The 72,089-nt window shown below is 45.9% G+C and overlaps 1 protein-coding gene across 2 annotated transcripts; it reads right to left on the reverse strand.

Annotated features, from left to right (window-relative positions):
* Positions 1–30,065: 30,065 nt before the first annotated feature.
* Positions 30,066–53,290, reverse strand: Mapk6 (mitogen-activated protein kinase 6). 2 transcript variants are annotated; one of them, XM_032909377.1, is made up of 6 exons: positions 53,146–53,290; positions 40,827–41,999; positions 38,896–39,040; positions 36,092–36,256; positions 33,665–33,866; positions 30,066–32,383 (listed from the first exon to the last, which is right to left on the reverse strand). In XM_032909377.1, exons 2-6 carry the CDS (start codon positions 41,379–41,381, stop codon positions 31,288–31,290), a joined length of 2,163 nt encoding a protein of 720 aa, XP_032765268.1. In that variant the 5' UTR covers positions 41,382–41,999; positions 53,146–53,290; the 3' UTR covers positions 30,066–31,287. The 2 variants fall into 2 exon arrangements, with proteins under 2 accessions (XP_032765268.1, XP_032765270.1); XM_032909379.1 differs by lacking the exon at positions 53,146–53,290 and adding an exon at positions 52,489–52,731.
* Between the last annotated feature and the right edge of the window lie 18,799 nt (positions 53,291–72,089).

Below are 72,089 nucleotides of genomic sequence, written 5' to 3' on the forward strand. Positions count from 1 at the left end.
GAATTGAGAATACAGGTGAGGAGCTCATCAGATAGATGTCCCATTGTATAAAAGTGATTATCATCTGGCCTGCTGACCTAAGCTCAGCTCCCCAGAACCCACATAAAAGCCAAATGTGGCGATGTGTGTGTCTGTATTCCCAGCACTCCTACTCAAGATAGGAAGCAGAGACAGGAGAATTCCCACAAGCTAGCAAGGCAGACCAACAAGCCTGGAGTTTAAAGTTGCAAAACAAGAGGCCTTGCCTCAAACAAGGTAAAGAGACAGCACCGATGCCTAAAGTCATCCTCTGACTTCCATGGGCCCTTTGTGGTATGTACAAGTCCACACACATGCACATCACACACACATGCACATCGTACACATGCATGCACATCACACACACATGCATGTCACACACATGCACATCATACACACATGCACATCACACACACATGTGCATATCTCACACATGCATGCACATCACACACACATGCACATCACACACATGCACATCACACACACATGCGCATATCTCACACATGCACATCATACATACAAATGCATACCACCCACATACACATCTTACACGCACATGCACATCACACATACATGTACATTGTACACACACATGTACATCGTACACACATGTGCACACCGCACACACATTCACATCGTACACACACGTGCACATCGTACACATACAAGTATCTTAAATAAATAATAAAATAAAGATGAAGGAAGCCAGGGAACAGAGGGAATACTGGCCAATAGCTGTGTCTCAGTATCACAGAGGGTGGGGCAGCCTGGGCTACACAGCGAGTTAAAAACTGCCCTGAGATTCATAGGTATGTCTCAAAACCAAAAGTGAATAAATGTTAAATGAAGAGGTAAATTTAAAACTTTCCTCAGGCCCCGCTGGCCTCAGCAAGCTGCACATTAGGCGCTCCTGAAGTGCTTTTAACTCTGGGTACCTCGTCTGACGGTCTCGGTGATTCACTGGCTCAAGTGGAACACGCTGTGAACAGGCTCTCAGAGCCCCGCATGTGGCTCTGGTGTGAAGGCAGGGCTGTGCCTCCAGGGCTTGGAACAGCTTTGCTAAACAAATGACCTACAATTGAACGATAAACCCTGCTCCATTTCAGCCCAAACAGTTTCTTAGACCCAGACGAGATTTCAATTACATTTTAAGATACTTAAAATTTTCCACTGTGAATTAGCTGAGGGTCAGCTCCCCCCACCTCAAATTATATGTGATTTAGTTGAAAAGAAATAGTTTAAAGGGCTGGAGAGATGGCTCAGCGAGTAAGAGCATTGGCTGCTCTTCCAGAGGTCCTGAGTTCAATTCACAGCAACCACATGGTGACTCACAACCATCTGTAATGGGTCCGATGCCCTCTTCTATCATGCAGACATAGATACAAATAGAGTGCACGTGCACACACACACGCACACATACACACACACACACTACACAAATAACAATCTGAAAGAAATAGTTCAGCACTGTTTGTTACAGAACCTAGTCTCCTCCTGCCAATCAGTCCCACAGGAACTTCCTGATCTTTTCGTGGATGATTTTTACTTTCTGCCTTATTTTGTTTTGTTTATTTTGAGACAAGGTCTTATGTAACCCAGGGTGGCCTTGAACTTGCTATGTTGCCAAAGATGACTTTGCATTCCTTAGAGCTTCTACCTCCCACGGGCTAGGGAGCTTGCAGATGTCTAGCACCACACCCAGCTAAGTCCTGTACCTTTAAATAGAATGCATTTCTGGATTCTCAGGTTGAGACATTATCTTTATCTTTACACTGCAAACCCATCCCTTGCCATCTCCTAGCCCTGCCCATGTAATTATATCATAACTTTAGTTCCATCCGTATTCATTATCTACATTCCGGCTTCTCATGCCACTCCAAGCTGAACCGTGTGACCCGCTAAGGTTATTTCTTTCTCACACGTCATTTCTCTGAGTTAATGATTGCCTTAGTCTTTCTTACTTGGTTAGTTTGGGACGGGTTTTGTATAGGTTTTTTAACGACCTGCCCTTAAGTTCTCTGGTAGTTGTGCAAATCTCTTCTGGAGATGCTCACTTCCGTCAGACTTCTCCCGTGAGATCTTGCAAGGTCTCCCAGCTCGTTCACACTACTTCAGACTAACACATCCAAATGCACACATTCTAGATTGTTCAGTGCTTCCTCTCAGAATTTGCAGGAACTTCACCACTTCCTTCTAGTTTCCAGAGTTTTCCCAGCATGTTAATAGGAGGGGTTCGTGTTCTTTCTCTCCAGAGCATGAGAACCCTCTATTGGACATAGTTTGAAGCTTCACAGTTGTGGGTGAGTATTTCCGTCCATCCTACTCAAGGTAGAGGAAGTTTTTCAATCTGGGCTCATCTGGCCTTCTGTCCTGAGAGCATCTTGATTCCCTCCCCTGCTTTCTCTCTCCTACAATTTCTAGTATTTAGATGCTGAACTTCCCTTGTGCTATCTAATTTTCTTACCTTCCATCTTTTAAGATTTGTTTGTTTGATTTCCGGTGGAGCTCCCTGGTGGAATGGAGCTGCCGTTATGACAAGGAAAACTCGGCAGGGGGAGGTGCAGCAAAACCCAGATGGCGAAGCTTTCTGAAAGAACTGCATTTCAGCTTGACTGTGATACTATGTTTCCACAGACACACCCACAAAACAACAGTCTTTGTGCAAGAGCAAATCCAATTTAAAAGATGTGTATTTAGCCAATTGCCTATCCAGAAAGGGCCCAGTTTAGCTAGAAAATTCTGTCTCCTGCTGAATAAAAGTAGGTCGGATAAAGAAGGGTGGAGACATTACCCACCCTGAGGATCTTGGTATCCTCTTGACCCTTCTGGGAACTGGAGGGTCCCCCACCAGAGGCCAACCTGCTATTCAATGGCAAAGACTATTTCAAGAAGAAAGACACTGAGTTTGCTGGGTGTCCCAGCTCCGACTACAGTCTTTACTGTGGTTACTTAGATTTTAAAGCTGCTGTCCTATACTCTGAGCAGCCCTTTAGAGTGGCAATTACCTCAGAGGCCTGTGACCACAGAGGCTCATCGGATTGGGCCCAGGGCCTGACCCTTAAGGAGGAGGAAGGGGGTGTGTAAAGGGCCAAAGGATATCAAGTGCTGGTGTAGGCGTGAGAGCGTAGGCTGTCCTATCTACTCCCTGCTTCCCTGCTCTCCCATACAGCCTTCCTGTGGGTCCTGCAGACTTGAGAAAAAGAGCCTGAGTGGGAGTCCTCAGTAGCTATGGCTCCTCAACTTTTGGGTCAGGGTCACACAGCCTAGGCGACTGCTGTGGTGCCTTTCCTTGCAGGAAGTGTTGACCTCCAAGCAACCTGGCTATGTAGTGGGAGCATATAGGTCACCTATGTCTTCTGACCCACAGACATGGTATTTGAGAGTCCCGTGGGCACTTGCTTTGCCTTCTCTCTACCCCTAGAGGATAGAAGAAGGGGATCCTGAGGCAGGGTTCCCGATCATTGCTGGGGATGGGGGTTCTTGTGGCTTTGGAGGAAAGAGGGATTGGGGTTTTTTTTTGTTTTTTTTTTTTTGTTTTGTTTTTTTTTTTTGAGATAGGTTTTTCTCTGTGTGGCCTTGGCTGTCCTGGAACTTGCTTTGTAAACCAGGCTGGTTTCGAAGTCACAGAGATCCACCTGCCTCTGCCTCCTGACTGCTGGGATTAAAGACATGCAACTACCGCCTAGAGGCTTTTCTCTTGACCAGAATTTAAATTCTCTCCCAATCTCAGCTTTTCACCCACTAAAGCTATAATTTTTCATTACTTACTATATTCATAAATCTTCTCATCACTGACAGGATACACAGCACAATTTTTAACATATTTTTAAAGATTTATGTATGAGTTCTGTATCTGCATGTACACTTACATGCCAGAAGAAGGCACCAGATCTCACTAAAGATGGTTGTGAGCCACCATGTGGTTGCTGAGAATTTAATTTAGGACCCCTGGAAGAGCATCCAGTGCTCTTAACCTCTGAGCCATCTCTCCAGCCCGGGTACAACTTGTTTTTTGCTTTTTTTTTTTTTTTTTTTTTTTTTTCCGGAGCTGGGGACCGAACCCAGGGCCTTGCGCTTGCTAGGCAAGCGCTCTACCGCTGAGCTAAATCCCCAACCCTTTTTTTTTTGCTTTTCTTTTCTTTTTCTTTCTTTTTTTTTTTTTTTTTTTTTTTTTTTTTTTTTTTTTTTGGACAACTTGTTTTAAAGATGTTTTGTGTGTACGGGTGCCCTCAGAGGCTAGAAGAGAGTGTCAGATGCCCTAGACTTGAAGAAACAGGCAGTTGTGAGCTCCTGACATGGGAGGTACCATCGCTTCGACCCCAGAAAACAACTTTAAAACCTGTGTTTATTTTACCTTTTCTTCCGTGCTGAGGGTAGAACTCAGAGACTTGTGCTTAGGAGGTGCTCTCCCATGGAGCCAAATCGCCACCTAGAAAGCAACTTTGAAGACCTAGAAAGCAACATGGAAGGAAGGAAGTATTTATTTTGGCACGGGACTTAGAGGAGGCACAGTCAATCATGGGGTGGAAGGTATAGCAGGAGGTGTATATGAGGACAGCTGGTTACATTGTGTACAGTCAGAAAGTAGGCAGAGGTCAGGGCTGCTGCACTGTTAGCTGCCCCTCCTTCTGCCCCCTTCCACCCATCTGTTAAACTGGAGAGATGACTCAGCAGGCAAGAGTACTGGCTGTTCTTCCTAAGGACCAGGGTTCCATTCCCAGCACCTACATGATGACTTACAACCACAATCAACTCCAACTCTAGGGGATCCTAGAACTGCCTCCACAGGCACACATGATGTATACATATAGGTGGGACACTCATACACATAATTTTGGCCCAGTACAGTGGTACATATCTTTAACCCTAACTCTTGAGAGACAGAGGCAGAAGCAGGCAGACTTCAGTAAGTTTGAGGTTAGCCTGGTTCTGGGCTAGCAAAGACTACATAGTAAAATTCCTCCCCATCCCAAAAATATATAACATTTGGGGCCATAGCCATGAGATGATGCCATCTGCATGCATGGTGGGAAGACCCAGAGGTGTGTCTTCTAGGCGATTCCAAATCTGGTCAAGTTGACAAGGAAGATTAAATATTGGGTTTATCCATTTATACTTATATAATGGGTCCTTGTGGTTTGTTTTATGATTCAAAACTCTTGATGCTCCAACTTTTAAACTCGCAGCCTGCATGACAACTGTTTAAAGTATTTAACACAGTGAGAAGTAGATCCTTGGGATACTTCAATCTCTTGTTATCGTTTAAATATGTCTCCCTCCCCTGCACAGAATGAACATGGGGTACAGCTGTGTCTTATGAACATAAAGGCGACTCTTCACGCCCCTTTCACCACCTTCAGACATTGTAAGTTTATAGCCAATCCCGTATTGACTACGCCTGCACTCTCGCTTTCACATAGCAGCCCAGCTCTCCTGTAAGCTCCGTAGTAGATATAACCGCGTGCCCTTCCACCGCTTCCTTATGGCTGGTGTGACAGGTATGCCAGCTTCGCACTCTAAATCCACCACCCAGGCTAGGACCAGCCGGTGTCCTTAAATGGGAAAGAGACCTGGGCCTTAGGGGGCTGGCAACTCACTGATTGTGAAGTAACCGGCCCACTTTGGTGGTTCTCCTGGACTTGTGAAGATTCTTAAGCACAGTAAACCTCATTTGGCATTGTCTTCCTGTAGAATAAAGATTCTAAGCAGGATATATGGTATTCAGTCTGTACGTATTTGGCCCTTTAGCCACTGCCCCCAAGACACAATGAGCTCAGGGAATAAGGAAGGTGTATGGTAGGTAGAAGGCAATTAGTGCTGTAAAAATGAAAAGCCACAGCAGACGTACTGAGGGCTTGTGTTGTCCACTTGACGCAATCTAGAGTCATTTAGGAAGAGGGAATCTCAACTGAGAAGATGCTCCCACTAGATTGGCTTGTGGGCAAGCCAGTTTTCTTAATGGATGACTGAGGTGTCCAGTTCACATGGGTGGAGCCAACCAACCCTATCAAGGTGGTCCTCAGTAGGAGGAGAAAGCGGGCTGAGCAAACTAGGAGGAGCAAGTCCATAGCAGCATCCCTCCAGCCCGGGCCTCCAGGATCCTGCCCTGACTTCTCTCAGCAGTAGAATACGGCCTGAGAGCTGTAATATGAAATAAACCTCTTTCCTTGATTTGTTTATGGCCGTGGTGTTTTCTCACAGTAATAGACGCTCTAAGGCAGGTGAGGGCAGGTTTCAGACCAACCGGGGCAGCAGGATTCCAGGCCATCGGCCCAGTCATCCAAGGAGGAGTCATCAGCTTGTAGGTTAATGTAGATGCTGCATTCAGACACCTATGCGAATTGCTTGTGTGTTTCCTGAATCTCCTTTGGAGATTACTTTACTGAGTACATTGCAATAGAGTAGTATACAGCCAGCTTCCTGTGTTTTCATAGAAAAAGAACTAAGGGGTTGGAGTGATGACTCAGTAAAGGGCTGGCCTTGCAAGCAGAAGAACCTGAGTTTACATGCTTGTCCCCTCAGCTCTGAGGAGATGGAGACAGAGGATCCTTGAGGTTTGCAGTCAGTCAGTCAGTGTAGCCAAATCAGCAAGGTCTAGGTGCAGTGAGAGCCTGCCTTAAAAACAAGGGGGAAAGTGCAAGGAAGACACACACACATGCATATGCATACACTTACATATACACACATGCACATACATTCATATGTCCACATACATAGACAAATACACACATACATATATACAAATACACACAGATATGCATACACATACATGCACATAAATACACATATACACAGAGAAACACAGACACACACATACATATACAGAGATACACACATACATATACAGAAGAGAGAAACACACAGAGAAACACATATATACACATACACAGAGACGCATACATACATATACACACATACATACTCACATGAGACATACACAGACATGAGGAAGAACTGGGAAAAAAATACACCAAGAATTCTATGCTTGGCTCTGTACAGGGTGGGAATCGTGGTGACTCCTTTATTGATCCTTATCATAATTCTCTACAACTGCGAAATTTTATGACATGAGGAAGCACAGTTTTATTATCAGGAACAAGATGATACATATTATTACAGACATTAAACAGTAATCAGCCTTGTGGTCCCAGGAGAGCCTCGCTGCCGGATGTAATTTGCCTGTTGTTTGGCTTTTCAGAAAAGACTGTGTTCTTCCACCAGGGGGCGCCTGGCCTTCAAATGAAGAGACAAGCTGGGGGATAGAGGGAGCTGTACCTTGTGAGGGGTAAATCTTGCATAATTGCCGGTCACACTTTACTAAGAGTAGTTTGAAAGCTTTTGATATTCAATGCCTGTCTCACTGGTTACTAAAAGTATAAAATCACATTTTCCCTGGAGTGGAGAGATGGCTCAGTAGTTAAGAGCACTAACTGTTAGAGGTACTGAGTTCAAATCCCAGCAACCACATGTTGGCTCACAACCATCTGTAATGAGATCGGATGCCCTCTTCTGGTGTGTCTCAAGACAGCTATTTATAATAAATAAATACGTCTTTTTTTAAAAAAGTCATATTTTCCCTAGAATCAGTAAAAATACAGCAAGATTGGACTCAGCTAGCCAGGAAGAAAGCACATGCCTACCCTTTGAAAGTTAACGATCTAACTAGAGAAGCCAGTTTCACGGTTACCCTTCCCCATGTGAACACCCGAGAGATGAAGAGACAGAGGAAACATCTGATACAGGATTACCTCAGGAGAGATGCAGAGGCCAGGGAATTACACTACTGTCAAGCTTGGCCTACAGAAAGCCCAAAGAGATGCCTGGGGCTCATGGCTCAACACTTGGCTTGTTAGTATCTATGTATGTGGGCAGAGGGAGGCCGGGTAAACACCAACTGTGGAGCAACAGCTAGCCTCGTTACAGTTGTGCAAGAAAAATGGAGTCAGACCTGACCAGAGGACTGGGGATCTCCAAACTTATACAACACATGAATGCCATGAGAGGATAGAAGAGCCCACAAGCCCAGCGTGTCAGAGAAGACTTCCTGCGGGAGGTGGCACTCGAGCTCGTGAAGAAGGGCCGGGGGGAGCCTGCAAGGAGAGAAGTCGAGGCAGAGGGACACATGTACATATACATGTCTCATGTACACAGATGGTACAAGAGAAAACATGGCATCACCTATGAAATCCTTCTGTGTGGATCGAGCTGGGGCTAAGTGCATGGGGTGTAGACAATGCTGGGGCAAAGATACTCTATCTGAGAGGCATTGTGAAGCCCCTGAAGGATCTCTATGGTGGTTACCTGCCAATCGTGGACACTCGATGACATCACCAGCTATCTTTTATGTGGTCCAGGTGTCCTAGTTAATTTTTTTCGAACTTGATACAAGCTAAGGCCAGCTGAGAAAATGCCTCCATGCGATTGGCCTGTGGGCAAGGCTGTGGGGCATCTTCTTGATTAACCCGACCTGAAGTCTTACCCCAAGTCTGTGCCTCCTCTGGTCTCTGCATGCAGCTGACCTGTGTGGCTACCCTTGCCCCCCTCAACATGCCTCCCTCCTGCTCTCATGCATTCCCATGGCTTTGGAAGCTTTTGTCCTATTTACCAGTGACAAGAGAAAGGGTGCTTTAGGAACGAGCATAGGATCACATCTCCTGGGTGTTGAGGCCAGGGAAGACATGTTCAGACCATATCGTGAGCAACTGTGGGAGGAGGAGAACACATTGTTCAGGGATAAGCAGAGGCATGAACTGGAGGGCTAAGAGCTGTTGACAGGATAATGTCCTGGATCCCAGTGAGGTTCGGAACTCATTGTTCTCAAGGGCCGAGAGATAGACACTAAAATAAGGTCAAGTCCAAGGTCTGAGAGCACGATGAACTCAGGGAGAGGCAGGAAACACAGATAGGCCCAGTGGGGCAAGGGAGACTCCAAAGTCTGGGGATTGGCCAGAGTAAGACTCTGGACCAGAGAACTGGGTGCGGCTAAGCTATGTTGGGCACAAAGTGTCCAAGGATGTGCTCCCGGCCTTGTGGGCAGAGAATGGAGGATGTGTGCAGGTCGTAAGCAAACCTCAGCTCAGCCTGAGCAATGACGGTTGGAAAGTCACAGTCCCTGTCCTGGCCCCCTGTTTCCAAACTTCACATGCCTAGAGGACGAGGAATTTCTCTAGGCTATGGCATGCAGGCCTCTGATAAAGCAAACAGCCTTTACGCCTTGTCAGGAGTAAAGACAAGAGCGAAACCACCAACGTGTTATGTGCACAAATTTACAATGGAGAGGAACACCTAGATTAATTTAGTAAGTGGTGTTAGAAGATTAGTTACCTCTTCCCCTTAGAAACAAACCAAGTCAGGAGTCTATCTTAGCTTCAGACACAGAAAGTTAACCTGTTAATAATGGCTTTCAAAAGTTCCCACAAAATATCAGGCCCAGGCCAGTGAGATTGCTTAGTGGTTAAAGGCCCCTGCTGCCAAGACTCAAGTTGGATATCCAGGAATCACAGAGCAGAGGGAGAAAACCAACTCCCAAAATCTGTCCTCTGATCTCCACACACATGCCAGAGCACACACACAGCCCTCCACCCCACACAAAATAAATAAATTAATAAGTGTAATTTTTAAAAGCCTAAGCGGTTTTACTAGTGAATTGTACTAAAGAACGAATAGCAGTCCTTCACAAACTCTTCCAAAAGCATAAGTGATATTCCCCAACTCATTCTATGGAAAGATAGCCTACCAAGATGGGATATTTGCAAATCATCTGTCTAATGAGAGATTTGTTTCTAAAGCATCAATCCTCAAACATAATAATAAAAAAAGCAATCTAATTGGAAAGTGAAGGAGCTTGGATGATCATTCCCCAAAGATTATATACAAACAAACTTCATATAGACATTCTCATACTCACGGAAAGTCACCAGGAAAGTAGACATCAAAGCCATTATGAGTTCATGTTTTGCATCCAGTCGGGTGGCTGTAGTTTGGAAGACAGGCAAGTGCTGGAAAGAATGTGAAGAAATTGGAACCCTTGATCCAATGCAGTCTGTGTGCAGAAGAGTGTGTAGCATTTCTTAAAACATTATCATGGGACCTAGCAATGCCACACCTACGCATATGCACAAGAGAATTAATCAAATGCTTCCAACAGAAAGTATACACTAGAGCTGGAGAGATGGCTAAGAGCACTGACTGCTCTTCCAGAGGTCCTGAGTTCAAGTCCCAGCAACCACATGGTGGCTCACAACCATCTGTAAGGGGATCTGATGCCCCCTTCTGGTGTGTCTGAAGACAGTTACAGTGTACTCATGTACTTAAAATAAATCTTTTTTTAAAAAAAGAAATTATACACCAATGTGTGTGTGTGTGTGTGTGTGTGTGTGTGTGTGTGTGTGTGGTTATCAATAAGAGCCCCAAAATACAAGTGCTACCAAGTGCTGATGAACAGGCAAACAGCCCTGATGCCCACACAGGAGACTGTTACTTGAGTGAGGAAAGAAATGAAGTCATGCAGAAGAGGTAGCATGTAAAGAGCTGCAAATGTGTATTGCGTGGGTGTGGACCATGAAACCTGAATGGGGGGGGGAAGGGAGGGAAATGGACTGCATGTGACAAGAAAGCATCTGGAAGGAAGAGAGGGGAGCAGCCAGAGTGGGCAGCTGTGGTGATTTGAATAAGAATGATAATGACCCTTGTAGGTTCATATATCTGAGTGGTTGGTCACTAGGGACTGCCACTATTTGAAAGGATTAGGAGATGTGGCCTTCCTGGAGGAGCTGTGTCCCTGGAGGTGGGCTTTGAGGTCTCAAAGACCCACCAAAGACCCAAGTTGGACCCAGAGGCGCTCTCTCTCTCTCTCTCTCTCTGTCTCTCTCTCTCTCTCTCTCTCTCTCTCTCTCTCTCTCTCTCTCTCTCTCTCTCTCTCTCCTCCTGCTGCTTGTTGATCCTGACGTAGATCTCTCAGCTCCCCCAGCAGCACTTCTGCCTGTGCACTCCCAAGCTCCCTCCCATTCTGATAACGGACTAAACCTCTGAACCTGTAAGCCAGCCCCATTTAAATGCACTCCTTTATAAGAGTTGCCATGGTCATGATGACTCTTTAAAACAATAAAAACCATAACGAAGACAGTAGGGAACAGGGGAAAGACATGAATTACAGGAAAGAATAAAAATTCAAGTATAAAAATACCAGGAAACCGGGGCTAGAGAGATGGCTCAGCAGTTAAGAGCACCGGACTACTCTTCCAGAGGTCCTGAGTTCAATTCCCAGCAACCACATGGTGGCTCACAACCATCTGTAAAGAGATCCGATGCCCTCTTCTGGTGTGTCTGAAGACAGCTACAGTGTACTTATATATAATAAATGAATAAATCTTTAAAAAAAAAAATACCAGGAAACCCATTACTTTATATTCTAACCAAAAAAGTTTTATTTATTTTTTCACATCTTGTGTGTGTGTGTGTGTGTGTGTGTGTGTGTGTGTGAGAGAGAGAGAGAGAGAGAGAGAGAGAGAGAGAGAGAGAGAGAATAAGCACACACAGGCACACATGCTAGGATGACTGTGTGACAATTAGAGGACAACTTACAGGAGTCAGTTCTCTTCTCCCACCATCCTTGGGTATTGGGTATTGAATTCGAATTGTCAGGCTTGGCAGTGTCTGTACTCTTGCTACACCAAACAAAAATAGAATCAACAAATTATGTGTATATATACATATATATAATTCCAACATATTTGATATACTTTTTAAGAAAGGATATCCTCAACGAACCTTGAAAATGTTAAGGTAACTAACAGTCAGTCCCAGTGACCATGTGCTCTGCAACTCCATTATGAGATGTACACTGAGCCCATCTGAAGAGCAACTCCGGGTCCTGAATTAGAAGACAGTGATAACTGCAAACCCTGCTAATCGAGTTCAAACTTGTTTCCCTTTCCAAGGCTGTGTTATGCCAAATTTGGTGGGGCACATCTGTAATCCCAGAACTTGGGAGGTAGAAGCCAGAAGTTGAGTTCAAAGTCATTCTCCTGGGGGGGTGGGGGAGACAATAAAAACTAGATAGCCTGGATTCTCAATTTCAGCACTGCCAGAACCTGGGCAGGCTACTTAATCAGCGAATTTCTCTACTTTCACAGATGGAAATACTTCCCAATGCACCGGACCTCTTAGGGAAAAGTGAACTCATAGCAAGTTTTTACTATCAAAGGTGCCCTAAAGTCAAGGGACTGTGACTGAAACAGCTATTGATTGCCCTGATGAACCGAACAAACATGACTTAATGGCACCCAGGCCTGGAGGACCCCAGTGTGCCCAGCTGAAACATTGCCCTGCAGAACAACGACCTCTTGGACTCGAAATAGAGAAAAGCATTGGAGACTGCGACGCAGGGAGACCTGCTAGTTCAAGGCCATTCCGACTACCTATGAAACAGAAAAGACAAAGCTGCATAGCACATTACTGTACGCTATAGGCACATTTGGTGACGATCAGACAGAAGCAGCCCTCATGCCTACCTTGCTCTCCCCATCAAAAGCTGACTCCCAAGGGCAGGGGTTTTTTTTTTGTTTGTTTTTTTTTTTTTTTTTAAAACATTAACCACCTCCTGGCCGTGGCAAAATGGACCTTCCCTCCCAGCCTCCCCTCCTTCACCCCTTCCCATGGGTCAGACAGAGGGACGGACAGACAGCAGGATTCTAAGGGAACTGGGAGGATTCTATCTGTGGCACTATGGGCAGCCAATACTGCCAGTTGCCTCCATCAGGAAGTCTTTATCTGAAAAGGGACAGAGATGAGAATCGGCAGCTGGTGCCCCTCCCCCAGCCTGGTTCCGCTTCTGCCCGAGACCAGGTTGAAGGGCTCCTAAGAGAGCCATCCTTGAATCATGAGAAATATCCCCTTTCAGAAAGGCTAGTCTAGGTGGTCTGCTGCCAAGGGTCCTTGGCTAACCATTTAGTCTGGGCCCGGCTCATGTGACCGGGAGATGGTGCACAGGGATAGCACAAGGCTCTTGGAGACAAACTGTGCTGCACTGTCTTAACTAGGTCACGGACATATTGTGCAACCCTAACAGGTACAGTCATCCGCTAGGAGCTGGGGAAACCTTGGAGCAGCTGACCCAAAAGCAACGAAAATGCTAACCTGAGCTGCACCCACATTTGAAAATGCAATTAAAGATAATAAACCAGCCAGAGCAGGCTTACATTTTCCCAGAACTTCTAACTGCTTCTGGGACTGCAACTCGGAGCTTGCTCTTCTGCTGAGTCACACCTCAATACCCTCTGGGACACCAGCAAATTATAGACAATTGAGAACTGTGAATCCTGTAAGACGTCCCTCCAACAAGCAAACCCCAGTGATGCCAGTAAAGCATCGCCGATGAGAAGGAACAGAGCACGTCTCCTTCATGCCTTCATCCAGCGCGAAAACACAAGGGTTCCCGTGGAGAGGCTATGTAAACAGGGCCCTGCGTCAAGAAGCTTATTCTCTGATAGAAGGGTAGAGAGTCCTAAGTATGCGATGTCAGTGGGTGTGGGCTAGAAAGGAAAGTCAAGCAGGATGGCACAAGGAGGACGTGACACGGGCTGCTGTACACACACTGTCAGGCACAGCCGCAAGAGGAGCACACTTTTTTTTAAAATTAAAATATAGTTACAACATTTCCCCTCTCCCTTTCCTCCCTCCCACCCTCTCATCCATCGCTTTGAAATTTATGGCCTCTTCTTTTTTTCTTAATATATACATTATTATTATATATAATATTTATATATGTGTTACATAGTTGTATTTATATATTTGTGTGTTTTATTTATATTGTGTATATAACATGTATTTATATGTATTATAATCATATATACTAATGTCATATTATATATTTATAACATATTACATACTATATACATTATATAATAAAACACATAAATATATATAATACATCCTACAGAGACTGTTTAGTATTGATTCTATATGTATGATTACAAGGCTGATTGGGTCTTATTTAGGTAGCCAGATTGGTGTTAGGCCATGAGTCTTCGTCATTTTTAGGAGACGCGATCTCACAACAGACTTCTTATTTCTCTGGCTCTTAGGATCTTCTCACCCTCTCTTTCATAGCCTCTCTTTCTTGATCCTTAGGTTCAGGAGTTGATTTGTATCTACAGCCATTGTGGCTGGGCGGCACACATGCCTTTCCCTGCATGTTGACCCGTAGTGTTCTTCTGTAATGGCCTCTTTCTTCTGCAGAGAGAAGCTTCTTTGATGAGTGATGAGAGCTACATGTGTCTGTTGGTGTAAGGATAAGTAGTTAGAATGTGGTTAGGGAGAATGCCGGACTCAAAAGGTGGGGATTGAAGGTTCTCCTCCAAGATCCATGACCTCACTAGCCCCAGGTAAGCCTTTTAGTACCAGGTACCATTTCCCTCCTGTCAATGGGCCTTATGCCCAAATAGATGGCTGATGGTTATCACCAAGAATGAGTGCCACATTGCACCTCTAGGGATATCTTAACAGGCTGGTCATTGATGAGGTTCATAGGCGTCACAAGTGTGTAGCATTATTGGCAGCTCCCCTCCCTTGGCAGGTTACATAACATCTTGTGGTCCTGTGAAAGCTAGCTCTCAGGCAGGACACTTTCAAGTCAGATCCAACTTGGATCCTCCAAGTCCTGAGTCCGAAGTGCATGATGTCTCCAGTAATAGAACTCACCTTTGACCTCTGGGAGGCCACCAAAGGCAAGAGCCAAACAATATTTGTTTTGGGAGTGTCTTGGACACACCTAACCAACAACTTGAAAGAGGGTTTCTCATGCCTGGTACTAAAGTTTTTATTAGTCTATGAATCTTGTGGGTGTATTGCCAGTCTGAGAGGCTTAACTTTACTTAAAATACATATATTTGTGTGTGCATGTTTGTGTTATACATAAAATTTTAGGTAAATAAGTGGTATGATTCTTTATGGTTTTTTCCAAACATTCCTAGCGTTATTCTTTCCCCTTCCCTCACACCTCTGTATTGGCCTCCCCTCCCCCACCATTTCACCCATCTCCCCTCTTATCACATGCACCCTACTGTTTCCTTTTCTCTAACATCCCTTCCTCGACCCCCATTGCTCCCCTTTAGTTCTCTGGCTTCTGCAGGAACTCCAGGCTGTATACTCACAGCTGAGGATTTAGAAGCAGGAGCCACGAATGAGAGAGACTATGCGGCATTTGTCTTTCTGTGTCTGGGTTTCCTCACTGGAGAAAATCACTTCCAGTTCCCTTCATGTACCTGCAAAGTTTGTTTTTCTTTACAGCCAGATAGTATACATTGTGTATGTATCCCATTTGCATTATCCATCAGTTGAAGGACATTTAGATTATTTCCACGTACACTGTCACTGTCTTCACACACACTAAAAGAGGGCATCAGATCCATTGCAGATGGTTGTGAGCCACCATGTGGTTGCTGGGATTTGAACTCAGGACCTCTGGAAGAGCAGTCAGTGCTCTTAACCACTGAGCCATCTCTCTAGCCCTTGAGTTCTTTATATATTCTGGATATCAATCCTTTGTCAGATCTATAGCTGGCATGGATTCTCCCTTGTTTTTTGGGCTTTCACTTCAATATGTTGTTTCCTTCATTATGCAGAAACTTCTAAGTTCTACAAGGTCCCATTTGCCAACTGTTGGACTTACTTCCTGGGCAAATGGAGTTCTATTCAGAAAGCCCTTTCCCACATCAATATCTTATAGGGTAGTGCCTGTGTTTTCTTCTAACAGTTTTAGGTTTTACATTGAGATCTTTGATTCATCCGGAGTTAATTTCTGTGCAGGGTGATAGATATATGGGTCTAATTTCATTCCACTGCATGTGGACTTTCAGTTTTCCCAGCAGCATTTGTTAAGATTCTGTCTTTTCTCCAGGGTATGGGTTTTTTGGTTGTTTTTTTTTTTTATCTTTGTGAAATATTGGATGGCGATATTTATGTATGTGCACTCACTGGGGTTATCTACTTTGCTCCATTGGTCTACATCTTCATTTTTGTGCCAGTGCCACACTGTTTGTATTACTATGGCTCTATGATATATCTTGAAAACTGTAACAGCAATCCCTCCAGCATTATCCTTCATTTTACTGGGGATTGCTTTGGCTTATCCAGGGTCTTTCATGGTTCCAAATGAATTTTAGGATAGCTTTTTCCCTATTTCTGTGAGGAATGAGATGGGGATTTGGATTGGGTTTGCATTGAGTCTGTAAATAGCTTTTGGTTGTATGGTCATTTTCACAATATTAATTCTTCCAGTCCATAAGCATGGATGTCTTTTTTTTTTTTTTTTTTTTTTTTTCTTTTTTTCGGATCGGGGGACCGAACCCAGGGCCTTCCACTGAGCTAAATCCCCAACCTCATGGATGTCTTTTCATTCCCACTTTCTGGTGTCTTAATCTCTTTCTTCAGAGCTTTAAAGTTTTCATAGTAGAGGTCTTCCTCACTCCTCAGTTTAGTTTGTTTCTAGATGTTTTATTTTCTTTAAGACTATTGTGAATGAGAGTATGTCCACGGTCTTTTTCTCGGTGCATTTGCTGGCATATAGAAAAGCTACTGATGTTTCCAAGTTGATTCTGTATGTATCCTGACGCTTGCTCAAATTGTTTCTAGAAGTTTCCTGGTAGAATCTTCCTGATCTCCTTTCTTTATTATCATCTGTGTGATGATAGGTTAGTTTTATGCCTACTTGACTAAGAAGTCATCTAAGAAAAGGGAACCTCAGCTGAGAAAATACCTCCATGAGATCCGGCTCTGGGAAAACTGGTGGAGCATTTTCTTAATTCGTGATTGATGGGAGAGGGCCCAGCCCACTGTGGGTGGTAGTGGTCCTGGGTTCTATAAGAACCCAGGCACAGTAGTCTGTAAGGAGCAAACCAGTAAGCAACACTCCTCTATGGCCTCTACACCAGGTTCCTGCCAGGTCTAACAATGGTGAGTAGGGTGGCTCTGAGCAATGGTGGCTGCCAGGTCTAACAATGGTGAGTAGGGTGGCTCTGAGCAATGGTGGCTGCCAGGTCTAACAATGGTGAGTAGGGTGGCTCTGAGCATGAGGTTCTTTGGTCACATGGTAAAAAGTGATCAGCTGGATCCTATGATAGATTTATTTTTAGCTTTGGGAGTACTCACCACACTGACTTCCAGAGTGGCTGCACCAGTTCGCAATGGGGGTTGCCTATCCTCTTCGTCCTCTCCATCCTCCCCATTCTCCCCATTCTCCCCATCCTCCCCAAGCCCCCCATCTTCCTCAGTCCTCCCCATCTTTCCCAGTCCTCCCCATCTTCCCCAGTCCTCCTTGTCCTCCCCATCCTCCCCAGACCTCCCCATCCTCCCTGTCCTCCCCAGGATTTATTCATTGTCAGTTTTACTGATCTTAGCCACTCTGACCTGAGTATGATGAAATTTCAAAGCTGCTTTGACATGTATTGTTCTAAATGCTAAGGATAATGAACACTTCTTAGAGATTTTGTAGCCATTTTTGTTTCTTCTTTTGGGAACTTTCTGTTCAGCTCCATAGTCTCTTGGAATGGGCAGCTTGTTTTCTTGACTCTGGGTTATGAGATTTTGGGTTTTTGGGGTTTTTTTTTGTTTGTTTGTTTGTTTTTCCTTCTGTGGACTTTGATTCAGGAGAGGTAAGCTAAATAAACCCTTTCCTCCCCATGTTGCTCTGGGTTATGGTGTCTCATCACAGCAGTAGCCACCCTAACGAAGACAGAACCTGGGACGAGGTTCATGGGCTATTGCTGTGACAGACCTGAAAGTTGCGGGAGGGTGAGGGAGACCTTGGAACTTCCGGCTGGGAAGGCCTTTGAGTGCTCAACTTGGTGAGCTGGTGTGGGAACTTGGAAGGTGAAAGGGTAGAGTTGAAAGCAGGGTAGATGGAGGCGGCCTGGATCGTGAAATTCCTGAGGGAAGCAAAGACTCTTATAAGGGCCACTGTGTATTTTGAATTAAGAATCTACGTTGGTCAGCTGGGCCTGACAACTATGGTTAAATAGAAAGCAGGACCACTGACATAACCTTTGCTTTATTTGAGACAATTGAGGCTGGTCAGCTGGAGCTCAGATGATACTGGTGCCTAGAAGAGGCCAGCCCCACGGAGAGACGTCTCCGTGGTTAGGAGTACTCACAATCCTTCCAGAGGGGCTGGCTGGCTTCATTTCCCAGTCCCCAGATCAGGTGGCTCAAAAAAAAACCTTCTGGAACTCATGTCAGGGGATGCGACTCCCTCCCGACCTTCACCAGTACCAGTGGTGCACATAAGCCCACACGGGTCCACACACCACACACACCCACCCCACCCCTACACACACACACACATACACACAGACTAGCATCAATGATGTGAAATCTGGGAAGATTTCCTCCGGGTCAGCACACACAGAAAGCTATGCTTCAGAGGCAGCCAATGTTGGCAGGCAAGCTGGTAGTGTGAAAGTCTCCCAGGCGATACAGGTTTGGAAGGCATGAAGGGGTCATGGAGAGCAGCTGAAGCCCCTGAAGAGAGCCCAGGAGAGGCTACTGATGAAAGTGTAGCCCACTTGCAGGAGAAGACTCCTCAAATTTCAGAGACGCATAGCATGGGATGACCACCAAGAGCAGCAACATCTTGGCACAAAGCCAGCCTGCGCCTCGGAGACAAGGTTGTGCTGTGGACAGAAGGTGGAGCTGGAGAAGTGACCCAGACCCTCTGGACGAGATCAGAACACCATAGTGAATGCGGGACATTGGGCGATTAAGTTATTTACTCTGTCACTGCCTCCTGAATGCTGGGATTAGAGGCGTGCAGTACCACACCCAGCCGTTTGATTTTTTTAAAGGAGTTAATTAAACTTACTCACCTCCCTCATGTGGCTGCTTTTAGAGTGTTTCAAGGTTTTGTTTTGTTTTTAATGGTTTTTATTATTTTTTATTTATATGAGTAAACTGTAGCTGTCTTCAGACACATCAGAAGGGGCACCAGATCTCATTACAGATGGTTGTGAGCCACCATATCGTTGCTGGGATTTGAACTCAGGACCTCTGAAAGAGCAGCCATCTTGGAGCCAAGATGGCTCTTAACCGCTGAGCCATCTCTCCAGCCCCAAGGTTTTGTTTTCAATTAGCTCTAGGAATTTTTTCTTGATCTCTTTGACCCATACATCATTATGAGTTAATGATTCTGAGTACCTACCAGAGATTTGTTTTCTGTTGGTCTTAAACTTTATTACATTGTGTTCAGGTAGTATACACTGAGGGAATTTAATTTTTTTCTGAATTTATTAAGGTTTGTGCCCCAGGATGTGGCCTATTTAAAGCAGCTCCCATGGGCTGCTGGGTAGAATGTCTATTACTTGGTGTTTGGGTAAAATATTCTGTAGAGATGTACTAAGTCTATTTGCTGTGTGACGTCTTTTGATTCTTATGTTTCTGTTTTTGTTCAGGTGGCCTGTCAGTTGGGACAGTGGAGTGCTGACATTGCCATCTACTACTGAGTAGGTGTGAATCAGTATCTTTAATCCCAGCAGTGCACTTTCTGTGAAGTCAGATGCCTCAGAGTTTGGTACATTTATGTTTAGGACTGTAATTTTTTTTAACTGTTCTGAAGTGTTGTCCTTTATCTCTTCTGATGAGCTTTAGGGTGAAGTCCACGTTGTCAGATACCAGGATAGCAGTGCCTACTCACCTTCTTGTTCATTTGATTGGAGAACTGTTTTCTGTTCTTTCACTTTAAGATGATCCCCGATTTTTAAAGCATCCTAAATGTGAGTTTATTGTAGACAGCAGAAAGAGGAAATTCTTTTTCTTAAGTTTGAGATTTATTAATTAATTTACTTCTTTGGGGGACAAGGTCTATTAGCCCTTCTCTCCTAGAACTCACTCTTAGACCAGGATGGCCTCTAACTCACAGAGATCCACCTACCAGGGCTTCCCAAGTGCCAGGTCTAAAGGCGCATGGCGTCATGCCCAGTTTATCTTTCTTTTATGTGTATGGGTGTTCTGCTGGCATGTATGTCTGCAGCCCACATGTGCGCAGTGCCCATGGATGTCAGAAACAGCTGTCAGATGCCCTGTAACCAGAGTTCTAGTTATCAGCCATGGTGTGGGACCTCTGGAAGAACAGTCAGTGCTCTTAGCCACTTGGCCATCTTTCCAACCCCAGATTTTGTTTCTTGATCTATTCAGCCAGCCTGTGCCTTTGATTACAGTGTTAAGTTACATTTGAAGGTTGTACACTGAGTACATTTTATTGTCTTTTTGCTGTTTGTGATCTTAGTCAGATTCTGTTTCAGTGGTTGCAGCTTTGTTTTTTAACTACAGCCCCTTGGTTATACTTATTCCTCTCTTCAGGCTGGAGAATTGTTTCCAACATTCTGTTAGAGTTGGTACCCTGGATATGAATTCTTTTCAGCTTGTTTGTATCACTGTTTTCCCTCTCCTTCAACTATGGCAGACAGTTTTGGTAGGCAGAGCATTCCACGCTAGCAGCTATAGCCTCTTATAATGTGCAGTGCATTGTTCCAAGATCTTCTGGCTTTCCACGTGTTCATTAAAAAACCAGTTGTGGGGCTGGAGAGATGGCTCAGCGGTTAAGATCACTGACTGCTCTCCCAGAGGTCCTGAGTACAATTCCCAGCAACCACATGGTGGCTCACAACCATCTGTAATGAGATCTGATGCCCTCTTCTGGCACGTCTGAAGACAACTACAGTGTACTCATCTATAATAAATAAATCTTTTAAAAAAAAAAAAGAAAGAAAGAAAGAAACCAGTTGTGGGCTGGTGAGATGGCTCAGGGGTTAAGGGCACTGGTTGCTCTTCCAGAGGCCCTGAGTTCAATTCCCAGCAACCACATGGTGACTCACAACCACCTATAATGAGATCTGGTGCCCTCTTCTGGGCCGGAGGCATACATGCAGGCAGAACACTGTATATATAATAAATAAATCTTTTTAAAAAAATGTTTCCAGGCAGTGTTGGTGCACACCTTTAATCCCAGCACTCAGGAGGCAGAGGTGCATCTCAGTAAGAGTAAGGACAGCCTGGTCTCTAGAGCAAGGCTCAGGACAGCCATCTCTACACAGAGAAACCCTGACTCAAAAACCAAACAAACAAACAAAAGAGATGTCATTCTTTTATATGCGACTTACATTTTCTTCTCTAGCCATTTCTAATACTCTGTCGTCTACATAGTGTTTTAGCTATGACATGCCCTGGGGAGCTCTTCTTCCTGTAGTTGATGTTCTATGCATTCCTTGCATCTATCTGTATGTCCTCCCTTAGTTTGAGGAAGTCTTTTATGATCCTGTTGAAAATCAGGTTTATGCCAATGACCTAGAACTCTCCTACTTCATCCATGCATATAATTTGCAGATTTAGTCTTTTATTGCATTCCGTAGTTCTGCATAACCCCACCCCCTTCCAGACCCTGCCATGTGTGTGTTTCTTATTCTCCTGTGGTCTGATTCTTCTGCTTGATCTTCAAATCCTAACATTCTGTCTTCTATTTGATCCGTTCTACTTGCAAGGGCTTCCCCTGACTTTTCTACTTAGGTTATTTGAATTCCATCTTCACTCCAGCCTGTGTGCTCACCAGTATTTCTCTTTATTGGATTCTGTTTTCGAATTCCAGATCGTCAATTTCATTCAGAATTATGTTTGTGTTTTCTTGAGTATCTTTCCAAGATGTTTACTCTCTCATTATGTTTTCTTTAAGTTCATTGAGCTGTCATATTCTTTGCCCTCCTTGAATTCTCTGAAGCTTATGAGTATTCTTTTTTTTTTTTTTTTTTTTTTTTTTTTTTTTTTTTTTTTTTTCGAGCTGGGGACCCGAACCCAGGGCCTTGCGCTTGCTAGGCAAGCGCTCTACCACTGAGCTAAATCCCCAACCCTCTGAGTATTCTTTTAAATTCTGTGCCCTTGTGTTCAACTAGGTAATTCTACAGGACTGGCGGATGGGGGAGGGGCACATACTGTGTTCATCTTTTATATTGTTTGTTTGGTTTTTTTTTTTTTTCAATGAAGCCTGGGCATGTGGACATCTTTTGTTTGTTCTGTGTCAGATATGGCATCACCAGACTGGGCTGCAGTGTGAGGTGTGTTGGCTCCCGCTGGTCCTGGAAGTTGGTTGTGACACAGGTCGAAGTCATGTGGTAGGAGGTGGGGCCAGGCTGGGCGGGCAGGCAGGATGTGTGTTATGGCCAAATCCTGGCAGTTGGGAGTGACGTGGGTGGAGCTGACTCCCACTCCCTAGATGTGGACCCAGGCTAGATCTGGGGATCGGAGAGCGTATACACAGGGCAGAACCAGACAGATACATCAGGCTTGGCCATAGCTCAAGATGTGAAGCTTGGACTGGGTCCGGAGGTTGGATAAGCCAGGGAGGTATGAAGTCAGGTGGTAGAAGGGGAGCCTGTGCTGGCAGGTACAGTGTGCCTCCTGGTCAAAACCTGAGTGTTGAGGACTGACCAGATGAGCTCAGAGCACTGGATATGTATGGGCCCCAGACTACATCTGGGGTTTGGGGATGGTAATTTACAACTGCCTATCATGCCAGCAACTCCAGAGGACCTAATGCCTCTTCTGCCTCCTCAGAAGCCTCTCTCTCTCTCTTTCTCTCATAAATTTATAGGTAATATTTTATTAATAATCTTTAATTTTTTTAAATAAAAGGGCTCAATCTGCCTAGGCATGGTAGTTCGTACCCATAATCCTCAGCAAAAGCAGGGGAACTGCTGAGTGTTAGACCAGCCTGGAAACAGAGTAAGATCACATCTTAAAAAACAAACAAAGCGGGGTTGGGGATTTAGCTCAGTGGTAGAGCACTTGCCTAGGAAGGGCAAGGCCCTGGGTTTGGTCCCCAGCTCCGAGAAAAAAAAAAAAAAGCAAACGAGTAAGTGGTTAGAACGAAGCTGTCAGAGATCATGGCAGCAGCAGGGAACCTGTCTGGATGTTGTTCAAATCCCTAATGGCAGGCTGCATCTCACAGAGGCCAAAGCTAGGGAGGTGGTGAGAGACTGATTCTTGCTATTACCACAGGACCTACAGATGGATAGGGCATGGATTTCTAGAAAAGGAATATAAAATTTACCCAAGGCTAGAGAAGACTTCGGTTCCAGACCCCAGGGCTTTTGGCTTCCTGCTGAATATTTTGTTTGGGATTTAGGGACAAAGAGACTGCTCTTGGCAAACCTGGAAAGTGGATATGAATCAGGCTGGCCTTTGGGGGCAGAAGGCTGCCCACATGGAACTATTTGTAGTAAGAGTCTGGCTCAGTGAGAAAAGACGGAAAGCGAGCCCAAAGCTACAGCAGAAAGCCCTGGCCGTCAAGATAAGACGTTCTAACATGGAAAGATTACCTACTGAAGACAGTCCAAGTGTTTCTATCTGCTCTGGAAAGAATGAACAAGCAGTCCTGGCAGGACAGATTTCTAAAGATACGTGTGTGAGAGAGAGAGAGAGAGAGAGAGAGAGAGAGAGAGAGAGAGAGAGAGAGAGAGAGGGCAGAGGCAGGCAGGCAGATGACAGAGACCATCAGACTATTGAAACAATGAACTCTCCAAAGCTGGAATATCCAGGGCTGTCTCATGCTGATACCTGCATACGTGAGGGGTAGGGTGGTGGAGAGGGACATTTGTCTCCTAGAAACAGTTACAGCTTATCCACCATCTTAAAAGAGACTGGAGCCCATGCAATGATAATGAACGGGACCAGGCCTCATCTGAGACCTGTTCTACATCCCTTACCCCTTACTTACACCAGAACTTCATGTTAGGACTTAGAAAATAGATTCCGGAGGGAGGCTGGGTGGCCACTGGACCTTTGATTTGTTCGTCTCCCAAATCTGTCCCTTTTCCGGTTTTTAGTATCAATTTGTCCCTTCAGCGGCCTTTTGAAGGCAGATGGCTGAGCCTGGCCTATTCGAGGATTGTCAGGGCCTAAGCTGGCCCTAACTCCAGTAACAAATGGACAATAATTCAAATAGGACAAATATTATTAAAAAAAAAAAAAACTTACTAAAGGGGACTGGAGAGCACGCACTGCTCTTGCAAAAAACCTGAATTCAGTTTCCAGTACCCACACTGAGACGCTAATAGCAGTCAGTGACTCCAGCTTTGGGGGATCCAATATTCCTGGCCTCCGTGAGCACTGCACAACATACACGCACGCACACACACACTCACACATAATCAAAGATAAATCTGGCTCTGGAATAGTGGCTTAGTAAAGATTTAAAGCCCTGACAGCTCTTCCAGAGGACCTAGGCTTGAATCCCAGCATCCGATTGGCGGCTAGCAACTGTCTTTAGTTCTAGTTCCAAGTCATCTGACACTCTCTCCTGATCTCTGGACGCTAGGCATAGGCATGATAGACAAACGTGCATGCAAAACTCACACACGTGAAAATTAGGCATATTCTAAGTACCAAGCACCATGCTAAATGCCTGTATTCAGTGTTCTCAAGTAAGTCTTTTTTTTTTTTTTTTTTTTTTTTTTTTTTTTTTTTTTGGAGCTGGGGACCAACCCAGGGCCTTGTGCTTGCATAGGGCAAGTGCTCTACCACTGAGCTAAATCCCCAACCCCTGTTTAAGTCTTTTTAAAAAAAGATTTATTTATTATATATAAGTACACTGTTGCTATCTTCAGAAGAGGGCATCAGATCTCATTACAGATGGTTGTGAGCCACCATGTGGTTGCTGGGAATTGTACTCAGGACCTCTGGGAGAGCAGTCAGTGATCTTAACCACTGAGCCATCTCTCCAGCCCCTCGTTTAAGTTTTATGGTAACCTGTAAATTGTATATTAATGGCCCTGTCTATGAATAAGAAGCCTATGCAAGGACAAAGCTGATAATCCCCGGGCTGAAGCTTGAGGTTTAGCCGGGACTCAGTTCTGAAGCCTGCATGCTTAAGCACCAGTCAGTACTGCCCAGGGCACCATCTCAGTTGCAGCTGGAGCTAGTGAGAGGGTCAAGTAAGGCAGCTATGGGAGGAGTCTAAGTGTACAGACATCAGTCTGCGGTTTAAGGTAGACATGAAAAAGAGGCTTGGGGTGGCGTTTAAAGAGGGCAGCATGAGCAGAATCCCATCACCTGGTCTGCAGCAGCACGCGAGCGGGGAGGCCCTCCAGGTGCTGACATGGACACACGGACATGTCTGCTTGGTGAGCTTAATGACACCTGTATGCAGGACCACAGCAGACAAGGTGGCTGATGAAATCCCATCTCTTTCCCCAGGAACTCTATGACTACCAGCTACACCCCAAAAGCCACTCCTGGCCTACTTAAGGAGAGCATCTCAGGCCTGTGAGCAAGGAGTTCCGCATGTTCAAACTTGACAGGCAAACCTCCGGATTTTATCAGTCAGCAAGTGCTGGTGCACAGAACAAAGACACTTCCCAGTGTGTTTAAGGGGTTAGAGTCTAGCCCGACCCAGACGCCTTAGAACTTGTGAGCACCTCTGTTGAGGGCTTCGGTGACATCACATAAAGCAATGAAGTCTTCCTCTTGGAGTAGCATAGACCAAGGTTGAACCCAAATATAGATTCTCTACCTCTCTCCCACCGTGTAGTTTGTGGCCGGTCTGAAGTCCGTCTGTCCCTAACAAATGGCTTTGCTCCGTATTTATTGAACAGCACAGAAAACATGGTATGGGAAAAATAACAAAATAAAAAATACTGTTTGCAGAAATCATCAAATGAGGAGTGGGGGCTGGAGAGAGGGCTCGGGGGTTAAGAGTACTCAATGCTCTTCCGAAAAAGCTGAGTTCAGTTCCCAGCACCACTCATGTTGGCTCCCAAAGACCTGTAACTCCACTATAATGGATCTGATCACGTCTTCTGGCCTCTTTAAGGCATCGAGTATATGTGGTATACATACAACACATAAAGGCAAAACAGACATGTAAAATTATTTTAATAAAGAAATATTTAAGTTTTATGAGAAGTTACTCCAAAAAAAACACTAAAAACCACAAAGACATTATCAACCTACACCCATGTTACTGCCAGGATTTATGGTAGATGCCCATTTGAAATTTGCTCTCATGGGCTGGAGAGACTACAGGTAAGAGCTCTGGCTGCTATTCCAGAGGGCCTAGGTTCAACCCCAGGCATTCACACGAAGCACAACTGCCTGAGACCTCAGTCCCAGGGACTCAATGTCCACGTCTGGCCTCAGTGGGCTCCAAGTGCCCACATGGTACATGGGCATACATGCAGCCAAAACACTCACATGCAAATGTACGTATTTTTTAAAAACTAAATATATATATATGTGTGTGTGTGTGTGTGTGTGTGTGTGTGTGTGTGTGTCACATGTGTGCAACGGCCACAAAAGCCAGGAGAGGGTATTGGCTTCCTGGAGCTGGAGTTACAGGTGTCTGTGAGCTGCCGATGTGGGTGCTGGAAGCAGGGTCTCCTGAATGCAGCAAGTGCTCTCAGCCGCTGAGCCCTCTCTCCAGCCCCAAAATTACTCTCGCTGGTGTGGTGGCCACATCTTTAACCCCAGCACTCAGGAGGCAGAGAGACGGGTGGATCCCTTGAGTCTGAGGCCAACCTGTGAGTTCCAGGACATCCAGGAATATAGAGAAAGACCCTGCCTCAAAACAAAACAAAAATGTTGCTTTTGGTTGTTGTTAGCAAATAATACACACACGCGTGTGCACGCACACACACACACACACATACACACACGCACACACACACCTGTACAACCATTCTAGGTCAGGGTCATGGGCCTGAGTCCTTAAATACTGGGTAAAGGATTTAAGGTTAAAGGTATGCACTTGGCTTAGGTTTAAAAGCTGACTGCACGAGAAATGCAAGGCATAATAAGGTTGGTTATATTGTTCTCCTAAAGGCAGGTTAGATTGAAACAGACTGAACACACAGTAGGACAGCACACTGAGTACATAGCTTTAGATGATCTCAAGGCCTATGGTTACTTAGCTGGGATGTCCAGTGTCTTTAAAGAGGAGTGTCACTGGAAAGCTGCTCCCTGAGACGGGTGCTCATGCTCTCCCAGTGCACTGCGCGATCACAACTGAACACTGGACACACTGTCCCTGTCTGTCTCTGTCACCCAGGTTGACTGGATTGGCTTTTGCATCTCCATGTTCAAAAGGAACTTTGAACTAGGTGTGGTGGTGCACATGTCTAATCTTGGGACTTAGAAAGCAGGAGGTCCTTGCAGGCTATATAGTTCCTGTCTCAAACATGAAGAACATGGGTCCAAGATTGACAAGCAAGTGACCAGGAGAGTCCGTAGCGATGAGATCACCCAGAACTCAGACCTCCCTATTCCAAGTTTAATGGGGACCTAGGTGAACACATGAACCACAGACACGAGGTGAAGTGGCTGAAACGAATTACTGTTCTTGACACGTCTGTGTAGGGTGAGCACCTAGGCTGGTTTTTTGGCTTTAATAGTGAGAACTGAAAGGGTGAAAAATCAAGATGGGAACAGTTCTGGAATCCACCCTGTTCTGTATTACAGTGTTTAAAAGTTCTTTAGAATAGAGTAACCAATCTAAGGGGCAGGCTTTTAACTCAGAAACAACAGTTAAGTTGCTACAGTTTTTATTCTTGCTTCTAAAACACCATTTGACTCCTGATTCTGATTCCTTAGACAATGGGGCACAGTGCAAATTACATGTCACACATTGCCTAATGATAGCAAGTGTTCTGAGAATCCACGTCTCTGGCCGATTTCATCACCATGGACTTACAGAACTAGATGGGACAGGCCAGTCACGCCAAGAAATAGGGAAATAAGCTCTGAGACGCTGCCAACACAGAGCTGTTACATTTCTAAAAACACAGGGTAGTAAACCCACCCACCGTTTGGAGCTGTGCTGTACTCTGTCATTTGTGAGTGCTTTGCATGTTATGGCTGTGCACTACTTGCCTGCCTGATGACTGAAGAGGCCATTAGACCCTTGAAACTGGAGTTAAAAGATTGTTGTCTCATGAAGAGTGGGTGCTGGGAAGCAAATCCATGCCCCCAGAACGGAAACCAGTGTTCTTAACCCACTGAGCCATCTTTCTAGGCCTCAAAACTTCAATTTAAAACCAAAACACGGGGTTGGGGATTTGGCTCAGTGGTAGAGCGCTTGCCTAGGAAGTGCAAGGTCCTGGGTTCAGCCCCAGCCCCGAAAAAAAAAAAAAAAAAAAAAAAAAAAAAAAAACAAAAAAAAAAAACCCAAAACATTCTGTGGGTGTATGTGTGGTGTATGTGTGTGTGGTGTGTGTGTGTGTTACCTCTGAAGGCCCGCATTGGGCATCAGGTGCCCTAGAACTGTAGTTAGATTGCTGTGAGCTGCTCCACGTGGGCTAGGAAATGAACCTGTATCCTCGTTAGCAGCTAGCGCTCCTAGCTGTCCTCTAGCTGACAGCTTCTATCTTTTGTATTCCATGCGCATTACCAGTCTGGAAGCTGGTATGGTGGCGCCTGCCTGCTGACTACACATTTGAGGCCAGGGGGCTGTTTAGTGACTGATACCCTGACTCGATGAATTAAAAGGTAGGGGCTGGGGAGAAGGCTCAGTAATTAAGAGCTCTGGGTGCTCTTGATTTCCAGCACTAATGGTGGCTTACTAATGGTCTGTAACTCCAGTTTCTGGCCTCTTCAAGCACCAGGCATGCCTGTAGTAGGTAGACAGGCATAGATGCAAACCAAACAGCCACATACAGTCAACCAAAAAATTAAAAGGTAAATGTTTGGACTCTTGCTACCACAAGGATGGATGTGAAGTAGTTTCTGCATATGGCTGAAGCTGCTATCAGTGTAAAACAATGTTACCATCAATGCAATGCTTTATATAATTCCTATGGTAAGTGCAAAGAAAATGCCTACAGAAAACAAATGCGCGTGCGCGCGCGTACACACACACACACACACACACACACACACACACACACACACGGGCATACAAATCAACAGAACACAAGGCAAGCAACAAAGTAGGTAAAGTGAGAAAAATAAAGGATACAAAACAGTAAATTCAGATTCCTGACTAAATGACAAAATGGCTAAATGGGGTTTTAAAATCCAATTATATGCTACATACCAGATTCGTGTATGTCTTTCAAGACCTACCTTCCCATGTAGCCTCACTGACTTGTAACTCACTGTGTAGACGCCGCTGGCTCTGACCTTGGGGCAATCCTCTCGATTCTGCTTTCCAAGTAATAGGATGAGTGGAGGCCCACCACCATGCCTTGCATCACAAAACTCATTTTGAATATATGTAGTTCAGATGGCACTTTGCCTCATATGCTCAGACCCTGGGTTAAATCTTCAGTACCACCTAAAATACGCATGGAGGCTCATGGCTGTTACCCCAATGCTTGTGGGGCAGAGGCAGGAGGATCAGAAGTTCAAGGCCAGGCCAGCTGAGCCTACTTGAGACCCTGTCTGATGAACAAAATGAACACGAAACACCCAGCCTAGATGGCCACAAAGCAAGCAAGCTTTATATAGTTCCAAAGTAGTTATCTGTCCTCCTCCTTACACAGCTTTAAAATGGCTAATCTTTAATGAAAGTCCAGCCACTCCTGATGCTAAGTTGACATTAATAAGTTCAGGAGCAAGTTTCACAGAAGAAACTCTTAGCTTCCCTCAGACAAGAGCATTGTTTACAGCTGTGCTCATGGAGGCCAGGTTGGCATTCCGCTCCCGACGCCCTGCCACCTGCTGAATGCTGGGTCAGGCACACGTCATCTATTGAGTACTGAGGAGCAGATACAGGCTTCTCTGTAAGGTTCAAAGCTTCCCCAGGTTTTAATGGCTTTGAGGTACATAAAGGTTTATCCCATTTGAATGTATGAAGGCATACCGGCAAGGAGGTTTTGAACAGACAGACCGCCCTTTCCTGCCAGTCTCCTGAGATGAGATTCGCAGTGGGGATGAGTAAGCTCTTGACTCAGTGTCTTCTATACATGCCGGGACACAGCACAGCATCCTGGGACCTGTGCACACTCAGCACAGAGCACACCATCAATGGACACACCCAGTAGTGACTTTCCTTCTAAAGAGTCAAACAGGAGCCGTGCCTGCTGGCCATCTTTATTTTTCTTTTTCCTTCAAGGAGGATAACCAAAGATACAGACAGGATTCAGCAAAATAAAACAGACGAAACAACTCTAAAAGACTGAGCAGTGACATGCTACATTTAACCTAATTTTATTCATGCTTGCCTAGGGATGGGGAATAGATCATTCAATAAAAACATACAGTAAAAACAGGGGTGGGGAAGGCTTATCATGTACAATGTTCAAACTACAATAATGATGTACCTTAATCACTTCCATGCACACAAGTCTAACATTACAAGGTTTTAAAAAATAAACACCATTAAGACTTCTAGGAGCATTTTATAATAAATTCCTAATTTTTTTCTTTGTAGATAGATCAAGCACCTCCAAAATACAGATTCCTATACACAGTGAGCACTTTACTTAACGTACATGGACAGCCTTGGGACAAGCTGACTTCTCGGATCAGCTCGGCAGGCAACAAACCATAGTGCCAAATGGGAAGAAGGGCAGTTGCAAATAAACTTAAACTAAGTTACCTTTTATAATTAAATACAGAAAATATACTGATTTGCTAAAATAAATAAGATGTGATGTATCTAACACTTCACTGTAAAGGATGAACACCAGGACATTGATAAATGGCGGACGAGTCTCATTAGTTACTGCGGCCAACGCTGGCTAGATACAAGTGCATATGCCGCGGAGCACTATGGGTGGGTTATGTTTCGCCGCATACTTTTGTTACCTTGAGGTAGATAACACATGTGTACCAAATTCGGCATTCGTTTTCAGTTGCTGCTGGTATCATGTGTCTTAAGAAATGTGTACAGTATGAAAAACTTGAAAATACTAATGAATGAAAAATGTTTCAGGAAAAAAATAGATCTTTTCATGCAATTATGTACAGTCTCACTGTGTAAGTTTCAAGGCAAGGTTTTGTTTCCTGTAAGCAGGTCACTGGTCTGTGAGAATGTCTGTCCATCCTAGCCCATCTTGTCTCCTCCTGCACTGCATTGTTTTGCTCTATTGTGTGTGTGTGCAAACGACATGCCGGTTCAAAGAAAACTAACTCACATGTAGAAAAAACTGTGTTTTACAAACTGAGAACCAAGAAAACTCCTTGCAAATTAATGACACCTTCTGATTCAAGTAAAAAAAAAAAATGACTTAAAACATTAGTGATAAAAAAGACACAACACATTTCATGAAGAACAAAGAAGTGTCTGCTGAGTGTTTAGTTCAGATGTTTCAGAATGTTGCTGTATGTCTTGTGAGGGATTTGAGGGGAAGATTTCATAGCGGAAGGTGTTAACGTGGCCTGGATGGACTTGAGTGGGGATCCCCCTGGACTGTGGAACTGCGGGGTGCCTATGGACTCTAGCTGCCTGCTCAGGAGAAACTCCCCACCGCTGCTCAGAAGCCCTGCCTCACGGCCTCTCTCCCCACCTTTCCCTTCTTCCACTGGCTCAGTTTCTAGCATTTCAGAATCCTCCTTCCTGCTAAAAAACTTGTCCAAATAGCTGGTGTAAGTGTTCTCCTTCTCCACGTGTTCATCCTTCCTGACCTCACAACAAAACTGACTGATAAGGAAGCACTCCTCCCCGCCACTCACAAACTGGCTCTCCCAGGAGGGCTGGTACAAGGCTCCCAGCTGGGCCAGGTTAGCCCTTCCCTTTTCTTGCTTCTCTCGGCTGACTGACTTGGATATCAGGCTTTTCATTTCTAGCTGGGACACTGAGCTATTCAAGTCGTTTAACTTGTCAACTACGTCAGCAGACTCACGCTGGGCACTGAGCTGAACTGTGCCTGCGATGAAGGCGTCAAAGTCAAAGCCTTGGCCCCTCTCCCTCTCAGCCAGCTGCTGGGATGCTTCCTCGAGCGCAATCTGCGCCTTGACCAACCCGTTCCTCTCACACTTGGACTTGCCTCTCTTGTCGGATTTGTCCTTACTTTGCTCTTTCCAGTTGGAAAGATCTATAATAAGCTTGGGCTCATAGTAATGGTTAACCTCGCTCTCCCTCCACACCAGGTTATCTAAGTATGATGACGACCTTGTTTTGTAGTTACAGGTGTGGCTACACTCCAGATCACAGTACTTGTTCTCGTGGTGATCTGGGTACTGCCAGCAAGGCTCAGCAGAGTAGCTGGTGTCGAAGGCGGGATCCTCCAGATACTTCTCTCGGTCTCCATCCAAGTACTTTCGAGGATCAACTTGAACTTCTTCTTCATCGGTGACATCAGACAGAGCTCTTGGGTCAAGCTGAACCTCATCGATATCAAAGTTGTTATGAATAGGCCAGTCATGCTCCGAGAATTGACAATCGTGGTACCTGAAGCAAACACAGGCATTACTCCATGTGATGGCTTCACTTTTTTTTTTCTTTTTTAAAGAGTTATTTATTTTATTTATATCAGTAAACTGTAGCTGTTTTTAGACACCAGAAGAGGGCATTGGATCCCATTACAGATGATTGTGAGCCACCATGTGGTTGCTGGGAATTGAACTCAGGACCTCTGGAAGAGCAGCCAGTGCTCTTAACCGCTGAGCCACCTCTCCAGCCCATGGCTTCACTTTCAAATGCAGTGTGCTTTCTGTGGAAATACAGAGTGCTTTCCATTTGGCTAAGTTTTTAAGAGAGTCTCACTATGTATAGTCAGGCTGACCTCACACATGTGTTGGTCCCGGCTCAGCCTTCCCAGTACTGGGATAGTAACAGTACTATGCAGGGTCTGTGAGGAGTAACAGGAGAGAAGGCCTGGGGCTGTCCCTCCTGTCAGAACTTGTCATCTCCAGCTGGAAGCTATGCTACTATTTAAAACACGAGACGGCAATATCTGATGATGGCCAACAGAGTAGCAGTTTCAAAGGAACCCCAGGTCCTCCGTTCTTAAGCAAGAGGAGTGCCACCTCTCACCCACAACCTTTGCACTCTATATCTACCTCGGGTGACAGTCAAATAGGAGGCTGGCACATCTAACCGCGAGCAGGGATTTTACCAATCTTGGTTCCGGCGCTAATAAGGCACCGCACTACAAGCAGGACTGCACAGCTCAGCATCCCCTGAGGTTTAGAAATACTAAAGGAGGCTGCGGAGGGCAGTACTTTAGATGTCCCCAGTCAAGTTACAGTACTCAGACCACACGAGCCCTTTCACTGAACCTAGTCTACGCTTTTAAGTACCTAGAAAACAGTTACTTTTATGTCATTTGGAAAACTAATTATCACATGTACAAGGAATCAAAATGTCTAGTCATTGAGATACCTAGATCCAGGGGATAAAGTGTTTATCACAAAGCCCTGGGTTTTAGTCTCATGATGAAAAAGATTAGGTATGTGATTAAAACAATTTTTAAAAACTTTGAATGACCTCATAAAATCAGTAGTTTAAAACCAGATTTCAAAATGACAGCTTAAAACAGCACTGTTCTTATCTTTTCCTCATCAGTGCCTAGTGCTGAAGAATCTAGAAAAGCTATTTAACAAAGACGGCCACTTAACATAAACCCCAAAGGCGTCATTTATTAAAACGTTAAGACATCTGTAAAGTATACAACATATAGTACCCTGAAAATTCAATAAATTATGTTTTTCTAACTTAGGATAAATTTACCTTTCCCAGTTATAAATGTGACTGTGTGTTTCATCCATTAGCAAAATGTCGTCCACTTCGTCTTCTATGTGGAAAGGATGGCTTGAAATCGGCTCGTCCGTTGGGAAGGAGTAGATGCTCATGTAAGGATGGGAAAGTGCTTCCTCGGCTGTCAGCCGATCCATGGGACTGAACGTCAGAATCTGTTCCAGGAAATCCAGTGCTGAGGGAAGGAGGAGAGGGTCACCTGAAGAAACTGAAAACTCCGGGCTCACTTAATACAGTGTGTCTGCTGGGCATGGCGAGGGTGGTGCTTTTTTTTTTTTTTTTTTTTTTTTTTGCCTTTTCCACACAGGGTTTCTCTGTGCAGCCCTGGCTGTCCTAGAACTCACGCATAGACCAGTTAGGCCTCAAACTCAGAGATTCAACTGCCCAGGTTGGTGGCACATCTTTAATCCCAGCACTCAGAGACAGAGGAAGTCAAATTTCCAAGTTCAAGGCCATCACCACCAGCCAAGTGTAGACAGTGTGTTTGAGACCAGGAGGACCATAAAGTGAGACTTCTCTCAAGCAAACAAGACTCTCCCACTCTTATCACAGAACACAGAGTACCACAGCAAACAACTCATAGGGAAAAGTGGGCTCCACTATTAAAAGGTATGCTATTTTTTGCTACAGAAATAAAATTAAGATTTAAAAGACAGTAATCTCATATGCCCCTTTCTTTATGAGCAGTCACAGTGTATGTTGAGCCGTGTGAAATTGCTCTTTTATTAGTAATAATGGTCAAGTAGCAGCAATCTCATAGGGCTCAACCTGGAGTTTTAAATCTACACCTGCCTGTTTCTCGTTGAACACTGGGTTTCAGAGGTGCTCCCACCGTGACTGGATAAGTGTGTGTATTCTAGTTAGACGGAGATACTGTGACAAGAGCTAGCACAGAACTGAAGGTGTGAAAACAGAGCCAAAGCCTGGCTAGAAATCTGTACTAACCACTCAAAGGGAAGCCTGCGGACATCAAACACAGAGGTCCCCTCTTACTGTGCATTTACTCCTTCTGAGCACGTCTGAGAAGATGGTGCCTGTTTGCCTAATACTTGCCACTGCACACACTTGGATGCACACTGAACACCGGGAGAGGATGATAAAGTGAGTGGAGGTGTGAATGAGATGACCGTGCTCACAGACTTTGCTTTCAGTGCTGAGGACTGGGCCCAGGGCCTGGTACACACTACACAAGCTCTGTCACTCAGCTCCACCTTTGACTACACAATCCTGACGCCTTGCTGTATCTGCTATCATGTGTGCACGTTCAGAAGTGTAACACTCCGTCTCGGTATGATGCTAGGGTTAACCAGAAGGCCTGAGCACGCTAGGCAAGAGGTCCATCACGTCCACTCAGTTCAGGTTTTTTTTTTCCTTTCAAAAAAAAAAAAAAAAAAAGAAAGAAAGAAAAAAAGTTCCTTATTACAGACACATACAGAAGTTAAGACTTCGGAACAAGTATATCCCTCCATGGTACTGAAAAATGAACTAACTTCCTAGTTGATGATGTTAGTTTTAATTCTCACCAAGTTTCTAGGGCACTGAGACTGCACAAACCCCACACCCAGCGCGCACACTGCAGTACACTGCACAGACTCCGGCATGTCCGTTCATTTGGATCATCACGGGGCCACTGTTGCTTGCCTTTTGCTCCTTCATCCTTGCTGTGAAGGCCTCTGCCCTCCCTGACTCACTTCTTCCCATACCAGTGACGGCTCAGGAGTCAAGGTGCTCACTGACAAGCCACACCTGAGTTTGATCTGCTGGACTCATAGCCTGAAAGCTGACAATGTTTAAAGATACAAGTGGTTGTTTGCCTTTATTTTAAAACGTGGCTTAACCCCCAACCCCTTTAAGTACAGCTGTTCTGCCTGAGTACATATCTGTGTGTGACATGCATGCCAGATGCCCAGGGAGGTTAGAAGAACAGGCATCAGGCCTCTTGGAACTTAAGTTACAGACAGCTGTAAGCTACCCTGTGGGTACTGGAACTGAACCTGGGTCCTCTGGGTTCGTGCTGTTATTAAGCACTAAGCCATCTATATAGCCTCATAAAATTATTTTAATAAAGAAAATAAGTCACATTGACAGGCATCCCTGATTAGTGTCTAACACTGACAGACTCCATTGCAGCTAATCCAGAGCTAGTCATTTCATATGCTTACCCACAGGAGGTGGGAAGATAAATGGAAATGGGGTTAGAATCAGGAGATGGGGTATGCTTTCTATACTCCAGGGAAGCAAAGAAATGGACGATCCTAGGGGCCAGGTCAAAAAGGCAATGATGGAGTCAAAGGCCTGGGTCCACCTGAAGTCCTACAGACTCTGGAGAAGGAACACACCTCAAGACGGAAGCCAGCTCCAGCCTCACAGAGACACTACAGTCACCCGAAGTCACATTACCTTCCCGACTAATCCCCGGAAGCAGCTGAGTCAGCGGTTTGTGTGGCTCAGTCATGTCGTTTCTAATGTAAACTGGAATCACGCTGAGAAGCTCCTGCCGATCTTCCTCGTGCACAACAGGGATAGACTCCAAGATCAGCTGCATCTGTTCAAGTTCATGTGCACCTAAGTGAAGCAACCCCCAAACAGTGAGCAAAGCGTCCGCAGCCGCCCTTTCCTTGCAATAAATACATCCACAAATATTTCCTACTCTTTCCTCTCTGCACTGAGTCTGGGGTGTCTTTGGTGACTTGCTTTAAAGCGTAAGATAAGGCTGAGAAAAGATCACAAGGTGGTTTGTGTTTATGATCAACTCTTTTTTTCTTAAATAAAGGTATATCTTACTATTCAATTTGTAAATAAAAACCTTAACACCAAAAGACTCAGGGACAACTAGACATCCACAAGCAAAATAATGAAATTGGACCCCTGCTCTCACTTCACACACACACACACACACACACACACACACACACACACACACACACACACACACAATTTGTCCCAAAATAAATGATGAAAGCACCATTAATCCCAGCACTAGGGAGGCAGAGGTAAGTGGATCTCTGGGAGTTCAAGGTCAGCCTAGGCTACATAGTTCTAAGACAGTCAAGGCTACACATAAAAACCCTGCCATGAAAAACAAAAAACAAGCTAAAACTATAAAATGCTTTAAAGAAAACAAAGAAGTAAATATTATGACCGTAAAGTAGAGAGCAGTTTCTCAGATACATTAACACAAAAGATGTAATCGCCAGCCTTCATCAGAACTAAATGTTCTATGCTTCAAAAAACAATCATAAAAGGAAGACACTGCACACAGCATGGGAGAAAATAGAAATTATATCTGATAAGAGACTCCATGTCCACAGTATGTAACAAATTCTCATGAGTGCAAAGGATAACCCAATTAAAAGGTAAACAAAGGATCTCTAATCCTTTAATTTAATTTAAAGGTAAACACCGTATCTACGAAGATATTAAAAAGGCCAGTAAGAAGAGAGTGGGCATGGAAGCTTACACTGTAACAGCCAGGGAGCTGAGGCAGGCGAACTCATGAGTTCATGTCCCTTGAGTTCAAGGCTAACCTGAGTTCAGGTGTGAGATCCTACACCAACAAACAAGAGGTCAGGAAGTACACTGAGATACCCTGTCGTACACTAGGATGATCACACGCAACAAAGATTACACCATTCTTTAAAGTGCTGGTGAGGAGGTGGGGAAAGTAGAGCTGTTGTGGTTTGCCCTGGAGTTATCTGTATTTTGATGCTAATTCCACTGCCCCACGGACAGCTGCCTAGTCACTACTCAGGACTCAGGTGACTTCACCAGAACCTTCTCCCCATTGAATTTGTAAAGTACAGGTGAGGGCAGGTACAGGATAGAAGGAGGCCTGTCACTGGAGAAGAAGGAAGGATGGGCGGGAGAGAAGTTTGAAGGAAGAGGAGGAGACTGGGACAGAAAGGAGAAGAGACAGGAGAGGAGAGAAGCCATGGCAGGACAATGGAGGCTGACGTAAAGATCTCGCTCTGCGTATTTACAGGTTGTTATTAATGTTCCTAAGGGATGGACAGTACTGGGCTTTGTATGTTTAGGTGGGCAATTATATCTTACCAATTGGGTCAAAGATTATTGTGTTGTGTGGTCTTTTATGTGACAGTTTGAGTGTAAGAAAGTGTGCGGCGGCAGGAGACACTGGGCCGCTGTGGAGTTGGGATGTGTTTCCACCAAGATATCCAGCAGATATCTTGGGGCACTGAGGTGCTGGACCTGGAGCGGGTAAAAGACAACTGTATTTTTTTTATTTTTTATATTTTTTATATTTTTACAACAACATAAAACCTTCACACTTTGCTCAGAGGACTGGGGAACATACAACACAGCTGCTTTCAAAAACTACCTAGTCTTCAAAAATTCAACCTAAATTACCATGTGTGACCTAGCTGTCCTATGCCTGGGGTGTGAACCCACGATAACTCAAAATATGCTCACACAGAAATCGGTACACAAATGCTCACAGCAGCGCTGTTCACACAAGCCAAAGAGTGAAAACCCAAACACCCATAAACTGACGAGTGGAAAGACAGTGGCCTACAGCATCGGGAGCATGCCGCGAGAAAGCAGCCCAGTGCATGGTTTTATCCACATGAGACGTCTGGAACAGGCAATCCACAGAGAGTGACTGCGGGAGCTGGGGAAGTGGGAATAACTATCTTCAGAAGGACAGAGGTGTCCTAAAATCAGACATAACCCCATCAATATACCAGGAACACTCTGAACTACACACTTAATGCTCCACAGTGCTGGGGTTTGAACCCGAGGCTCCATGAGCACTGGAACCTGGAGTCACATCTCCAGCTGAAACTCGCTTTAAATGAGTAACCTGAGCATTAGCTAAAACATTAGCTTTTTCCTTGCTCTTTTAAGAAAAAACAGCTTTCTCACTGTGAGGACAACCATGCTGTCCGTTCGACAGTAAGTATACCAGGAAAAAAGTAATGAGAATCAGACATGACTTAGGACAGGTCACCAACAAAGAGTGTGAATCCACAAAACACTAAAGTTTAGAAATAAGCTGGCACGTAATAGAACACCAGGGTGCTGGAGCAACTTCATGAGTATGTGAATAAATGTTTTCACTTCCCAGTAATATAAACACCATTTTATCTTTGCATTTGAATATTCCAGACTGTAATGTTCTTTGACTGTAATCTTGCCTTAGAGATAACATGACTTCTGATACACTTTTCCCATATAATACTGACCTGCAAAGAGGGTTTTACCAGTCAGCATTTCAGCAAAGATACAGCCTGCAGCCCACATGTCAATGGCTTTAGTATAGTTATTAGGAGAAAGTAAAAGCCGTGGAGATCTGTACCATTTGGTAACCAATCCTTCAGAAAGATGACCCTGAAAAGAAACGCCAAACAGATTTCATTATCTTTTACTTTAGAGAAAGGGGAAAACAATCATTCTCTGAAAAAGCCATACAACTTTCAATTACTAGTGCTGATTTCTAAGCCTATTTCCCAGGCTCGTACTAAAGGCCACAGCATTCCCTGAGAGATGGGATTCTCTAAGGTGACCATCACAAAAAGCACAGGACAGAATATACTGTGAGGCCTTAATGGCAAGTCTAGGCCAAGTTCAACCTGTTTCATTCAGGAGAGAAACAAGTTCTCACCACAAGTTTTAAGGAGCAGGTTTGCTTTGGATCAAAGGGAAGGATGGGGGAGAGCACAGCAGCTCCTAGCTCTGACAAGGAGAGGCGGAGTCTCCGAATGGCTCTGCTCTAGCCTCGGAACAACAGAGACACTGTACTGGCAGATACTGCTTTGTGGGTCAAAGAACTGGACATATGGTCTGCTTAAGGACACAGGCTGGAGTAAAGGTCTGGGTGTGGCTCCTCCTAGTGCTCGGTCTACACCTCGCTGTGCTCTGCGGGGACTCTGCCTCTAAGTCAAAGGTTGTTTATTCATCTGTATGGCTGAAGGAGGAGGGAGAGCCAGCAGCTATACACCTCAGAGCATGAGTTAAGGTCAGAGGACAGCTTGGAAGAATCCCTTCCTCTCTACAGTGTAGGTTCCAGGGACCTGGGTTACTAGGCTTGCTGCCGGGGCCTTTCTGCTGAGCCATCTCACCCACAGCCCCTCTCCCTCTTTTGAATGGATGGAAGACATCCAGTAAGACAACAGGCATGAATGAAGATTTGTTTCAACATGGCTTTGGAATGCCCCAATCTTTCAGGGGTTCTTTGTCATCAAACATCAGTTCCACTTTTATATTTTACTTATTTTATTGAGACAGTCTCAATCCTAGTTGGCCTGGAACTCACTGTGTAGACCAGACTGGCCTTGACTTACATAGATCCACCTCTGTCTCTGCCTTCTGAGCACTGGAATTAAAGATGTGCACAACCGGGGTTGGGGATTTAGCTCACTGGTAGAGCGCTTGCCCAGCAAGCGCAAGGCCCTGGGTTCGGTCCCCAGTCCGGGGGGGGATGCACAACCACACCCAGCTTACTTTTTACATTTTTATATCAAGATTCTATCTAAGACTCCAATTTAAAACCAAAAGGCTAGAGTTCTGCTTGGAAGACACTATTAAGTTCTTATATGAAAATAAAAAAGTTGCTTATAAAGGGAAATTGCTATGAAGTGACTTGGCTGTGTTTAATTGCCAGTTGTTCGTGCAAATTTAAATTTCAAACTAGATTCCACTTAAATAACGTATAACTATGTTCAGTGAAGAACAGTTCAGCAGCACCAAAAGGACAAGAGACTAGCTAAAGCTAAAGCTTCAAACAGGACACCAGACCAAGCACACAAATATATTCTACTTTGAAATAACTAAATAAGAATTTCAATTATAATATATAACTACATGCCACCACATGCTTGAAATCCCATTACTTAGGGGGCTGAGGACAAGTGAGTTTGAGGTTAGGTTAGACTACGCACTAGAATCAAGGTACCTTGATTACAAGGCAAGACTCAGTCTCAAAACACAAACCAAAAAAGTTGTACACATCAGAACTTCACTACTAACGCACAGCCATTCACTCTGAGGAAGTTGTATTTAACTAGGATCCACTTCACCTTCAATTCAAATCCTGAAGACTGTGAATGAAAGAAGACCTACATCAGAAAAGGCCCAGTGTCAGTCTGGAGGTTGGGTGAAGAGAGCTTTCACATACCTTATGGGAATAATGAGGATCCATGATCCGGGCCAGGCCAAAGTCACCAATCTTCAGCACCAAGTCTTCAGTGTTAATGAAAAGGTTGGCCGGCTTGAGATCCCTGTGCAGCACGTTTGCAGAGTGGATGTACTTGAGCCCACGCAGCAGCTGGTACATGAAGAGCCTGGCGTGCTCCTCCAGTAAAGGGCCCTGCTCCAGCACGTTCGCCAAGTCTGTCTCCATGTACTCCTGAACAATGTAGACGCTATTCAGCTCTGTTAGAGAGCCCACATCGTCTGTCAACTGGCTTCCACTGGGACCAAGAATTTCAAACACTTTCACAATGTTATCGTGGTCAAGTCTTCTAATAATTTTGATTTCACGGAGGGCATGTTTGACACTCTGGGGATCGGTGAGGACAATTTTCTTGATGGCTACTCTTTTGTCACAGTCATTGTCTACAGCAGAAAAAACCAAGCCATTGCCTCCACAGCCCAATGGTTTTAAGTCCATGTACCTGGAACCCAGATCAAAGCCATGAATGTTCATGAGACTTTCAAATTTCTCTGCCATTTTAAAACCCTTACAATTGCCTTTTCCTTTCAAATTGTTGAACTTGTGTAAACAAGGAAGAAAACTGGCATCAAAAGGAAAGATCTCTCAAAAAGGGAGAAAAACGATCACATTCCCACAGCACGATGGTTTCTTGATGTTCATTGCAGACGCCAACCAGGCCTGCTGAGTTCCCCTCAGACTTAAAGCTCAAAAATCTCTCTTCATACTGAGAATTAAGAAGATTGCAGTGCTCATAGTTCAAGGAAGGGTAGCGACTCTGCAGACATTTAAAGAAAACACTCGAGAAACTCAACGGAATGAAATGACATACTATGCACTCAGATTCACTATGCTAACCGACTTAACATGGGACAAAACTGTGAATAAATATGCGCCCGGCAGGCCTCCGTGGACATCCTCTCACAGTGCAGATACATTCAGTGTTGGACTGGTCCTGAGCAGCATCCTAAGGCGCTGGGAAGCACTCGTTCCCTCCGCTTCCTCGCTTCCTCGTTGCTGTGTTTCAACAGGAAGCCCTGGTGATGTTGGCTGACAGGCGTCTCTTCTTAGTGATCAGGTGGCTCCAGCTCACCACAGTCACAGTCAAAGCTACCATCCATCTTACTCTGATACAACCTGAGGGAGAGACAAAGAAGGGGAGTGACCACCAGAGGAAACACTTCCTATTGTTCAATGACAGGGCGGCAAGGGGACAACAGCAGGCATGGAATTCGAGACCAGCCTGGGCAACAGAAAAAAGTCTCTCAGTCTGTTTGTCTGTCTCTCCCTCCATCCATTCACCGTGGTACACCACATTTAGTCAAGTGGTAAGTCCCCCAGACCTCACAGCACTGAATTCTCTAGAGCAGGCTTCCTAAGCTGGAGTTTCAGGAATGGCAGCCAGGGACCCTGAGAAGATGGCTCAGTGGCTAAGAGGGCTGGCTGTGCAAACATCAGGGCTGAGCTCAAACCCTAGTCCCACGTAAGACGCTTGTAGCCCAGCATTATGGGCAGTACAGCAGGACCACCGGACCCTGATTCAGGATAAGTCAAAGAATGATACAGCAGGATGCCCAACACCCATCTCCTGGCCTCTGCAGTGACCACAGGCATGTGTCTGCACAAACAGGTATGCATGCAACCCCCCACCCCACCCCCAAACCACAAAATGCCAACCAGTATGGGAAACCATAATTTTTTATTGTTTTGTTTTGTTTTTGGTACAGGGTTTCTCTGTGTAGTTCTGTCTGTCTTGAAACTTACTCTATAGATCAGGTTGGCCTCAAACTCAGAGATCTTCATGCATCTACCTCCCAAGCACTGGAATTAAAGGCATGTGCCACCATGCAGGGCAACTTCTTAGTATTTTTATAGAACTTTTTACAAGTAAAATTCATTTGGAAGGTTAAATGTTCATAGTGCTTTTTCTTAGTTGGAACACTGGATTATTATTATCGACCAAGTGTTCGTATCCAGTAACCAGCGTCTAGCAGCACAGGAAGAACCTGCAGAGCACACTTTGAAGCTGGTCAAGAATGGGCAGCTCGCTCAGGGGACATCACCGACTGTCAGGGAAATCTAAGTCTCTTAACATTTTCAACTGCAAAAACTGTGGTCATGGGGCTGGGAGGAGGTTGGTCTGCATGCACATTTGTGCCACCATGCCTGGCTTGTACATGGGTCCCAGGACTGGACTCAGTTTCTCATGCTTGCACAGCAAGCACTTTACTCACAGCCATCTCCCCAGGCCCTAAAAGTATGTTTTAATATTCCATTTACATCAAGTTTGAGAAAGAATGCAAAACAGGAAAAAAAAAACCCAGAATATTGATACAGTATCGGTAGAAGTTTAAAATGGTATAAAAGAAAGCAGGACATGGTAGTTTGCACTTGTAATCCTAACACTTGGGAAACAGAGGCAAGTGAATCTCTTTGAGTTCAAAGCCAGTCTCCTTTAAATACAAGGTCAAGTCCAGCCAGGGGTACGAAGTCCTCTGTCCCAGAAAATGAAAAATAAGTAAGAATAAGAGTCCAAGAACGTTAAAGCAACGTGGCGCAAACACACAAAGTAAAGAACGAGCGAGGACCATCCTTGGACCCAGCTACTTCTGGAAAGCTCCTAGAGAAATGCTTTCTTTTTATGTTGTTGGCCTTTTGTTCATTTGGGGGTTTTAGGGTGTGTGGATAATGCCCCTACTCTATAGAAACTGAATTTTCTGTTCTAACTCTGTACTGGACATGTATCAGGAAGGCTGTAACAACAGTCTTAAAGGTACATGTGTACACACACACACACTTGCAAGCACATTGCAGCTTCTGAGGGTAAAGTATCCACCCAGCTGTTCACAGTGACAGCCTCCGAAAGGCACTTGCTCACCTTGCTGTCTCAGGAGTTAAGTGAGCAGCAGCCTGGGTTAACGGAAACCCAGCCATCTATCTGCCTTGGGAAGGGATGGGTCTCCTAAGCCTGGCACGGTGGATGGTACTGTTATCAAATTCATCCTTGTGTGCCGTCACGCCTTACATTCTCCAGTTACTGAGTTCCCAGGGCATAGAAGGCACAGCTTGGCTGCCTGCTCGCAGGCATTCCTTGCTCCACAGGTTGAGTGGCCCGAAGCCTTATTATCCCTTTCAGGATCTGGACTCCAAGGAAGCCAGTGGTATACGCCAGTACTACTGAACCTCTCAGGAAGCTAGAGAGACAACACATAAACAGCAAGGCCTAACAGGCCTGTTTCATGCAGACCCAGTAACCACTTAGCTACCCTCTCCATCATGTATCTTCTTCCTGTCCAAGACTCCATCGGGAGGAGGATGAAGGAGGGAAGGAGGATGAATACAAAGTTCATTATGTAGCTCAGCTAGCCTGAAACTCACTACATAGACCAGGCTAGGCTGGCTTTGAACTCAATGAGGGCTAGGATTAAAGCTCTACACCACCATGAGACTTTGTTTCTAAAATGCAACACTGACCTAAGATTAAAGAAATATAGAACAAACCCAGGACCATGAACATTTGAGCAATTCATCAGATACCATTGGATGTGATGTCTATAGATTCCCATCGGATTTGTGTGGCAGTCGGGATAGGTCAGATAACCCCCAAAACTTGGTGGCTTACTCTATGTCACTGTGCCACAAGCCCAACAGAGTTGTTTTCTAAGCTAGTGAAGACACCACCTTTACTACTGACACTCTGCACCAAAGGCCTCAGATAAGCACCTACACCTATCATCCCCATATTGACCCTATGACAGACCCAAGCAGGTCACGCATCTATCTCACAGATATGCCCAAGGAAGGTGAGGAAGTGTTATCCCAACCAGGACCCAGAGCACATGAGAATCAAAACATCAACAGTTCTAAAAATCTAAGAGTCAGGCCTTCTAACCATCCACCTCATCCTGTCAGACAGAGAATCCTGAATGAAGGCTCATGGTACCAGCACTGTCTTCAGGCATTATGATGTATGCACTTGAGAGAAACACCTGTGCTCAGTCCTGACTGAGAACCCAAATCTAAGCACCTCCCTCCCGAGCTCTTCCCTACCTCCTTCCTCCTCTCTTACAGCATTCTCCTTTTCTCCGAGGTTATTCTTCAGCTCCTTTACTCTTCCTGTCCCTCCCAAGTCACCATCCCTCCTCCACTATGGTGGCTGTCCTAAGCAGTGTGACTAGCATTTTCTGACCACAGCTGGCTGTTCCTAGGTGCCCTGTAAACTGTGCTGAATGAATAGAGCAGCATATCCAATGAGGTGATAAGCCATTTGGGGGAGATAAGCCCTACTAGGTCTCAGATTTTCTAGAGTCAAAGGACTAGCCTGGCCACTGGAGAGTATCTGTGAAGACACTTTCTGGGCACTCCCTCGGGAGCCTCACCCACCATGCTCATGAGAGCCTGTCAACAGGAATATACAACTGGTCTCAACCCTGGGAGTGCAGAAGCAAAAGCACTTGAGCTTTGTTACACCCCCCTTTTCCTGTGTGGAGGTGGAGGGACAGACTGTCAGGGAACTGTGCTCCACGTAACCGCAGGTGCAGCCTCTGTAAAAGCCGAGGGAGCCCAGGCAGGCAGCAGCAGAGCACGTGTCTGTCCATGCACTGTGGTCCTGGCAGGGTCTACAGCACCTAGGCCCTTCCCAGACCACAGGTGAAACTGACCACTGCTGTCCTGGAGCTAAGCCTGCTCCCAGTACAGGACTTTACAAAACTGTCCACAATTGGGCTGACTCGACCAGCTGTTGCTCCCAGCCCCTCAGGAGGCTAAGGAAGGAGGATCAGTAGTTCAAGACTGGCCTGGACAACAAAATCAGTCTCAAAAGATTTTTCAAAGGACTGTTAGTATGGTTCTGCAGTAGAGCCAGCCCTTCCTTGCTTAACACTCAGAAGGTCCTAACGTTGATTCCCACACTTGGCAGTTACAGGAGAGCCACATGCTCTCTGGCCTCTAGTCAGTAGGCACAAATGTGGGGCACACACATTCATTCAGGCAAAACACCCATACTCACTTAAAAAAGAAAACCTTAAAAACAGCTTCATGGTTGCACGTGAACACAGAGGCCAAGGTGGCACGCCCCTCTCTCCAGCTCCTTTCTTCCTATTGGTCTTTAGTGAGTACAAAAGACTGGGGAAGTCAGGTGTAGGGCCTGCTCACTTCTAACCCCAGCACTTAGCAAGGCGCAGAAAGGACAACTGGGGCAAGTCTGAGGCAAGTCAGGGCCACATATGGAGAGCATCCTCAAAATAAAAGGGGCTTGAAATCCCACCATTTCCAAAACAGCTGTCCCTGAGAGTGGGGCCAAGACATGAAGCTGAGATGAGCACCTCTGCAGGAGTCCCCATCTCCAGAAGAACAAGTTCAGAGTCTCCTGTGACTCAGTCAAGGAAACAGGAGCTGCCCTGGACAGCGGGAGCACAGCCCCCTCCTGCAGCCAGAGGAGGAACCAGGAGCTGGGCTGGATTTAAAAAGCAAAAAACAAAAACAAACAAAAGAAAACCCCAACTCCCAGAAGAATTCATCCCAAACTGGTAACACACAAAAAAAATAAAGAAAAGCTCTTAAAACCAATCAGGAGGGAGAAACAGTGCGTGTCAGGGAAGAACTGAGAACTGGTCACCACCAGGAATGAACAGAAGCCTGCAAGGAAGCCAGAGGAGGATGCTGTCAGCAGACAAGAATGAAAGACAGAGTTCACAGTATTTTCCCAGACGTCTGTACCATAGTACTCCACAGGGTAGCCATGAGTCACAGATGGAGAATAAGTAACTGAAATACGGCTGACTCCACTGAAGGACCCATTCATTCATTCATTCATTCATTCATTCATTCATTCATTCATTGGATTTTACGGTACTAGGGATTGATCCAAGAAAGAGAAACAGAAGGAAACCTGTGTGTGTGGTTTCAACTGAGACTAGCTTTGTTGAACAGGAGTATCAGGAAACTGGCACTGCTTTCTAACAGCCATTAATAGAATACCCAGGCATAAAGTAAGTTAGGACAAAAATATCATCACTTCAATTTGTACAAAAAGGAGGGATAATAGATAATTTCAATTTTAGTTAAAAAAAATCTAGACTAGACTAGGATTACAGCTCGTTTGGTAATGTTTGCCTAACACACAGGAAGCCCCAGCCTCAATCTCCAGCACCACACAAAACCATGTGTAGCGGTGCATGCCTGTAAGCTCTGTAGGAAGCAAGGAGATTGGGAGACTCAACTCTACACTCATTTTTTTTCAGGAGGGCTAGGAGAAAGAACTCACAAAACCAGTCACTGACCAGCTAAGGGCCACTAATGTCCTCTGAGCATAGCCTTTAACTGGATATGCATTCAAATCACTGAGAGTCATGCTAACACACAGTTCCTCGTTCACTGGATCTGGATGAGACAATCATCTGAACCTTAAGGCGCTCCCAAGGCTTTAGATCAAACTCAGCCTCAGTTTACAATGTAGCTGGAGCAAAACATCTGTCACCCTTCCAAAAACAAAGGCATAGTTCTATGGCTGCAGAGGAGGATTTTCCTGAAGCAAATGTTAAGGTTCTTACATCCCAAAGCCTTTCGGGTTCTATGTATTACTTTTGTGTCTATGATCAGTGCTCAGCACGGCATGCATGTCAGAGACAGCTCTGGAATCGATTCTTCCTTTCACCTTCACATGAATTGCTGAGCCCTATCTCGGGTCTCCAGGTTTGCACAGCAAGCACCTTAACCTGCTGGGCCATCTCAGACCAACATTCTAACAGCTTGTTTTTAAAGAGTTATTTACTTTATGTGAGTGCACTGTAGGCTGTCTTCAGACACACCAGAACAGGGCATCAGATCCCATTACAGACAGTTGTGAGCCACCATGTGGTTGCTGGGAATTGAACTTAGGACCTCTGGAAGAGCAGTCAGTGCTGTTAACCTCTGAGCCATCTCTCCAGCCCTCTAACAACTTTTAAGTCACCAAATTCAAATAAAAATCAAAGGAAAAACTTGGTGTACTAATTTGCCTTCACTCCTGTGATAAACAGGAGTTCATGTCACCTACTGTTCACAGTCTATCTCTGGTTAAAGGGAAGCCAGGGCATAAACTCAAAGGATCCTGGAGGCAGGAACTCAAGCAAAAGCCATGGAGGAGCCCTGTTGATTGGTCTGCTGAGCCTGCTTTCTTTCTTGTTTGATTGGAGGTGTTTCTGTGTTTGAAGACAGGCTCTCACTGTGTTGTAGCCCAGGCTGGCCTGGAACTTCGGTATCTGCCTGGGATCTCCCACACCAATTAATCAAGAAAATGCCCTACAGACTTGCCCACAAGCCAATTTGATGGAGGCGTTTTCCCAACTGAGGTCCCTCTTCCCATGACTCTAGTGTATGTCAAGTTGACAACAAAACTAAAAGGCAAATCATTTACTATATTAACATTCAATATTTCTAAAGGACTGTCTTATTTTAAAAGATAAACCATTTATAAATCGCCACTACTCAAGGCAGCAGAATGACTTGAATCAAGGAGTTCAGAGCCAGCCCAATAAACATGTTCAGAACCTGTCTTTACACACACACACACACACACACACACACACACACACACAGACACACGATCTCTTCAGACACACTCTTTTTAAAACAATAAAGAAAGAAGAAGCCAGAGAGATGGCTCAGTAGTTAAGGGTGTTTGCTGCTACTGCAGAGAACCAAAATTTGAGTCTCAGTACCCAACTTGAGGCTCATAACTGCACATAAATCCAGGCCCAGAGGATCTGACACCCTCTTCTGACCTCCTCTGGCACTTGGTGCAGGCATGAGCATGCATACAAAATTAAAAAAAAAAAAAAAAAAAAAAAGAATTTTTTTCCCCAAGACCTGACTGGCCTTAAACCCAAGGGTCCCCCTGCCTTACCACCCAAATGCTAAGAGTAAAGGTGTGCCCCCATACCCAGCAATAAATCTTTAAAAATGCAAAAAAGCAAAGCAAACATCAAACTCTAGCAGCCAAGCAGGGTATCACATGGCAGTGGTTTCACGAGGCTAAGGCAGAAGGATAATCCATCTGTGGCAAGGCTGGGCTATGCAGGGAGCTGTCTCAACAAAACAAAAGTGGGAGGGGTGCCTCATCAGGACACACTCCATTTCCCAACACACAATTCACAGAAAGGAGAGAGAACTGGACTCACAGGGGCCAGCGTCACCTTAATAGCATCAACACACGTGAGCAGTCCCTGGCAAGAAGCCATGGAGTACAGTCATGTCAGCTTTATATTTGTGAGTCTTGAGGACGAAGCAGTAAAACTGACCGAGACCTGGTACTGTAGGCAGGTTATAGTGTAGAGTCCACAAAACAGCCTGCCAGAGCTGGCAGAGGAGTGCCAGCAATGTCACAGAAGGTGACTTTTGAGGTGTCTTCTTCCTGGTTTAACAGGAGCCCTGAAGTAACCCAAGGTTCAAAGGAGCAATGCAAGAAAGGAACTGAGAGCAGTGGAGAGAAAGCTCCCACCTCACCTCAGGAATCCATACTCAGAGAAAGCCTGCTCTTAACTTCTGAGGATGTAAGGCCTGACTACCTGCACTTAAAAAGCCCACATGGGGGTTGGGGATTTAGCTCAGTGGTAGAGCGCTTGCCTAGGAAGCCCAAGGCCCTGGGTTCGGTCCCCAGCTCCAAAAAAAAGAACCAAAAAAAAAAAAAAAAAAGCCCACATGTCCAACTTCTAAGTCATGTGATGCTTTGAAAACCTCAAATTTTATATGTGTATCTTTGTGTTTCCTTTAGTGGGAGACAGTGTGGATTAATCTGTTAAAATTAACTGTGTAACGCATGCAATACAATTTCAGAATGTCTCCCAAGACTTAGTTCAAACCCACAATACATTTACTGCCCAGGAAACCCACCAAACAACTTTCAGAAAATGAAAAGTATAGAGAAAATAACAAATGAGTGGGAAGATTTTTATTTCCTCACTTAGGAAACAAACTGTCATCTTCCATCTGTCTTGTTTCCCCTCAAAATTTTTGGACAGGTCTCTCTCTCTCTCACACTCACTCATTCACTTCCCTCCCTCCCTCCCTCGCTCTCCCTCTCTCTGTGGCTCTGGTCCTGCACTCTCAGACTGCCCCAAACTCACAGCTCTGGTGGGCTCTGCCTAGGCAGCAGTGGCTTTAAAAGTGAGCACAATCGGGGTTGGGGATTTAGCTCAGAGGTAGAGCGCTTGCCTAAGAAGCGCAAGGCCCTGGGTTCGGTCCCCAGCTCCAGAAAAAAAAGAACCAAAAAAAAAAAAAAAAAAAAAGTGAGCACAATCAGGGGGCTGGAGAGATGGCTCAGTGGTTAAGAGCACCGACTGCTCTTCCTGAGTTCAAATCCCAGCAACCACATGGTGGCTCACAACCATCTGTAATGAGATCTGATGCCCTCTTCTGGTGTGTCTGAAGGCAGCTACAGTGTACTCATATACAATAAAATAAAATCTTAAAAAAAAAATTTTTTTTAAAGTGAGCACAATCCTGACTCGGCCCTCCCTCAATCTTATTTTAAGCCAATTTGTTAATTGCAGGCCATGAAATGTGTCCCCTATCTATTTTATCAACAAGCTGCTGCTTAAGTCCTAAATTTAGAACTATTCATTCAGTTTGTCTCTTTAAAAACTACTGATTAAAAAAAGTGCTTGTAACAATGCCTGTTTCAACTTGTCTTTATTAAAATCGAAAATTCCTGGGACTGGGGGGATGGTTCAGCAGTTACAAGCACTGGCTACTCTTCCAGAGAACCCAGGTTTGACTCCCAGCAACCACAGGGCAGCTCACAGCCCTCTGAAACTCCGGTGCCAGGGGATCCAATGTCTTCTTCAGGCCTTTCTGAAGGCACCAGTCAAATGGTGCACAGACACGCATGCAGACAAAACCCATAACGACAGAATAATAATTTTAAAGTACAGAAAATGCATCAATATCACAAGAAAGTATATTTAGCAGTTCCTACTAAACTCTGGTGGTATTTGTATAACACTTAAACCAATACCGTCTAGATAGTCAATGAGAACTAGTCATTTTCCACCAAAACTATAATGTACTGTCTGTCCTTCATATACAACTTCCTAACAAATCTCTCTTACTAGCACCCAAAGACCTGTTAGTATCAAACATTTAATTTCAGCAACCAAACAGCAATTGACTTTCAACAAATGTTACACAATTGTACCTGCAGGGTACGGGATATCCTTTTAAAAGGCAATTTAAGGAGCCATTACTTTTTTTTTTATTTGGAGCTATCCTTCAGAGAAAAGAGATTTTTGATATGGACAGAAATGCTTTAGCCTATCATTTAAAAAAGGAGAGAGAGAGAAGAAAAAAAAAAAGCCACGTAGTAGCAGCGGCAGTGGGCAGGGTGACTCATCACCCAGCTCGACTTGCAGCCTTGCTTCTGTGCCTCCTCCCACCGGACCCCAGGCCCTCGCAGGGTCCCCTGAGTCAAGGAGCCTCTAGTTTGTCAGTTATGAGCTCTCTCATCCTCCGGGAACTTATGTAAAATGCTGCAGCGCTCTCGGCGCTTACACTTGTCTTTAAAACCCGTGCCTTTTCTACTGCAAAACTAAATGTTCTTCAAGCCAGTCCTCTCCAGAGTCTTTTTTAATCGCAAAAAGTGGGCAGGCTAGTTTTAATCCTCTTCTGTAAATGACTAAACTCCAAAATACTCTCATATAGAAAGCCGATTTTAAACAATGTTTCATTTTCCCAGGGTCTTTTTTCCGGAGCAGTAGAACTGAAGCGATAGAACGAACAGTCTGCTCAAATCTGGCAAGCTTCCGAGATGACCATTATTAATTGGGACATCAGTAAAGCGAGATTTATGATGTAATTACATTAACTAATACAACTATACGTTAAAGCACCTTACAAACAGGTTTTTAACAATTACAAGCTAAAGATATGCTTCTTTTACCCAACTCAAAATTATTTCCAAACACTAAAATCTGTCATTTCTAAGAAACTCTAAAGCTGAGCGTACTGGTGCACACGTGTTAAACCCAGCAGGAAGCTGAAGCAGGAGAATCTTGTTTCCCAAAGCCCAGCTGGGAACTACGTGGCGGCGACTGTCTCACCAACCAACAAAAACCCTTTGAGGACCGGACCCTGGTTAGACCCTACGTTCTTCTCTACCCAAATCATTCTTTCCAACTCAGCTCTCCAACGATAAAGAGACAGAACGTCAAAACCCAGAATTTTACCAAAATAAACACGCTAGAATAATCAACAACTAGAAAAATATTCCGAAGCTAGTTGTTCTTCGTTTGATGGCCCGAGAATGTTTTTATTTCCCTCTTCTGACAATCATCTGTATCCATAAAAAGTTAATACTGACACTACCTCCGGACTCTTAGCAACGAACACGAACTGTTCAAAAACAGTAAGGAGCCCTAACTCCCCTTTACCGGGTCCGTTCGCTCGGATCTTTCCTACTTTCGAATCGAAGAAAGGTAAAACACGAAAGAGATCTAAAGGAGCCTGCTGCACGTAGCTTCCCCAAGGCACCTGAGCCGGAAAGCCCACGCCAGGCAGGAACAAAAGGCGGCCGAAAGCCCTCCACTCCTCACAACTCCCAAGTCCGATTATAACAAGCTCCAAGTGAGGAGGCCTGTAACCGGTAACGTACGTTTTCATCAGGGTGTTTTTCCGGATCACACCTTAACGTCCGGAAAGGTGTCAGGAGCCCTGTCTCAGGCCGGTTCCCGGCACCTCGTGGACCGCCAGGCACAAACTTGGGCGGACTTAGGGGCAGGAGCAGAGCGCTACGCAACGTGCCGGGAGACTTTGCCCGGCTGGAGTCAGCTGAGGCCGAGTCACCCGGGCGGGCTTGGGGGAGGAGACAGGAGAGCTTGAGGGAGGCAGCGAGCCAGGAAGGCAAGCCTCCACCGCCTCAAGCGCTCCTGGACCACCGCCCTCGCCTGCGCGTTGGCGGGGACTCGAACCCGCGGAGCCGGGCGCAGGTGGCGGGGACTCGAACCCGCGTAGCACAGCCCGGTGCAGGCGGCGAGGCCCGCCAGCTATGTTCGGGGCCGGCTGCCCGGCGAGGGGCGTGCCGGTGGGAGGGGCGCGCCAGCCGCGCCGCCAGCCCCACGCGGGGACCCGGCCCTCGCAGCCGGCCGCGCCGCCCGGGCCGAGCGGGCACACGGAACAAAAGCGCCTTTGTTGAGCGGCGGCCGCCCGGAGGGTCACACACAATGGACGCGGGAGCCGGCGCCGCCGCCGGGCCCTCCGCCGCTCCCTCCCGCGTCGGCCCGCACACGGCCTCACACACATACACACTCACGGGACTTCTCCGACTCATCGAGAGAGTGCGGGGCCCGCGGACAGCCCCCAAGGTCGGCTCAGGTCTCCGGCTGTGCTGGCGGCAGCGGCGTTTCCGAGGCTCTCGCTTTGCCGCAGTCGCCGCCATGTAACCCCGACCCGCCAGAGAGGGCGCGGAGAGGAGGCGGGGCCTCGCGGAGGCACGCCCCCTCACGTCACAGGCTCACTCCACGGCGGCCCCGCCCCCTCCAGCCGGGAGCCGCACGCGCCGGAATTTCCAACGCCCGTGACTGCGCGCGCCACGGGGGCGGCCGGAGCTGCACGCGGCCCACTGGCGGGTACACCCCGGCCTCAGCTGAACCACCGCCCAGGGTGTCGTACCAAGTGACCCAGCAGGGCGAGCCTCTGAACGGCAGCTTGATCCCTGGCTGTCGGGAGGAAGAGACCAAGGGCGAATACGCTAGGCCAGATTGCTGAGCAGATAAATCAGGGTGGTGCTGGGGAGGCTCCCGGGATCTGTTCCCAGGGCCCGTCGGGTGCTTCCAGAAGCATCCACTGTAACCCAAGAGGTGAATGGGCGAGGGGTCCTGAGAAAACCGTGAGCAAAGGCTCCGGCAGCAGAGTGGTTGGCTTGTTGAGATCACTGGAACCAGGCGAGTTAGACGTAGGTGTGCTGAGAAAGGTGGATAGCTTCCCTTCCAGTGCTTAAGTGAAGTTTAAATAGTTAGGAAATTAGATATAAAAGACACAGGGTTTTGCTTGGGAGTAGTGGCACATAAAAGAGACCGGCCTAGTTCCAAGACGGACTAAGCTGTAGAATAGCCCCTATCTCAGAGTGGGTGTGGAGGATTGTTCGTGTGTCCCTTGTGATCCCTGTCTTGGGAGACCAGAAGGATCAGGTGATACAGTTAATCCTTGGCTGCGTAGTGAGTTCAAAGCCAACCCAGACCCTGTCTCACAAAAAGAAAAGAAATTAGAGATTCGGTTAGCCCTTTTTATCAGAGATAATTGACCATCTAAGGAAAATATGACCACAGCAGTCCATTATCCACTGTATATGCAGCAAACCCCTTCAGAGATGACACAGTCACTTGAAGTCAAGAGCCTGAGACGAGCTTCAATGTTTTCTAATACAGAGATACATTAAAATATATGCTTTGTAAGACAGCATCTCTCTATATAACCCAGCCTGCCCTAGCACACCTAATCTCCCTGCCTTAGCTTCCCCAGAGCTTGGATTATAGGCTTAGGCTGCTGAGCCCAGCTCTATTATATTTAAAGCAATACCATCTGAATACCAAGAGAAATCCAGTATTGCCAATAGAAAGCAAGATTTACAGCTGTCACATGCACCCAGCGCTGTGGTGTTCAGCACCACCAACCTGTTCTATCCCCCTTCCTGTTCCTCTTGATGGGACTCTTGGACTTCCATCTTTCTCTAATGTCTGGACGTCCGGTGGGGTGGTGAGCATAAATGCAAACAGTATTCTTTCCCTTAGAAAGTTAATAACCTATCTCTCCTGACTTCCATTAAAGCCAGCCATATTGTTTTATAGCAGTCAAGGGAGTCCATGATGTTAAGTCTTTGTAGTATCTTCAAAGAGGTCAGGGATGAGCTAGTTACAAGATTTTAGGGATTTGGTTTATGGCAGGTCTTTCATCGAGGGGACTTGACTGGGACACAGTGGTGTGTAACGGTTTAGGATGGGAAAGGGGAGAGTTTTGAAAGAAGCCTAGGAGAGTTGAATGTTGGATAAACCCAGTAATCTTACTGAGCTGGTGGCTGCTTACCCTGATGAGTTTGGTCACTTACGTATTCTTTCCAAAAATAGGCTTTGAGGAAGTCCCTGCCTGAAAGTGCGATAAGGTATTTGCAAATTCATCTTCCTGGATGAGAATTTCTTGAAGTTAGTCATGCGTACAAGCCAGGTGTGGTGGTGAGTGCTTGTCATTGGGGCACTCTGCAGGCTGAGACAGGAGAATCTTGAGGTGAGGTCAACCCTTGGGGTTCCAAAGCAGGCAGGCAATCAAGCAAAGAGATGGTAATGGGGAGTGGAAATGACTGCATTTTATTATATACGTGTGTAAAATTGTCAAGGAATTTTTAGGAAGAGAGAGGTCACGTTTGTATGCACAGCCAAATTGTGTTCTGGCTAATACAGCTAGGCTTATTTTAATCCTATTGTATGAGCGTTAACGTGAGTGGAGTCCAGTTCCCGTAAGGTTTGGTTTATTTTGAAAGGGGTTGTTTTGAAACACATGTCTGAGCAGCCCCAACTGGCCTCAACAAATTCATGATCATGCTACCTCAGTCTCCCCAATGCTCCACACCCAGCTTCTCCAAATAGCTTTGGAAGCCACATATGACAATCATTTAATGAGCAGGCAAATCATTTTCGTGAGTCATGACCAACAAGTTTCATTAGAAGAACAAGAACAAGATGAATAAGGGGACATCCCCTATAAACAAGAAGGGTAACAAGGAAACCTGCAGCTTTGGGCTACATTACAGCAAATCAAAATGCCAGCAGAAAGAAGCCATGCCATTAATCTTTGTACTACTAAGAATAAAACCAGGGCTTGGGGACTGGTGAGTGGCTCAGTGGTCAAAGCTGACTTGATTCCCAGCACCGAAATCACAGCTCACAGCCATCTATAGCTCTACTTCCAAGGGATCCAACACTCCTCAGACACATGGTACTATATAGACATGTGAGACAAAATAACCATGTACATAAAACTTTTAAAAATCTCACCAGGTGGTAGTGGCATACACCTTTATTCCCAGCCCTTTGGAGGCAGACGTAAGCAGATCTCAAAGAGTGTTTTTTTTTTTCCTAAAGAATTATGAGTACACTGTTGCTGTCTTCAGACACACCAGAAGAGGGTATCTGATCCCATTACAGATGGTTGTGAGCCTCCATGTGGTTGATGGGAATTGAACTCAGGACCTCTGGAAGAGCAGTCAGTGCTTTTAACCACTGAGCCACCTCTGTAGCCCAGATCTTTTGAGTTTTAAGTCCAGTCTGGTCACAGAGTGAGTTCTGGACAGCTAGGGCTACACGATGAGACCCTACCTCAAAAAAGCAATAAATAAAATCTTATCAAAATGTCTCATTGCTTTGTTCTGATTTCAGGCTGTTAAAATGAAGAACACAGCATTGAGATGTAAGGCATTGGATCACGGGGAATGAATTTGGTTTTTGCTCATTATTGCTAGGAGGGTTTGAAGGCTGTGGTGGAAGTGTGCGGGAGAGGCTAAGCATGGCTGAAAGGGCAGAATCTGAGTACTCTGAGGTGTCATGGGCTACCTGTACAAGTCGAGCTGTGATGGGACAGTTACGAAGAGCATGGGATACCAGGGAAAGCAAGAGAGGGCCTTGCCTGGCTCAAGTTGGTTGGCAGGACAAAAGACATTCTCAAATGACAGAATGTAAGAAGGCCTGAGCCTGCAGACAGGCCACATGGAAAGCTGAAGTACAGGAGGCCTGAGAGAGTTGGTGGCAGAGGCTTTGGTTGCCCTGCCAACAGTTTTAGCCATTAGTCATGCTAATGACATCAGGCAAGGAATTTAGGTGACGCAGCTAATTGTGGATGGTGGCAATGATGATGACAATGTTGTGTGATGAAGGCCATAGAACCCAAGGCTTCGGAATGCTTAGCAGGCCCTCTGCTGCTGGGCTCCCAATTGCCCCAGCCCACACCTAGCTCTTTGAACTGAAAGGGCTGACGTCAATAGCATTAATGGGAAGGCAGATTGATAAGCAGAAGACAGAAGATCCTGAAAGGGAGGAGAATCTATTGTTTCTGCTCAACTTTCCTCATTCTGCTAAACGACAGATGCTCAGAAAAGCCACACACCTGAGGTAATGCTCTGCCTTGTGACTTTCCTGGTCATTCCTGTTTTGAAGTCAGGTGAGACAAAGGAGTATGGGGTGAGCAGAGGAGACAGAGGCCATTTGTCCACTGTCTCACCACTCCATTAGAGCATTCTCCATGCCCACAGCACAGGTTCCTGATGGAGCTGCAGGCATCCCAGCAACAGCTGATAAGTCCTAGGGAGTGAGCGATCAGCCCCTGAATGAGGAGGGAGCTTGCACCTCCCAGAGGCCATGCTTTCCAGTAAAACTGAGACTGAAGTGTGCTGTCACAGCCACTCTTGCTTTGTTTCCGGTATTAGCCAAGAACCTGTCCTGATTACACCTTTAACCAGTCCCTTGTTTAGCTCCGGAGACTCTTGGTAGAGTGTGTATCAAGAGGCAAGACAATAAGGGGTGAGGAGGTTTTGTGCACCTTATCTGCTACCCTGATCAAAACAAAATGTAAAAATGTTTGAACTGAGACAGAAACTGTCATGCTGGCAAGACAAGAGAGTAAATGCTTGGGCTTGCATGCAGAGTTACTCTCCTACAGCATAAAAATAAAACTTCTTTCTCTAGAATCACATTAATAAATTGAAAAGCAAAGAGGTGTTTTGTTTTGTTTTTAGGAAAGAGGTTTTTAATACCATAGCAGCTTTTTTAAAATTGCAAACACTGACCTCCATAGCCAAGCTTAGCTTTTCTTTTTTATGCCATTTGAACAAAGGGCTTCAGAAATTGACCAGCATTGCTAGCAAACCATCCCCCACCTTCAGCCTGGCATCTCCCCAGCCCCAGAAGAAGGTGGGTCAAAGAAAGACGCCCCACCCTGCGGGCACTCCCTCACTTCCTGAGCAAGCCAGAAGAGACTAGCTGTGCTCTGCACTGAGGATCCGAGGCTGCCTCCCAGCCAGCTGCCCCACTTGAGGCACACTTCCTGTAGTAAACACTAGATGGGCTTCATTATTCTGGGGTTAGGTGAGGAGGAGGAACCCAGCTGGGTATTTATAACATGGTGTCTGAGGGAGACAGATTAGACATTACCTCCTAGAAGTCCTCTCAGTCACAGTAAAGACTGTCTTCCAAGCTCAGGAAAGCCGGCACTCTCTAGTAGGGTGTTAAGACTGGGGGAAATACAAGTTATAAGACTTGCCTTGATCACGATGTCTGTTCACAGCACTAAAAACCTAACTAAGACACCATCTGAACTGTGGCCTTTTTACTTTAGAGCCCTGGTGAGTCTGCTAGACCCTCTTTTCAGGTTTTGCAGAGGAATTTAATGCATGCTTCTGAATAATGCTGCTTTACTCTCTTGAACAAAGTCATGCTTTCAGCTGTTATATTAGTTAGGGTTCTCTAGAGTCACAGGACTTTTTTTTTCTTCTTTTTTTTTTGGAGCTGGGGACCGAACCCAGGGCCTTGCGCTTGCTAGGCAAGCGCTCTACCACTGAGCTAAATCCCCCACCCCATCACAGAACTTTTATGGTAGTCTCTATATAGTAAGGGAATTTATGACTTACTGTCTATAGTCCAACTCCCCAACAATGATCAGCAGCAGCTGTGAATGGAAGTCCAAGGATCTAGTAGTTGCTCAGTCCCACAAGACAAGCAGGCAAGGAAGAGTCTTCTTCCAATGTCCTATGTAGGTCTTCAGCAGAAGGTGTGGCCCAGATTAAAGATGTATACCACCATACCTGGATCTGGGACTTGCTTTGTCTTGGATGACCTTGAACTCAGAGATCTCCTTGCCTTAATATTCTGGGGTTCATAGCCACTATGTCTCAAGATCTGGATCGTAGATGAGCCTTCCAATTCTGGATTGTAGTTCATTCCAAATATAATCAAATTGACAACCAGGAATAGCCATTACAGCTGTGTACTCTCCTTCTTAGTACGGAGGCTGTTGTATTTAGCAAACAATGTTAACTCAAGCTCTTTCTTGGAATAAAGCATGGCTTCCAGCTCACCTTGAGCACAGTTCACACTAAGAGCCTCAAAGAAAGATTGAGTCTATTTGCCGTCCTCCAGTCATCCACTTGTCCAGCTTTGTGCAGTTTCACTTTTCTTCAGCTTCGATACATGGGCTAGGAGTTCATCGCCTTGCCCCGTGACTCTGCTCATCCGTTGTCTCAGAGTCTCACACCCTGTGATTCAGGAGAGCTCTACTCTGAAAGCCCCAGGAGCTGCCAGTGTCCATCCCGTGTCCTGATACCACCAGCATCGTTCACCAAACTTGTGGATTGGCCCCACTGCTGCCACTGATTGCCTTCAGGCAAGTGGTCTCATCATGTCTTAGGACAGCTCTCTCTCACAGAGCCATTCTGAGGTTTTCATCAGCTACTGTGTGGAAAGCACCCGGAAGCATAGAAGAGAAGCATCTGGGGTGTTGGAGTCCCAGCCAGGAACCTATTCTTCCCACCATGGCTTCGGGAAGTTGGCCAGGTGTTCCTCCACTCCCTGTAGTCATTCAACAGTTCCTCTTTAAGTACCTACTTTATCTAAGGCAGAACATTTTCCCAGAGCCAGGATCCATATCTGTAACATACAACACAAGCAGCCTGAGTTCGATGCCCAGCCATGGGAGAGGGCGGATGATAAAACAACTTCTCCACACTTTCTGGGTAACTTAGTTGGGAAGTCGTTTCCAGCGTTTAATGAATCGATTGATTTTTAAAGTGTGTTGTGTATTGTTTTGCACTTAATTACTTCTCAAAGACAAGATGCAATAGTGCGGCCTGACACATACATGCCCAAGCTTGCTGCTCAGGGACAAAGGGCCAAGCAGTCTACCTGCACCTTTCCCTGTTTCTGCTCCCTGGGAAGCAGCTCTGCCTTTTGCTCTCAGCCAGGAGAGGTAGAAGGAAGGTCACAATGAATGGAAGAAAGGCACTGGGGTGACGCCAGGGTGACTGGCCCTCTCCTTCCCAGCATGCAGCACCACTGTGTTCATTTTTCCAAAGGCAGCTTTTAATGCTCTGTAGTTTAGCCCGAGGTCCATTTGAGCAAAGAGAAATCTGTTCTACGTTTAGAAGCCTTTGTTGAAGGGTTACGGATACGACTGACTTCGGAAGCAAAGACAGAAGGCTAAAAAATTCTTGGGGGAGGGGGCAGGAAACATTTGCAAAATGACTTAGCTGGACAAGAAGGCAGGAAAGAATGACAAGGAAGAAAATGGCTCCTTCCTGCCTCCCTCGGTGACTCAGTCCCAGGCCTGGTACAGGGACGCTGAGGAATCATCTTCCATGATAGTCAAAGAAGTTTAGGAACAAAGGGAAGGAGGTGGAAACTAAATTTTTTTTTTCCAGCAGAGAGAGGTGGTGATGGGTTTTCAGTTTTTTTTTGTTTTCAATTTTTGAGACAGCATCTCACTATATGGTCTAGATAAATCTCAAACTTTCAGATCCTCCTGCTTCACCTCCCCTGTGCTGGAATGACATGTGTACTAGCCCCCACCCCCCTTCCTTTTGAAACAGGTTCTCTAATAAGTTGCCCAGGCTGGCCTTGAACTCTCTATAGCGGGGTCAGGCCTTCCTTCTTCAGTAATTGAGATGACAGGCCTGCGTCCCTAAGCCCAATGGAATTGGTGTTTGTGGTGCTGGGGATGAGCCCAGACCTCACTCATGGTTGTCAAGTGCTTTTTTCCCACTGAGCTCTGCTTCTACCTATGAACAGTTAACACTGTGTAGAAACTCGAAAGACTGATGTGCTCAGTGAGGCACAACTGAAGGCCCATCTAGCTGTAGTGACATCAGTGTCCCCACTCCCATCTAGCTGTAGTGACATCAGTGTCCCACTCTTGTCCCACCGTTCTTTGCTTTTAAATACATATATGAGTGTTTTGCCTTGTATAGCTGTGCCCTGTGCACGCACAGTGCTTAGAAGAGGGCGTTGAATGACTGGAGAGGAGGGAGAAATGAAGGTTTGAGAAAATGCCTCAATAGGAGTTGCTGTAGGCAGGCCTGTAGGACATTTTCCTAATTCGTGATTGAGCTGGGCCCATGGTGGGTGGTGCCATCTCTGGGGCAAGTGGTCCTAGGTTCTATAAGAAAGCAGGCTGAGCAAATCACGGGAGCAAGCCAGTGAGCAGCGTTCCTCCATGGCCTCGCTTCAGTTCCCGCCCAGATCTGTCCATGCTTGAGCTCCTGTCCTGAGTTCCTTTGATGATGAACAGTGATGCAGAAGCACAAACCAAATGACCCTCCCTCCCCAATAAACCTGGGCCACAGTGTTTCATCAGAGCAATAGAAACCCTAAGAATTGACCCCAAGTCCTCTGAAGAAGCAGCCAGTGCTCTTCACCCAGACATCCCTCCAGCCCATTGCCCCATTCTTAGGACTCCCACATTTTATTGCCTTAGGAAAGATAAAGCTCGACTGGCTGTTTTCAGCCTTGACTCCCAAGGAGACTCCTAGAGAGCCAGGATTGCAAACCAAATGGATTTTCATCATCTCAGCACCAGCAGTGGGTGGCTCTTTCCTATGCTTCTTCAATCATCCAGTATTCTCTTTGAAAAAGCCTTTTTAAAATGTATTTTGGACTTACGGAGAAGTTGAATACTTAGGCTGGGGGTGTGGCTTCCTAGTAGAGTATTTGCCTAGCATGCCAAGAAGCCCCAGGTTCAAATGATGCTACTGTAAAAGGGGCAGGGAGCCTGGAGAGATGGCTCAGCCAGTAAGAGGACTCGCTCCTTCTGCACAACCAGGCTTTGGCTCACCCACACGGTAGCTCACGGCAATCCATAATGACAGTTCCAGGGGATCTGACACCCTCTTTTGACATTGCCTGTACCAGACATGCACAGAGTACACACACACATGCAGAAAAAAAAAAAAAACACTCGTGCACATAAATATAAAAAGAAATGAGGAAGAACTGACCACATAGCATAATGGTTTCCCCCCTATGGGTTTTACTTAAGTGCTCCACTGTTTTGCTACCAGTCAAACGTCAGTTTTCACCTGAATAATTACAGAATAAGTTGCCGGCCTGACCCCTGTGGTGAGTATTCAGACCACTGGCTAACTCTTCCTTTGAGCCGTCAGGACCGTGGTTGTATATGGCTGTCACAATCTTTTCTTTTAGCGTTTGTCTTATCTACAGACAGCAACCTTGCCTCTGCAGAGACACACACCTTTCCTCAGTGGCCCAAACCTATTGACAAGTTACAGCAAAAATAGAGCCAGGAACGTCTGCCCTGCACAGGATGGTGGTATGGGCTGTTCTGTTTAAGGCCTTCCTGGTGGGGTTAGCTCAGGCCATCCGTCTGCCCTCATTTCAACCCCTCCTGCTCAATCCTGTTTCCTTCCCCTCCCTCCGGTCCACAGATGTTGATTCCAACGCTCTCTCTCTAATAAAATATCCTGAGCACTGAAATCTGTCTCAGTCTGCTTCCTGAAAAATCCAAACTCATGCAGTTAGAGCCTGGGGAAATCTAACAAGTGAGAGACCAGACTGGGTTTGAAGCTGGCCCATTCACTGGCAAGACCACAGGTACCATGGGTGCTGGAGGGAGCACAGATAGCCTTTAATACAAGACAAACAAAACGATAAGTATCTCTTCATTCATTTTAAAAAAAGATCTATTTTTAGTGTCTGTGTATGTGCCCATAGAGGTCAGCTGTCAGGTCCCCCAACTGACATGGGTGCTAGAAATGAAACTCAGGTCCTTTTCAAGAGCAGCAAACACTCTTTTTATCCCTAAACCATCTCTTCAGCCCCCTCACCATTTTTTTTTTAAAGGTCTCAAATAGTTCAGGCTAGCTTCAAGCTTCCTATGTAGCCAAGGATAGATAATCTTGAACACCTCATCGTCCTGCCTCTACTTCCTGGGTGCACGTATTATCACACCCATCTTGAAAACACTTTTTTTTTTTTTAACATGAAAGGAGTAATGGAGGACTAGAGAGGCAGCACAGACACAAGGAATAGCAAAATGGTAGATATAAAATGACTCAGCCAGTTGAGTCAGCCTTTGTCACCAACCACACCATTGTTGGCACAACAGAGCCATGAGTGAAGTGACCATGTGGCAGAGTAAGGCTCTTTTTAGCCCAGTAGCACAGGCTCTTACTCACTGGAGCTTAACTAGTTATTGCCCCTACCAGTGTCCAACTTGAGAGTGAGAGCCCAGTGCTAGACCCCCCTATGCTGTCACACCCCTAAGACACCATCTGGAAACACAAGATGGATACTTTGGAATCCTTTGGTGAGTGACTCATTCTAACAGGAATGGACAAGTGTTTGTTCGGGTGAGTGTTAGAATTGTCTCACCCCTCAGGCATCACCCTAGGGTTCTGGAATATTCCATTAGGATAGAATCTCACAGAACTTTGCATCAGACCGGAGGATTCAACTTGCAACAAAGAAGCTGTGATGGTGGATTCCTGATGTGGAGTCTGCATCGCTCGCTGGCTGCATCTGCACCTGCTCAGGGGCCTCACTCTGCAGAGATGGAATGCCTCTTCCCAGGTTGCATAAGGACAGAGTAAAGAACTTTTACTAGGATGTTATGTCTCCATCAGGGAGGATATGTGAACCTGGGAAGCAAACTATGGAAGTAAGGGTAAACCTGCTCTCATTTCCCAGGTCCCAGATCCACCCCTGCTGTTCTGATTCTGCTGGGCTAAGGAACCTGGTTCTTGAAGTGAGACTTTTTCCACCACGTGATGCAGCAGAAGTCCCACTGAATGCTAACAATAGCTGTTGCCTGTGTGCTTTGTGTGCCTGGTATCTAGAGAGAAGGGGAACAGTCTCTTGGGGGACATTACCCTCACCTTCACATCTAACAGCTGATTAGAGTATGGTTCTAAATCCAGGCCTGGGCCAGGGAACTGGCACAGTTGGTAATGAGCTTGCTTTCTGGGTTTGAGCCTCAGAATCCAGGTAAAAGGCTGGGTGTGGCAGCATATGCTATAATACTAGAGACAGAAGACTATGAGACTCACTGACCAACTAGCCTAGCCTACTTAGTGACTTCCAAGCCAGTGAGATACCCTATCTTAAAACCCAAGGTAGCCAGGGGGTGGAAGTAGGTGGATTCCTGAGCTCAAAGCCAGCCTGGTCTACAGAGCAAGTTTCAGAATAGCCAGGACTACACAGAGAAACCCTGTCTCAAAACACCAAAAAAACCAAAACTCAAACCAAAAAGTCTTGAGAATTTCTGCTGGGTGGTGCTGGCCCATGCCTTTAATCCTAGCACTCAGGAGGCACAGGCAGTCAGATGTCTATGAGTTTGAGGCCAGCCTGGTCTACAGAGCAAGCCTGGACTGCAAGAAGAAACCCTGTCTCAAAAAAAACCAAAGAAAACCAGAAAACAATCAAACAATAAGGTAGATGGCTCCTGCACACGTGCGCGGACGCGTGCACACACACACCCCACAGTAAAAATGAAGTCCAGCCCTTTCAGTCTAGTTTGGGGCAATGCTGAGTGCCACTGTAGTTCTGAGCTCCTCATGGGTCAGTTAAGGCTGCTGACCCATGGAAGCTGGTGTTTCCTTCCTCCAACCTACCTCCTTCTCTTCCCTTCCACAGGTATCAATTTCAAAGGCACTCCCTAATAAACATCCTGGATGCTAAACTCTGACTCAGAGGCTCCTTCCTGCGGAGTCAAAGCTCTGAAGACGCCCTGTTGCCCCTGTAATGTGTTTTTCTTACTATGAGAACGCTCACAGCATTCCAGAAAAACCATCTAAACTGGGAATTTAATACATTTGCAGCTGATCTCCAGACTCCATTGAAGTCGTCGAAGGTCTTAATAGTATGTGCTCATGTGTTTGGGGGCAGGGGAGGGGGCTGTGCACACATTGGGGGGGGTGTGATGGTTTGTATATGCTTGATCCAGGGAGAGGCCCTATTTGGAGGTGTTGCCTTGTTGGAGTTGGTGTGTCACTGTGGGCGTGGGCCTAAGCCCCTCACCCTAGCTGCCTGCCAGTCAGTATTCTACCAGCAGCCTTCAGGTGAAGATGTGGAACTCTCAGCTCCTCCCCCATGTCTGCCTAGATGCTGCCATGCTCCCACCTTGATGATACCGGACTGAACCTCTGAACCTGTAAGCCAGCCCCAATTAAATGTTGTCCTTTATAAGACTTGCCTTGGTCATGATGTCTGTTCACAGCAGTCAAACCCTCACTAAGACAGGGGGCTTTGTGTGTGTGTGTGTTGTGTGTGTGTGTGTGTGTGTGTGTGTGTGTGTGTGCGCGTGCAGGTCTATAGGTAACTTTTGGTATTGTCTTATTCTGAGCCACGGTCTCTCATTGCTCTGGAACTCTCTAAGTGGGGAAGACTGACTGGAGAGCTTCAGGATCTCCACCTCCTCAGCTCTGAGATTACAAGTGGACACCACCATGCCTGACTTTTCCACATGGAACCTGGGGATCTAATTCATATCCTCATGCTTGCAAGGCAAGCACTTTACTGACCAGGCTGGCCTCCTAGTCCCAGTGATATCTTTATAGTGGAAAGATCCTTCCTGAACCATATTAACGTTTACACGGCACGACTCTCCAGTTGGGTCTTGTTTTCTGGGTTTTTTTTTCCCTATCAGTTTTATGAGAATTAACATGTACATGTATGTGTACATGTAGTACATGAGGACAACTTTGTGAAGTTATGGAATCGGTTTTCTCCTTCCACCTCTGTATGGGCTCTGGGGATTGCATCCTGAGTAACACTATACACTGAGCCTTCTCACCAGCCCCTCTAGTCTTTTTCAACATTGAATCTTTTTGTTTTTAATTTATTTTATTTATGTGAATGCACTGTAGCTGTCTTCAGACACACCAGAAGAGGGCATCGGATCCCATTACAGATGATTGTGAGCCACCATGTGGTTGCTGGGAATTGAACTCAGGACCTCTGGAAGAGCAGTCAGTGCTCTTAACGTCTGAGCCATCTCTCCAGCCCCCACTGAATCATTTTTTAGTCACCTTTTACTTTACATACTATTCACATGTGCAGTATAATATAACACTCACATACAAAGCACCCCAGGCTGGCCTTAAACTTCTGCCTCTACTTCCCAAGTGCCACAGGTGAGCCCCACCATGTTTGGCCTTCTTTGGTGTTCAAGACCCAACAGTTTTCAATAGTCCCTATAGGCGACTTCTTTCTGTAGGATTTATTTTAGTTAGGCTTATATTGCAACATAGAAGCTGTAGAGGTCAGATCTGTGGTGACTGATTCCACTGGCTGTTGCACCTGTCACACCTCCTACCTGTTGCACCCTGGGTCTCTTCAGGTGTCATGCTTTGCAGGCACAGAATGCCATCTTCCACAGAAACACAAAGAATCAAAAGCTGGAATTTTATCACAATTAGAATCAGGTCGTGCACCTTGGGTCTAACCACCAGAGAAGCCACTTCTCATTGCACCCTAGCAGGTGACACATGACACTAATTTGTTCCATCACCAATGTGGGTAACTGTGGTCACTTGATTAGCTGGTGAATCCCACTGTGAAATGATTTTTTTCCCCTTTGTAATTAAGCATTTTCGGGAACATTAAAGCTATGTGAACATCCTAGGCTCCATCAGACTTCAGTGTACTTATCCACTCCTTCACGTCTGTGTTGGTTGAAGGACTCCCATTTCAGTAGGTTATAATTCATCACTTCATCATTGTTTATTTGGCTGTTTATTTATTTGGTTATGGGACCAGGAGGAGCTGACCTGGAGCAAGAGTAGGGCCAAGGAGTGCCCCAAACCCCGGGGATCTCATCCTGAGGTCAGCAGGAATAGGATGGACAGCCCCCTGCCCCAGGCTTGCACGTCCTGGTGAATGTAGTCCTGTGTCCCCCACCCTTGCTTCTCTACAGGAGGTTAGGTAGCCAATAGGCAGGTTAAACTCCCCTTCCTTGTATAAGATCATGTCCAGCAGCACCTGGAATCCCTCCTCATGTAAATGAGGCATCCCCAGCATCCTGGTCCCCTACAGTCATGATGGACACTCCCCCTCAACCCCTACTCACCCACCAAACGGTTAATAGCCTTTTCCCACCCAATAAGCTGAACCAGTTCTCCGAATCTGTTCGTGTGTGTGTGTGTGTGTGTGTGTGTGTGTGTGTGTGTGTGTGTGTGTGTGTTTACCCACATACTCACCCACCGACCGAGATCCTGCCGGCACCCACCCTGGCCACCTAATCTTCTCTCCCTCTAGTCCAGCCCGGTGCAAAATGAGCCTGGCTATCCCAATTGGGAGAGTTGGACACAGGCTAGTGTTTGTTTGTTTTACCTTGTTTGTCAAGACAGAGTCTCTCTGTGTAGCCCCAGCTGTTCTGGAATTGACTCTGTAGACCAGGCTGGCCTTTAATTCACAGAGATCCACCTGCCTCTGCCTCCTGAGTGCTGGGATGGGATTAAAGGTATGTGCCAGCCACCGTGCCTGACTTCACTGTCTTAACTTTCCAGTTTCCTCTTCTGGCCAGCCGTAGCTCCTGCACGTTGGCCTCCTTATCCTTTTTTTTTCTTTTCTTTTCTTTTTTTCGGAGCTGGGAACCGAACCCAGGGCCTTCCTCCTTATCCTTTTAACAGATCTTCTTCATTTCTTTTACACTTTCTTGCTCACTGTGCAAGACACTCCAAGCTTACCTGGTATCTTCCAGGCCGCAGCCCTTCAATCAGCCATTTTCTAAGGAGTATTTGTTTAGAAGCCACAATCTAGGCCTTAAATGTGTTGTTTGCTCTTCTGTTCTTTGGGCCCATTAACACTTCTAGCTAGGGAACATGGGAAGTACATGTGCGTACTTATAAAAAATAATGTACCCATTTAGAACTATTTTCCAGACTCATCTGGGTAAATCCAAAATGATATCCCTCTTACCTCCAATTCTAGTCCACTTCACTCTTCTCATTTCCTGTGCGAGTAAGTGACTACCTTTAACTGGTGAGAAAGCTTGGGTCCCCATGACTTATCTAATCATTTATTCCCTGTGTCAACAATCTTCCCTGACAGCCTGTGAAATATAGACGTGGCCATTCCAGAGAGATCCACAAGCCTCTGCAATTTCCTGAGTAACATGGCTGCTGGAAGAATCTTTTGTTCTTAATATGTGGTCATTGACCCTGGTTCCTGACTCAGAGGTCTTTAGACCTGTGTAATTTCCTGAGTTACTTGCACATCTAACCCAGGGCCCCAAAATCCTTGGAATTTCCCTGAGATAGGCGCTGTTATAAAGAGGCAACTCTTTGACATGTTCCTGGAAAGCCTCGAGATGGAGCTGGTTGCCAGGGGAAACTAGCCACGTGATCAGATGGGGCAAGAGCCGCTGAAGGTGGGTCTGGTTATGAATGGCCGGCGTTTTTAGCAATACTGTTTCCTAATGAAGCCTCTATAAAACTTCCAAGGTTGAGGTTCAAAGAGCTTCGACCGAGGTGGTGGAGACTCAGAGAGCACTGGACCTCTGCAGCCTTCCTCCCATCTCCCGTCTAACCGTCAACCACACCCCTTGTATTAGACTCTTTCATACATGGCTGATTATCATTAAAGTGTTTCCCTGAGCATGTGAGCTGCCCGGGCCAACTAAGCAAACCCAAGGAAGATCTGTGGGAACTCAGACCTCGGGCTTGAGTCTGAAGCATCCCTTCGCACAGCTTGAGAAGTGGGGGCAGTGTTATGCTACTGCACCTACAATCCGGTTCGTCTCTTCTGGGCAGATAGTGTCAGAATTGAGTTGTAGGCCTCCCAGTCTGAGTCCACTGACGAGCCTGGTGTCAGAAGTGTTGAATGTGTGGCTGAGAGTCGGAAAGACACAGTTCTTCCTCCTGTGTCTTGCACTGTTGTGTAATGTGTCTGTCCGTCGTGTGCCTCCCCAGGCCCCGATCTTCTTTCTCGCTGCACTGCAGGAGAAATGACAGATGTGTCAATCTGGCTTAGACCAGTGCCCTTGGTCTCCTCAGGCGACTTGACCAATGCACAGTGCAGGCTTTCTCTCTTCTTTCCCTACCCCTTGCCCCTTGTGTTTACTCCTCTTAACTTCCAAAGCCTGACACCAGGGTGCCTCTCTAAAGGGACTTCATTCTCCTATCTCAGACTACTCCACAGGTGTCCCTTTCTTGGGACAATGCTCTCTCCATCCCAGTAAAGCCACTTTCTATGCAGAATCCTTCTTATCCCTCTTGGCCTTCATCTCCTGTTCCAGACCAATTTCCCACCCAAACTCTAGACCACGGTAGCTCAGAAAGCTCTACCTCCTTCAGCTCCAGCCTCCGTTTGTTTTCTATGGCTATCACAAAAGAACCGAGGTTGGACACTTTAAAGAAACAGGTATTTAAATTAATTCACAGTTCTGGAGACCGACACTCTAAGATCAGATGGTTTCTGGTAAGGAACTTCTTGGCTACCTCACGCCAAGCCAGATGGCATCTTGGCAGGGGTACAACACACAGAGAGACGCCAGGCAGGAGAGAGAGAGAGAGAGAGAGAGAGAGAGAGAGAGAGAGAGAGAGAGAGAGAGAGAGCTTTTTATAACAGCAGCACATTCTCCTGAAAACAAACAAACGCCCTAATTCCTTCCACCAGCAACACCTCTGATGATTTAACAAGTCACCTGAACTCTAGCCCTTAAGGGTTCCACACTTTCCTACATCTCATGGAGGACAGAGCTTCCAACAAGTGAAGACACACCCAAACCACAACGGCCCTGCACATGGGTTGGTTTGGGAGGAAAGGAAGGGAAGAGGTGACACAGTTAATCACTTTTCAAGGTTTCTTTTATTATTATTATTTTGAGACTAAGTCTCATGTAGTCCAGGTTGGCCTCCAACTGTCTACAAGGCTGAAAACTGACACCAGACTTCTGATCTTCTTGTCTTTACTTCTTGACCACTGGCATTGCAAGTGTACTCCATGCCTGGCTCATGCAGTGCTGGGATCAAACCCAGGGCCTCCTGCATACCAGGCACTCGATCTATCAACTGAGCCACATCCCCATTCCTTCCCTTCACTTGCAACAAACAACTCTCCGGAGATTCAGCTCCATGGGGCGTTTGCCATATCTGTTTGTTATCACCTCAGCTACAAATGTGGCCCCGGAGCCGAAGCTGCCTGCCCAACTCGTTCTTTTAGCTTTTGTCTTTGTTCTTTTTGAGACAGGGACTTGCTATGTAGCCCAGGCTAGCCTCCAACGCATACTGTTGCTCCTCACAGTTTCCCAAGGGTCACAATTACAATCACGGCCACCGCATCACTTCCGCCCGCTCTTTGTGGTGCCACCCCCTCTTTTCCAGCAGAACCTCCACGGCTCATGCAGGGCAGGGGCTAACCGTGGATCCCCAAAGTCTCCCTCTCACCATTTCTGTCAGCAAGTGCTTCAGGATAGCAGATAGGGCGTGCTATTTTGGGAAAGGGCAGCTGCTTTAAACACTCTGATCCCCGCCCCCTTTCTGCTCTCCCGTTCCCTGCTAGACTGTTTGCTGATCTTTCTAGATTATATTTGTGTGCGTGTGTGTGCATATGAGCCCGTGCCCGTGTGTTCTGGAGGACCAAACTCAGGCCCCTGTGTTCCTGTAGCACTTACTGAGCCCTCCCCCTGGAATCCCAACTGCCTCTAAATGTCTTAGATTTTAGAATTATATGTACTTATTTCCGCGCGCGTGTGTGTGTGTGTGTGTGTGTGTGTGTGTGTGTGTACCGTATCATAGGTGTGGAGGTCAGAGGAAACTTTCAGGAGTTTTCTTCTTTTACCTTTTGGGTCTGAAGATCAGAACCAGTCAGGTTGGCAGCTCATTTACCTCCCGAGCCACCTCTGCCCATGCATTTGGTCCAGATCCTCCTCCCCGCCCCCACCAGGGGAAGATAGTTCAAATGTCCTAAAGCTACATGAGCCCAGGGTCGCTTTTCCTGGTGCACATCCCAAGCTGTCTGTACCTTACTTGTTCAAATTCTTCTCTCAGGCCGGTCTTCCCATTGGATCCCCAAAGATCACAGCCCTGGCATCCCTAAAGGCAACCCACACGGCACCCAAGCTTTGCCATTCTTCCAGCTCTGACCCCTGGCGTCTGTGTCATATGGCTTTTTCCGTCTTATATTCTAATTACCACCATTGTGCTTTGAATAGGAATGGCCCCACGAGACTCCTGCGTTTGAATGCTTGGTCCAAAGGGAGTGGTTTACAATGTACAGGTTTAGTCCATTAACATTGTGGCGGGAAGGATGGTGACAAACAGGAAGACATGGTGCTGGAGAGATAGCTGAGAGTTCTATATCTGCATCCACAGGCGACAGGAAGAGAGTGTCTCACCAGGCATGGCTTTAATACCTCATCACCTCCACAGTGACATGCTTCCTCCAATAAGACCACACTTACCTTCACAAGGCCACACCTCCTGATAGTGCCACTCCCTATGAGGCAAGCGTTCAAACACACGAGCCTATGGGGGCCACACCTATTCAAAGCACTACAAATTGAAACATCAAAAAAGTTTATATATTTTTCTTTCCTGGAACTATGTAGATCAGGCTGGCCTCGAACTCATAGAGATATAGTTTGCCTCTGCCTCCTTAGTGCTGGGATTAAAGACATATACCAACATACTTGGTCAAGTCTGTACGTTTCTTACTGATCCCTTTTTGTAGCCAGCATAAGACCTCAGTTTTCTACTTTAGGGAACATAAAGCTACTTATTTTCCTCATCTGAAGGGCAAGAAAGTTAAAGTGTTTGCCGTCCTCTCCCAGGATGCAGTGCGCTGTGTTAGTATCCCAAGAGCTAAAACCCATCCACGCTGCAAATCCAGGCTTGCCCGTGTAAGTCCACATTTTTATCTTGCCCAATAATGTTCCATCCTAGCCTCTTAAAGTTATGAAATATTGACATATTTTCATTTCCCACAGAATATATTATCTGTTACTTTCCTATTGCATAAAATCCTATTTTCATCTGCAGAGACATGGCCCCAATTCCTCACTCCTGGTAGGAATTACATAAGGACAGCAGGAGAGCAGCTGCTTCCTTTGTGCCTGGTCTTAGCCTGGAATCTCATAATCTGTTCCAAAGCTGGGCATTAAGGAAACCTGGCTAGGCTGCTCTGACACACGCACACATTTAACCATTTAGAGCAAGAGGACTCACTCGGTTATAAACAACAGTGGTTGTTACCCAACGGTGTCTTCTAA

Source organism: Rattus rattus, chromosome 8 (genome assembly GCF_011064425.1).
Source record: "Rattus rattus isolate New Zealand chromosome 8, Rrattus_CSIRO_v1, whole genome shotgun sequence".
Lineage (NCBI taxonomy): Eukaryota > Metazoa > Chordata > Mammalia > Rodentia > Muridae > Rattus > Rattus rattus.

Bases quoted from the DNA above. Each gene is read 5' to 3' on its own strand.
- Mapk6 (XM_032909377.1), bottom strand. From the start codon at position 41,381: ATGGCAGAGAAATTTGAAAGTCTCATGAACATTCATGGCTTTGATCTG. The intron at 39,041-40,826 runs GTATGTGAAAGC...GTTTCTTTTCAG, and splicing joins ATCCTCATTATTCCCATAAG to GGTCATCTTTCTGAAGGATT. The intron at 32,384-33,664 runs GTAAATTTATCC...TGTTTGCTTCAG, and splicing joins CACATTTATAACTGGGAAAG to GTACCACGATTGTCAATTCT.